This window comes from Salmo trutta, chromosome 16 (genome assembly GCF_901001165.1).
Source record: "Salmo trutta chromosome 16, fSalTru1.1, whole genome shotgun sequence".
Classification (NCBI taxonomy): domain Eukaryota; kingdom Metazoa; phylum Chordata; class Actinopteri; order Salmoniformes; family Salmonidae; genus Salmo; species Salmo trutta.
Genome location: NC_042972.1, coordinates 52,150,750 through 52,220,404, shown reverse-complemented (window position 1 = coordinate 52,220,404; position 69,655 = coordinate 52,150,750). Strand labels below are relative to the sequence as shown.

At 43.1% G+C, this 69,655-nt stretch overlaps 3 protein-coding genes and 1 long non-coding RNA gene across 8 annotated transcripts; 2 read left to right on the top strand and 2 right to left on the bottom strand.

Moving 5' to 3' along the window:
* Positions 1-11,375: 11,375 nt before the first annotated feature.
* On the top strand, positions 11,376-27,964 carry LOC115150998 (sodium-coupled monocarboxylate transporter 1). Of its 2 annotated transcripts, XM_029694885.1 has the most exons (16): positions 11,377-11,541; positions 12,131-12,417; positions 13,729-13,794; positions 14,028-14,079; positions 14,389-14,456; positions 14,716-14,870; positions 14,993-15,133; positions 15,246-15,375; positions 24,796-24,884; positions 25,144-25,256; positions 25,499-25,566; positions 25,660-25,746; positions 25,976-26,169; positions 26,388-26,497; positions 26,673-26,758; positions 26,908-27,964. In XM_029694885.1, the coding sequence occupies exons 2-16, from the start codon at positions 12,220-12,222 to the stop codon at positions 27,031-27,033; spliced, it is 1,683 nt and encodes a 560-aa protein (XP_029550745.1). In that variant the 5' UTR covers positions 11,377-11,541; positions 12,131-12,219; the 3' UTR covers positions 27,034-27,964. The 2 variants fall into 2 exon arrangements, with proteins under 2 accessions (XP_029550744.1, XP_029550745.1); XM_029694884.1 differs by having other exon boundaries at positions 11,376-12,417.
* LOC115151001 (uncharacterized) lies at positions 12,332-14,772 on the bottom strand. The gene is made up of 3 exons (XR_003867188.1): positions 14,642-14,772; positions 14,374-14,505; positions 12,332-12,410 (listed from the first exon to the last, which is right to left on the bottom strand). It is a non-coding gene; the product is annotated as an uncharacterized LOC115151001 (long non-coding RNA).
* Positions 27,965-28,469: 505 nt separating the features above from the next.
* Positions 28,470-32,777, top strand: si:ch211-105j21.9 (chitinase 3). Of its 4 annotated transcripts, none has more exons than XM_029694887.1 (4): positions 28,470-28,608; positions 31,288-31,861; positions 31,969-32,124; positions 32,360-32,777. In XM_029694887.1, exons 2-4 carry the CDS (start codon positions 31,303-31,305, stop codon positions 32,605-32,607), a joined length of 963 nt encoding a protein of 320 aa, XP_029550747.1. In that variant the 5' UTR covers positions 28,470-28,608; positions 31,288-31,302; the 3' UTR covers positions 32,608-32,777. The 4 variants fall into 4 exon arrangements, with proteins under 4 accessions (XP_029550747.1, XP_029550748.1, XP_029550746.1 ...); XM_029694888.1 differs by lacking the exon at positions 28,470-28,608 and adding an exon at positions 30,026-30,104; XM_029694886.1 differs by lacking the exon at positions 28,470-28,608 and adding an exon at positions 30,273-30,379.
* Positions 32,778-53,477: 20,700 nt separating this feature from the next.
* LOC115150997 (monocarboxylate transporter 1-like) lies at positions 53,478-66,367 on the bottom strand. Its single transcript, XM_029694883.1, has 5 exons — positions 66,093-66,367; positions 61,605-61,873; positions 56,467-56,610; positions 54,359-55,144; positions 53,478-54,205 (listed from the first exon to the last, which is right to left on the bottom strand). The coding sequence occupies exons 2-5, from the start codon at positions 61,819-61,821 to the stop codon at positions 53,946-53,948; spliced, it is 1,407 nt and encodes a 468-aa protein (XP_029550743.1). The 5' UTR covers positions 61,822-61,873; positions 66,093-66,367; the 3' UTR covers positions 53,478-53,945.
* Positions 66,368-69,655: the final 3,288 nt, after the last annotated feature.

Below are 69,655 nucleotides of genomic sequence, written 5' to 3'. Positions count from 1 at the left end.
TTAGCATGTTTTGTTCAGAACTAGCATACCCACTGAAAACTTCCGGTGAATTTACTAAATTACTCACGATAAACGTTGACAAAAAACATAACAATTATTTTAAGAATTATAGATACAGAACTCCTTTATGCAATTGCGGTGTCCGATTATAAAATAGCTTTTTGGTGAAAGCACATTTTGCAATATTCTGAGTACATAGCCTGGCCATCACGGCTAGCTATTTTGACACCCACCAAGTTTGGCACTCACCAAACTCAGATTTACTATAAGAAAAATGTTATTACCTTTGCTGTTCTTCGTCAGAATGCACTCCCAGGACTTCTACTTCAACAACCAATGTTGTTTTGGTTCGAAATAATCCATAGTTATATCCAAATAGCTCCGTTTTGTTCGTGCGTTCAAGTCACAAAATAGCGATAATATTCCAACCGGGAGACGTTGTATACATTCAAACACTGAAAGAAAAAAAATGGAGTCGTCACGTGCACGAGCGCCTCAGTGTCATTGTCCTCAGAAGGACCACTCACCAAAACCCCTGCTGTTTTTCACCCAGAGACTACAGAGCTATCATTCCACGTTCTGGCACCTTCCTAGAGCCAATGAAAGCCTTAGAAAATGTCACATTACAGCACAGAGGCTGTATTTTCGATAGAGAGGCTATAGAAGGACAAGAAAGGGTCAGACGGCACTTCCCATATAGAATCTTCTCAGGTTTTGGCCTGCCATATGAGTTCTGTTATACTCACAGACACCATTCTAACAGTTTTAGAAACTTTAGAGTGTTTTCTATCCAAATCTACTAATTATATGCATATTCTAGTTTCTGGGCAGGAGTAATAACCAGATTAAATCGGGTACGTTTTTTATCCGGCCGTGAAAATACTGCCCCCTATCCATAACAGGTTAAGCAGGGGGACACGTCTGTCACTGCAGGATTTGAGTCCCTGGCGGCGTAGTGTGTTACTGATGGTAGGCTTTGTTACTTTGGTACCAGCTCTCTGCAGGTCATTCACTAGGTCCCCCCGTGTGCTTCTGGGATATTTGCTCACCGTTCTTGTGATCATTTTGACCCCACGGGGTGAGATCTTGCATGGAGCCCCAGATCGAGGGAGATTATCAGTGGTCTTGTATGTCTTCCATTTCTTAATAATTGCTCCCATAGTTGATTTCTTCAAACCAAGCTGCTTACCTATTTCAGATTCAGTCTTCCCAGCCTGGTGAGGGTCTACAATTTTGTTTCTGGTGTCCTTTGACAGCTCTTTGGTCTTGGCCATAGTGGAGTTTGGAGTGTGACTGTTTGAGGTTGTGGACAGGTGTCTTTTATACTGATAACAAGTTCAAACAGGTGCCATTAATACAGGTAACGAGTGGAGGACAGAGGAGCCTCTTAAAGAAGAAGTTACAGGTCTGTGAGAGCCAGAAATCTTGCTTGTTTGTAGGTGACCAAATACTTATTTTCCACCATAATTTGCAAATAAATTCATTAAAAATCCTATAATGTGATTTTCTGGATTTTTGACGTGCACCTATGATGAAAATTACAGGCCTCTCTCATATTTTTAAGTGGGAGAACATGCACAATTGGTGGCTGACTAAATACTTTTTTGCCCCACTGTATGTTTGGGCTTCTTGTGGTCAATTTGCAGTCTACAAATTATATGTAATTATGTTCCGGGCCCTCCGACCATCGCTGAAGAAAAAATCTGCCTGCGGCTGAATCTAGTTGATGATCCCTGGCCTACAATAATGGTTAAAATCACAGGGCAAAGTGGAGATGCAACCATAAGCTTACATATCCAATTCTTTCAGATCTACATGTTCCTATACATCATTTGCCTAGGGGTCAGGGGCTAGAGGTTATTTCTGGACATAGGCCTACTTTTGTTGTTTAGTTACACTTTCAATTGGTTGGAAAAAGATGTGAAAGTGTGTTTAAAAATATCAAGCTTTGCAAGCAATCATGTGTTTTGAAATATGGTCAAAGTTCATACAATGCCATAAAGATGTGTATCATCCTGAAATACCTCGTCTATTAAACTCTGATGAGCTCTATAACAAAGTCATATGGGATTCCATGTAAGCCTATAACTGCAACCTACCCCCATTTAACTATTTGCTGTTACATAAGACGGTTTTTGTTTTTACATCACCTATATGTTTGGGTTTTGTAAGGATTTTGATACTTCCACTTTAGGTCGCTGTGGTGAAGTGAGCGTGAGGCTCCTCTCACCACACATATGTTTATCAAGGCCTTCAGCCACCAGAGCCATGGCCTTTTCACCCCACTACCATCTAGAAGGCAGAGACAGTACAGGTGCATCAAAGCTGGGACCGTGAGACTGGTAAACAGTTTCTATCTCCAGGCCATCAGACTGTTAAATGGTCACCAGTAGCCGGCCTTCGCCCAGTACCCACCCCTGAACCTTAGTCACTGGTCTAGCCAGCTACCACCAGGACTCTACCCAGCACCTTAGATACTGCTGCCCTATGTACACTGCCTTCAGAATGCATTCACACCCCTTGATTCTTTTCCACATTTGGTTGTGTTAGAACCTGAATTTAAAATGGATTAAAATTAGATTTTTTTTGTCACTAGCCTACAAATCATTCCACATAATGTCAAAGTGGAATTGTGTTCTTAGAACATTTTACAAGCCAAAATAAGTTCAGGAGTAAAAATGTGCTTAACAAGTCACATAATAACGTATGTGGACTCACTATGTGTAAGATAATTTAACATGATTTTTTGACTCATCGCTGTACCCCACACATACAATTGTCTCTAAGGTCCCTCAGTCGAGCAGTGAATTTCAAACAGATTCAACCACAAAGACCAGGGAGATTTTCCAATGCCTTGCAAAGAAGAGCGCCAATTGGTAGATGGGTAAAAAATATATCTTTGAACATGGTGAAGTTATTAATGACACTTTGGCTGGCGTATCAATACACCTAGTCACTACAAAGATATAGGAGTCCTTCCTAACTCAGTTGCCGGAGAGGAAGGAAACCGCTTAGGGATTTCACCATGAGGCCAATGGTAACTTTAAAACAATTACTGAGCTTAATGGCTGTGATAGGATAAAACTGAGGATGGATCAACAACATTTTAGTTATTGCACAATACTAACACAAATTACAGAGTGAAAAGAAGGAAGCTTGTACAGAAAATTTAAATATTCCAAAACATACATCCTGTTTGCAACAAAGCACTAAAGAAATACTGCAAAAAATGTGGCAAAGCAATTAACTTTTTGTCCTGAATACAAAGTGTTATGTTTGGGGCAAATCCAATACAATGTCACACCCTGATCTGTTTCACCTGTCTTTGTGATTGTCCCCACCCACCTCCAGGTGTCTCCTGTTTTCCCCATTAGTCCCCGGTGTATTTATCCCTCTGTTTCCTGTCTTCCTGTGCCAGTTTGCCTTGTTTTGCCAAGTCAACCAGCGTTTCTCCTAGCTCCTATTTTTAACCAGTCTCTGTTTTTTCTTAGCCTTCCTCGTTTTAACCCTTGCCTGCCCTGATGTCGAATCCGCCTGCCTGACCACTCTGCCTGTTCTGACCTCGAGCCTGCCTATCCCCTTGTACTGTTTCGACTCCGACCTGTTCACTGAACCCCTGCCTGTACTGACCTCGAGCCTGCCTATCCCCTGGTACTGTTTGGACTCTGACCTGGTTTATGAACTCTCGCCTGTCCCTGGCCTGCCTTTTGCCTAGCCCTTTGGGTATAATAAATATCGGAGCTCAACCATCTGCCTCCTGTGTCTGCATTTGGGTCTTGCCTTTTGCCCTTATATTCAACACATCACTGAGTACCACTCTCCATATTTTCAAGCATATTGATGGCAGCGTCATGTAATGGGTATGCTTTTAGTCAGGAATGGGGAGTTTTTCAGGATAAAAAGGAAATGAAATGGAGCTAAGCACAGGCAAAATCCTAGAGGAAAACCTGTTTCAGTCTGCTTTCCACCAGACACTGGGAGATTAATTCACTTTTCTGCAGGACAATAACCTAAAACACAAGGCCAAATCTACACTGGAGTTTCTTACCAAGAAGACAGGGCTCAAGTTACAGTTTAGATTGAAATCTACTTGGAAATCTATGGCAAGGCCTGAAAATGGTTCTCTAGCAATGATCAACTACCCAATCTGACAGAGCTTGAAGAATTTTTAAAACAATAATGGGCAAATGTTGCACAATCTAGGTGTGGACAGCTCTTAGAGACTTACCCAGAAAGACTCACAGCTGTAATCGCTTCCAAAGGTGCTTCTATAAAGTATTGACTCAGGGGTGTGAATACTTATGTAAATAGAATATTTCTGTATTATATTTTCAAACAATTTGCAAAAATTACTAAAAACATGTTTTCACTTTGTCAATGTGGGTTATTTTGTGTAGACTATATTTTTGATTCATTTTGAATTCAGGCTGTAAGACAACAAAATGTGGACTAAGTCAAGGGGTATGAATACTTTATGAAGGCACTGTACATAGAGTCCTTGAACACTGGTCAATTTAATAATGTTTACATACTGTTTTATGCCCACTTTATATGTGTATAGTGTATTGTAGTCATGGCTCATCCAATATAACTACTGCTATAAACATGTTTTCTATTCATATGCTGTCCATACTATCTATACACACCATTATTTGAATATACACTATATATACAAAAGTATGTGGACACCCCTTCAAATGAGTGGATTCTGCTATTTTAGCCACACCCATTGCTGACAGAAGTATAAAATTGAGCACACAGCCATGCAATCTCCATTGACAAACATTGGCAGTAGAATGGTCTTACTGAAGAGCTAAGTAACTTTCAACATGGCACCGTCATAGGATGCCACCTTTCCAACAAGTCAGTTTGTCAAATTTCTGCCCTGCTAGAGCTGCCCTGGATAACTGTAATTTCTGTTATTGTGAAGTGGAAAGTCTAGGAGCAACAACGTCTGAACTGCAAAGTGGTAGGCCATACAAGCACACAGAAAGGGACTGCCAAGTGCTGAAGCACGTAACGCGTAAAAATCGTCTGTCCTCGTTTGCAATATTCACTACCGAGTTCCAAACTGCCTCTGGAAGCAATGTCGGCACAAGAACTGTTAATCGGGAGCGTCATTAAATGGGTTTCAATGCCCGAGCAGCCGCACACAAGCCTAAGATCACCATGCTCAATGCCAAGTGTTGGCTGGAGTGATGAATCACGCTTCACGATCTGACAGTCCGACAGACGAATCTGGGTTTGGCGGATGCCAGGGGAAAGCTACCTGCCCAAACGCATAGTGCCAACTGTAAAGTTTGGTGGAGGAATAATGGTCTGGGGCTGTTTTTCATGGTTTGGGCTAGGCCCCTTACATTCCAGTGAAGGGAAATCTCAACGCTCCAGCATACAATGATATTCTAGACGATTCTGTGCTTCCAAGTTTGTGGCAACAGTTTGGGGAAGGCCCTTTCCTGTTTCAGCATGACAATGCCCCCGTGCACAAAGCAAGGTCCATACAGAAATGTTTTGTCAAGATCGGTGTGGAAGAACTTGACTGTCCTGCACAGAGCCCTGATTGCAACCCCATCAAACACCTTTGGGATGAATTGGAACATCCACTGAGAGGCAGGCCTAATCGCACATCATCAGTGTCCGACCTCACTAATGCTCTTGTGGCTGAATGGAAGCCAGTCCCCACAGCAATGTTGCAACATCTATTGGAAAGCCTTCCTAGGCTGTTACAGCAGCAAAAGGGGGACCAGCTCCATATTAAGGCCCATGATTTTGAAATGAGATGTTTGACGAGCAGGTGTCCACATACTTTTGGTCATGTATATATATTTATATTCCGAACTCTGACGTTGCTCTTTCTGATACATCTTAATTTCTTAGTTATTTGCATGGACTCTACAGACTTTTTTTCTCTGCCCTCGATACATTTAGTAACGCTAATTCTGTCTATAATAGAAGGGGAAAAAGTCCAATAACTTTTGAACGGACTGTGAAAAGACATGAGGTATGGACCATTGGTTTTCTTTGAGGAGTATCTACACAATTAAAATATATATTATTTTACCCATTGGTCCAAATAAGATGTTTTGATTGGACACCGTACATGGAGTAATGGAAACATTTTTCCGCTAATGCCCATTTCCCTCAATTTTACACATTTTCATGTCTTATGAAACCAGGATACGAATCCTGACCGAATAAATTCTTTAATAATAATACTTAAAAAAATATTAAGACAGGACCCGCGGTCCATCTGGGTCCGGATTCGGCCACGGTCTGCCTATTGAGTGTGTATGGTGTAGAGCTAGTTCTGTGACACAGGCTATCACAGCCTGACCGGATAACCAAGGCAACCTGACATTCAACTAATTGAAACACTAGTGGCAAAATAAATAATAACAGAACAAATTGTTCAGTGTTGCTCAGCAGTAGGCTTAAAGTCAATGAATGTTCAGTTCCTGGTTACAGGAAATATTATTGTCAACAGTAAGTACTGAGAACAGGGACTTGAAATCTGAAAGCTATCAAGCTATGGCAGGTTTATTTTCATCTGAAATCTCATATTATACCCCACAATCTTAAACAAACTTAACCCAACTGTAAAATCAACATGCTTGATTGGCATATAGTAAGCCCTCGATACACCTTGTTTATGAGGTACTGCCTTCCAGTAAATGTAATAATCTACTGCATTGATGGGAACAGATAACCAATGGAAGGTGCACAATGCAGAAATTGCTCAGCCATTTCCTGGTTTCTAAAATTCTAATTTGCCCAATTTCAGTGTATGTGACAAAATAAGCAAGAGAATCATTGTACCATCTAAACTGCTGTGAAATATATTTTCCCTATCCCAAAATATTGTATTTTCAGTTGTTTGAAGATGGTTAACCATACTAAAAATTGCAAAAACTAAACTTAACCCTCCTGTAGTGTTCCGGTCGAATTGGACCAATTTACAAGTTGTAACGTTCGTCGTTATAGAGGGACCAAGGCGCAGCGGAGGTTTGGTTCATCATCATTTTTATTAGAACGGTGAACCAGCAAAACAATAAACGATACCACGAACGAACAGCTTCACAGGCTACGAATAGCAATGCAAATACAATTCCCCACGAACAGCGTGGGGGAAAATGAACTTAAATGAGATCCCAATCAGAGACAACTAGCGACAGCTGTCTCTGATTGGGAAGACAGAAACCAACATAGAAATACTCCCCAATAGAGCCAACACAAGGCTCCAACGCAAAACAGAAAACAAACACAGGAAAACCACCCAACATAAACCACCCTGACCCAAAACACCTGAGTTCACCCGGTCAGGGCGTGACAGTACCCCCCCCCTCAACGGTGCGTACTCCCGGCGCACCAAACTTAAGTCTATTAGGGGGGGGAATCCGGGTGGGCGCCTCACCCTCGGTGGAGGCTCTGGCCCCGGGCGTGTTCTCCCCCCCGCCTCCACCTTAGCCCTACCTCTCTGGCCCGGACTGGACCACTGTGGAGCGGCATGCCCAGGCTCTGGAGCGGAGCCGTCGCCCGGAACAGGATTGGGCACCGGTGGACCGGACCCGGGCCGTGCCGGACTGGGAACACGCACCACTGGTTTGGTGCGGGCAGCAGGGACGGGCCGGACAGGACTGGGGACACGCACCACTGACTTGGTGCGGGGAGCAGGGACGGGCCGGACAGGACTGGGGACACGCACCACTAACCTGGTGCGGGGAGCAGGAACGGGCCGGACAGGACTGGGAACACGCACCTCTGACTTGGTGCGGGGAGCAGGAACGGGCCGGACAGGACTGGGGACACGCACCACTAACCTGGTGCGGGGAGCAGGAACGGGCCGGACAGGACTGGGGACACGCACCACTAACCTGGTGCGGGGAGCAGGGACGGGCCGGACAGGACTGGGGACACGCACCACTGACTTGGTGCGGGGAGCAGGGACGGGCCGGACAGGACTGGGGACACGCACCACTAACCTGGTGCGGGGAGCAGGAACGGGCCGGACAGGACTGGGGACACGCACCACTGACTTGGTGCGGGGAGCAGGGACGGGCCGGACAGGACTGGGGACACGCACCACTAACCTGGTGCGGGGAGCAGGAACGGGCCGGACAGGACTGGGGACACGCACCACTAACCTGGTGCGGGGAGCAGGAACGGGCCGGACAGGACTGGGGACACGCACCACTAACCTGGTGCGGGGAGCAGGGACGGGCCAGACAGGACTGTGAACACGTACTGGTGCCCTGAAGCGTGGAGCCGGTTTAGCCACTCGTCCTGGCTGGATGCCCATCCTAGCACGGCATGTGCTGGGCATGTCCACCGGACGTACCGGGCTGTGCGGGCGCACTGGCGACACACCGCGCAACTCCGCTTCCCGTGGCCTGGAGCGGGGAGCAGGGACGGGCCGGACAGGACTGTGGACACGCACCGTGGGCTTGGTGCGGGGAGCAGGGACGGGCCAGACAGGACTGTGAACACGTATAGGTGACCTGTAGCGTGGAGCTGGTTTAGCCACTCGTCCCGGCTGGATTCCCATCTTAGCACGGCATGTGCTGGGTCTGTCCACCGGACGCACTGGGCTGTGCGGGCGCACTGGCGACACAGCGCGCAACTCCGCATACCAGGGCTCCTCCTCCAGATCTTCCCTCTGCAGGTCCTCAATCAACTGCCTCATCCTCGTCTCTTCCTCCGCCGTCATCCCCCACGAGAGCAGTGGTCTGGGCTCTTCCTCTGCCCTACCGGACCACCCCATTAGCCCCCCCAAAAAATTCTCTTGGGGCTGTTTTCCGGGCCACCTCGACCGCCGCCTGCGACTCCGTCTACCGGCTGGCTTTTCCTCCTCGACCTGGGAGTCCGTCCGCCAGGGTCCTTTCCCCGACATGATCTCCTCCCAGGTCCAGAACTCCTTTCCCTCGCGAGCCCATCTCTCGCGCTCCTTTTCCTCCCGCTGCTTGGTCCTGGTTCGGTGGGGAATTCTGTAACGTTCGTCGTTATAGAGGGACCAAGGCGCAGCGGAGGTTTGGTTCATCATCATTTTTATTAGAACGGTGAACCAGCAAAACAATAAACGATACCACGAACGAACAGCTTCACAGGCTACGAATAGCAATGCAAATACAATTCCCCACGAACAGCGTGGGGGAAAATGAACTTAAATGAGATCCCAATCAGAGACAACTAGCGACAGCTGTCTCTGATTGGGAAGACAGAAACCAACATAGAAATACTCCCCAATAGAGCCAACACAAGGCTCCAACGCAAAACAGAAAACAAACACAGGAAAACCACCCAACATAAACCACCCTGACCCAAAACACCTGAGTTCACCCGGTCAGGGCGTGACACAAGTTTTCTCTCTGAAAAATGTATTAATTTAATCTGATTGTCATAAGGTTCCATGACTTAGTCCACACAGGGCATCTGAACACACAAATTACATTTTGATGATTTTCATTCAATTTTGGGTGTTTTATTTAACTTTTGTACACCTGTGGTGTTTCTGTTAAAAAATAATCAGTCTTTAGAAATTAATGGATGAGACTACAATTAGTCTATAAAATTGAGTTCAGGCACATGCCCATTCATCAGCTGGACACACTTCTTTTCCCAGATCCCCGCACGCACGCACGCACGCACGCACGCACGCACGCACGCACGCACACACACACACACACACACACACACACACACACACACACACACACACACACACACTCTTGTGTCCTACTGCCCGAAGAAAAAGAAGAATGTGCTCCTGATGACAACTCTGCACAGGGATGCCGCTGTGAGTATCAGGGAGGACAAGAAGCCCAACGCTGTCCTGGATTACAACAGAGGGGGAGTTAATAACAACCTTGATAAGGTATGTTATTTTTTTATCTTTCAAGTTTCATGCACTTTTTTTTCTATTACCAGATTGTTTTATCTGCAACATAAAAATAAGATGTTGTTGTTTGTGGAACTGCTCATTGAATTTGTGAACAATATGGAGTCAACTCTATTTCAATGTTTTTGTTATTGTTAGTGATACTGTTATTGTTACTGTTGTTCTTTAATGTGTTCAGACATTCATTTTGTAATATGGTAAAGTTTTCATGTGTAGTTTTGGGCCTATGTCCTTTCTTTACTAATAAAATCATACCGGTCTGGTTTGACCAGGAACACAACAGATGTTATTTTGGGCCTACTATTTAAAAATTTGAAATGGTTTCAAAACAAATGTCCTTGTTAAACTTTGACACAAGATAGTCTGTGATAAATAGCACAATATGTTTCATCTGAGTATTTGTTATAGTCAAAATAATCCACACATTATGCTTTTTTTACTCAAAAACAAGTTGCTTGAGCTCAGGTCAATGAGGCCTACAGGCCATAAATAGCAAATAGAAATTCAAAACTTATAATGTTCACAAAAACTTAAGTTGGTAAAAAGATCTAACACAATATTAGGTGATAATATATGTATTATTATGGATTTATAATCAGCTATAATGGGGGGGTAATTTTGGGCCGGGAACACAGAATTAATTAACATGAAACGAACACAACAGGAGGGTTAAGAAGGGGAAGCATAGAAAAAACGCACATAGAACAGATATACTGCTTCTTAGACTTGCTTTCATTGAGAATGACAGATCTATAACTCACATTTCTATGTGAATTTGGTCAGTAGCCCAAAAAGTTTCATATTGCAGTTTAAGTGTTTTAATTTGATGTTCATGATTGAATAGAGGATTATCCCTGTATCTCATGGTCATGTAAGGTTGTAACTGAGTCCTTGAGTGATTCAGTATCCTTATTTTCCCCAAAAACTGAACATTGTCTTCTATTTCAAAAAGTGCTTGCATTTAAAATTATTTTTCCAATATACTGACTCATGCAATGGGATGGAATGACTCATCAATGGCTGATCAATGACTGCATGTGTTGTTCTATCTCACAGCTGACGTTGCTTGTCTGGAAAGTCTAATCAGTCAAGTTTTAATGTCATGTTCACTAGTACAGGGTTGTAACTGCATTGCAACTTCCTGTCGTCCAAGCTCTAAACCCAACAATGCAGTAATCAATATAATTGTAGTACTAAAAATAACATAAGGTAGAACAAAAACACACGAAAATGATACAAAATATAATAAAAAAGTTTGGTCTTAGAGTCCATAAATATTGCAGGAGTTCTTGATGCGGATCCCATGCTTCGACAGTTACAACAGTGTCAGGCTGACAATGCATGGTGATTTACCTCAATAATAAAACCAATAGTATATTTCTATTGAATGCTAGAGCAGCTTGCAGGCCAAACACACTTTATGAAGTCAGATATAAAGATCATTCCGTTTTACAATCTTGGAAGGCGGTGTGGTGAATTCTGTATCTGTTGTCCTTGGGTGATGATTCATTAAAGTTGTATTTATGGTTAACCAGCACCAATAGTGTGTTCTTCCATGCTTTTGTCAGGACAAGGGGAGCACACAAGGAAGTCTTGCTAAACTGGAGGATGCTTTGCTAGTAGTTTTCAGCGTTGTTCAACTTCAACAAGTAAGGAAGACTTATCACATAGGAATATTGGACATTAGTTCTTGGGATTCTAGGATGTTTGTAGAAGAACATTTCTTTCCATTGTGGATGTCTATTGTAACTGTCAAATAACTGCAATAATTTCAACACTTAATCTGTATTGATACTGGCATTCCTGAGGTGCATATCTAGTAGACTGAGAATTGATGTGCTATTGGTTTGTTCTCTTGGAAAACTGAAAAACGGGTTGGCCTCAATTTTAGTAAAAAAAAAATATTTTGACATTCTTAAGAAAAATTAAATAATAATTCTACTTTGTGAAAGTTAAATAATTCTGTAATTCATAATACATTTATTTGATCGAATTTTAAATAGGAAATATTGTGTGCATTGGAAAGAAAGGAAATTAAATATTAGCAACATTGCCTAACAATCAACCTGTAAGATCTAAGTTACGAGCAGTGGGTGAAGGTGTTTAGATAGTAAAGGTGAGATAAGTGTTGGTCCCTGCCTGAGAGATCTCTTCTGGGCTCATTAACCATGACGATCGGCACAGGGGGCCCCGTGGCCTCGTTCTCAGTGTGGGACTATGTGGTATTTGTGGGCACAGTCCTGGGGGCAGCTGGCATTGGCCTGTTCCAAGCCATCCGGGGCCGCAAGAACAACAACAGCGGTGAGTTCCTGCTGGGGGGCCGTCAGATGACAGCGGTGCCCGTTGCCATGTCCCTCACTGCCAGCTTCATGTCTGGCATCACCGTGATCGGCACGCCAGCCGAAGCCTATCGGTTTGGGACGGACTACTGGATCTTTGCCATCTCCTATGCCATCATGTCCATCATCACCGCCGAGATCTTTGTCCCTCTCTTCTACCGCCTGGGCATCACCAGCACCTATGAGGTAAGGAGATATACCAGTGTCAGACCCACCTGGGTCAAATACATTGTACTTTTGTGACTATTCCACTGGGTCTATTGTACCGGTCAAACAGCAAGTGCAATCAACGTGGATGGAGATAAAGTGAAGAGGAATAGGGGAACTTGGGTAAGCGGTTGGGTGTAGATGAGATGATAAGATGAATCAGCAGGGAGAGGTGTAGATGAGAGGGTGATGTCTAACATGTCTATCCGTTGTAATTTAACTAATGATTCATCACTGATCCATGAGAGCAATCTAATCCAGGAGGGTTGTCTTTCTGTTTCATTCAGCATATATGATAACTAAATATGTGACTAATTGCATTAAAAGTCCATACAATTATTTCCTTTGTTTTGACAAAGAAACCATTGATGACTTAATCAAAATAATGTTGAGGCTTTAGACATGCAGATAATGATGATTTAATTTGTGAAGCGCTTTTCTCAGACCCAAGGTGCAAACATTTTATAATAAATAATAATAAAAAAATTCCAGAACATAGAACACAGACAACAATCAAAGCTATATACAGGTGTCGCCAGATCCAGAGGACATAATAACAGAAATTGCTGACGTCCTTGATAGCTTTTCTGAACAGCACAGTCTTGAGCTATGCCTTAAAGTAGGAACGAGAGTCTGCAGCCCTAATAGTGTCTGAAAGCCCTGTTTTTAGTCTACTGCGGGGGTGCTGAAGGTAGATGGACCTGGAGGAGTGAGGGGTGCATGTGGGACAGGAGGGTAGAATGAGGTACAAGAGATACTTGGGTCCAGAGTTGTGGATAGCTTGGTAGGTGTGAACCAAGATATACTTCTGAAAAGTCTATGCATCTTTCATTATCATCACTTCCTGATTATCCAGATAACAATTCTAGGGAGAAAGAAAATTTTTGTAATGTTACACGTAATGTTCCTCTAATGTTTGAGTGTCCAGTTTTCCATTAGTTAGGGGAACAATCTATGTTAACAAAGACCTTCCGAGAACCCTTTTAGCAGATTTTGATGTCAGAGTTAGGAGGAACATTCCCTTAATTTGAAACAGAACATACTCAGAATATGGTTACCATGTTCTCAGAATATACAACATTAATGTTCTAAAAACATTTCATGGGATGTTGCAAGAAAATTCATGTGTTCAGTTTTCTGAGGGTTAGTGACCTAATGAGACACTTACGGGAACGTTCTCAAACAATTTGGGAACATGTTGTTATTAGCTGGGTAGGAACAAATATTTACAAGTGTAAAAAGCCAATGAAATCAGGCCAGGTTTGACTAAAATGTTTATTTTCTCTGCAGTATCTGGAGATGCGCTTTAATAAGTTGATTCGGGTGATCGGGACATCCATGTACATCACACAAACGGTAAATATTCAGTTAACATTATGAAGATGGGATGAAAGGATAGGCAATACTTCCCTAAGGATTTGGTGGAAACAATAATATCTGTAATACTTTAACGACAAAAAATTGCCCTTCTTTTTTCCATTGCCTGTTTTTCTAAAGCCATCTGGCCATCTCAGGTAAACATTCCACCTTTATGAATGTGCATCAAGTATATGTTAACATCAATCAACTAATTGCTGTGTTCCTTTCAGGCCCTGTACACTGGTATGGTCATATATGCGCCAGCTCTCGCACTCAATCAAAGTAAGTCATATGCAAAGTACCTCTGTCATGTCCCTTATCCAAACCACAATAATATTATATGTGCGTTGATCGAGGGTCTGGCTGATTATACATCTTTAGCTAATTAAATTGGTCTATGATCTGATGATTGTGTTGTCTAATTGTTAATGAATTGATGCTATCAGCAGCTCAAAAGAGAACATGCAGATATTGTTAGGTTAAGTGATATCATACATGATTCATATGTATATAGTTTAATCTCAAGGAAACAGTTGAAGAGTATTATTTGGACATGTCATGTAAACGGGTCTGTACCTCTGTGTGTTTCAGTCACAGGGATGGACCTCTGGGGAGTGCTGGTGGCCACTGGGGTGGTGTGCATCCTCTACTGTACCCTGGTCAGTGGCTCATCTCACACACTCCCAATCAGCAATCAACACCTTCCTGCTGTGACAATAGACATGACCAAGGCCAGGAGTTTTTCCTGACCCCATGACATGACCATGCAAGGAAAACTCTGTGCCCTAGTTATGGGCAATTACTAGGGTCCAGGAAACACAACAGAACCTACACATGAACATACCTCTTTTGTGTACATGAGGTTACGGCATACTGTACATTCCTTCCCCTGACTCCATGTTGTATTGTTGTTCTCAGGGAGGTCTGAAAGCGGTGATATGGACAGACGTGTTTCAGATGGTGATCATGTTAGCAGGTTTCGTGGCTGTCATCGCCAGGGGGGCTGTCATCCAGGGGGGCCTGGGGAAGATCTGGGACGACTGCTACCAGGGAGGCAGGCTCAGCGCGTTTGAGTAAGTATAATGTCCACAAATGTCATGCAGGGATTGAATAGCTACAATGATAAAAATGAATTACCAGCACAGTATGACTCATAGTTTACTGAGCATTTTCAATGTAATACCTTCTAATGCAGTTTTGATCCAGACCCTTTGAAGCGTCACACGTTCTGGACGATTGTGGTTGGTGGCAGTATAATGTGGGTGTCCATTTACTCCATCAACCAGTCACAGGTGCAGCGTTACATCTCTTGCAAAACCCTAACCCAAGCCAAACTGTAAGGTGCACTCCTACTTTCCACAATTTAGAACATTCATACAGGAAAAGCTGTGAAAGAAGAATAGCAATATGAGTGTTTGTTCCATGTTTGCTTTCTTTAATACCTTCAGGTCACTCTATGGGAATATAATTGGTCTCTGGTTGACTGTGAGCTTAGCAGTGTTCTCCGGCCTCACCATGTACTCCATTTACAAAGACTGTGATCCATTCACTAACGGTGATGTAGGGGCAGTTGATCAGGTAAGTAAGTGTAAGACAGCTATGGTTAATATAGGCATGGACGGCATATAAATTGCTACACTAATATTAAAGAAGTCTCAAGGTTCTGCTCGCCTGAGTTAGAATATCTCATGATAAATTGTAGACCATACTTTTTACCAAGAGAGTTTACATCTATATTTTTTGTAGCTGTCTATTTACCACCACAAACCGATGCTGGCACTAAGACCATACTCAATAAGCTGTAAGGCCATAAGCCAACAAGAAAATGCTCTTCCAGAGGAAGGCGCTCCTAGTGGCTGGTGATTTCAATGCAGGAAAACTGAAATCATTTCTACCAGCATGTCACCTGTGCGACTATAGGGGGGGGAAAAAACAACTAAAAATTATCTTTACTCACACAGACATGCATACAAAGCTCTCATTCACCCTCCATTTGGCAAATCTGACCATAACTCTGTCCTCCTGATTTCTCCTTACAAGCAAAGACTCAAACAGGAAGTACCAGTGACACGCTTAGTTCAGAAGTGGTCAGATTAAGCAGATGTTAAATTACAGGACTGTTTTGCTAGCACAGACTGGAATATGTTCCGGGATTAATCCGATGGCATTGAGGAGTTTACCACATTAATCACTGGCTTCATTACTAAGTGCACCGACGTCTTCTTCCCAAAGTGACCTTCCATACATATCCCAACCAGAAGCCATGGACTACAGGCAATGTCCGCACTGAGATAAAGGCTAGAGCTGCCGCTTGAAAGGAGCGCGACACTAACGCGGATGCTTACAAGAAATCCTGCTACGTCCTCCAAGGAACCATCAAACAGGGAAAGCATCAAAACAGGACTAAGATCAAATTCTACTACACCGGCTCTGATGCTCATCGGATGTGGCAGGGCTTGCAAACTATCACGGATTATAAAGGGAAACATAGCCACGAGCTGCAAAGTGACAGGGGCCTACCAAATGAGGGAAATGCCTACTATATTCGCTTCGAGGCAAACAACAATGAACCATGCGTGAGAGCACCAGCTGTTCCGGAAGACTGTGTGATCACTCAGATTAACATTCAAAATACGGCAGGGCCAGACGGATTACCAGGACACGTACTTAGAGCATGCGCTGACCAGTTGCGAAGTGTCTTCACTGACATTTTCAATCTCTCCCTGACCCAGTTTGTAATACCTACATGTTTCTAGCAGACCACCATAGTCCCTGTGCTTAAGAACGCCAAGGTAACCCATCTAAATGACTATCGCCCCTAACCACTCACATCTGTAGCCATGAAATGCTTTGAAAGGCTGGTTTTGAAATTACTCACATCAACACCATCACCCAGACACCCTTGACCCTCCAATTCGCATACTTACCCAACAGATCCAAAGATGACGCAATCTCTATTGCACTCCACACTGCCTTTTCCCACTTGGACAAAAGAACACCTATGTGAGAATGCTGTTCATTGACTACAGCTCAGCGAAGGCCGGGTCCAAGATGTCTTTAGCCGGGACCCAGCACCTCTCCTCCAGGCCATAACCCTCCCAGTCAACCAGGTACTGGAAACCTCTGCCCTGTGGTCGAACCTTCAGGAGGCGTCTCACCGTATACGCTGGCTGGCCACCGATAACCCGGGGGGGAGGGATGGGCCTGGCGACAGAAGACAAAGGACAGTGAGACATGGGCTTAATCCTAGACACATGGAAGGTAGGGTGAATAAGGAGGGTATGGGGTAACACAAGATGGACAGCAGTGGAACTCAGGACTCTGGAGATGGGAAAAGGACCAATGAACCGAGGAGACAGCTTGCAAGACTCTACCCAAAGGGGCAGATCCCTAGTGGAAAGCCATACCCTCTGCCCAGTGCGGTTGCGGTGAGCTGGGGTCCGGCGACGGTCCACATGTCGACGATACCTGGAGTTGGTCTTGAGAATAGCCGCCCTAGCTCTTCTCCAGGTACGTCAACAACGGTGGACAAACATCTGGGCCGAGGGTACGCTGACCTCCTGCTCTTGTTCCAGGAAGAGTGGAGGCTGATTCCCCTTTCGAGTGCTCCATGGGGTGAGTCCCGTGGCAGAATTGGGAAGGGTGTTCCGGGCATACTCCATCCAGACCAGTTGACGGCTCCAGGTAGTGGGGTTGGTTGAGGCCAGGCACCTTAAGGTGGTCTCCAGGTCTTGGTTGACTCGCTCTGACTGACCGTTAGTTTGGGGATGGAATCCGGATGACAGACTGTCCCATGACCCAATAAGGGTGCAGCATGGGTACCAGAACTGTGACGAGAACTGAGGACCCTGATCGAAGACCATGTCTACTGGGAGTCCATGGATCCGGAAGACATGCTGCACCATAAGCTGGGCCGTCTCCTTGGCAGTAGGTAGTTTGGGGAGAGAGATGAAATCGGCGGCCTTGGAGAACCGATCAACTACCGTCAGAATGACAGTGTTGCCATCAGATGGAGGGAGCCCAGTGACAAAGTCCAGAGATATGAGACCAGGGACGATGAGGGACCGGTAGTGACTGAATGAGGCCAGAAGGAGCTTGCCATGGAGTCTTGTTCTGAGCACACACTGTGCATGCAGCAAAAAGGCAGAGACGTCAGGGACCATTGTTGGCCACAGTTGTCGGAGGAAGGCTAGTGTACGACAGGACCCTGGATGACAGGTCAGCCTGGAGGAATGAGCCATTTCCAGGACCGGACTGGATTAGGGACAAACAGCCGGTTAGCCGGGCCCCCTTCAGTTCCAGGCTGGGAGCGTTGTGCCTCGCGGACCAGGTTTTCAATACCCCAATCCACGGTGGCAGCAAGGCATGAGGTATGGAGAATGGTTTCAGAGGTCGAGGGTGTGGCAGAGGAACTGTATAGGCCGGAGAGGGCGTCAGGCTTCACATTCTTTGACCCTGGGTGGCAGGAGATGGTGAAGTTAAATCTGGTGAACAGGAGGGCCCACCGAGCCTGCCTGGAGTTGAGGCGCATGGCTGTACGGAGATATTCCAGGTTTGTATGGTCGGTCCAGACCAGGAATGGCTGTTCTGCTCCTTCCAGCCAGTGCTTCCACTCTTCCAATGCCATCTTCACCGCCAGGAGTTCTCGGTTGCCAACATCGTAGTTCCTTTCATCAGGATTGAGACGATGGGACAGGAAGGCACAGGGATGAAGCTTCTGGTCCTGGGCAGATCGCCGGGACAGGATGGCCCCCACTCCAAAATCCGAAGCATCTACTTCCACCACAAATTGACGCAAGGAGTCCGGATGGATGAAGATGGGTGCTGTTGTGAACCGATGCTTCAGGTCCACAAAGGCTTTGTCGACAGCTGGAGACCATTTGAACGGTACCTTGGAAGAGGTGAGTGCTGAGAGGGGGGCCGCCAGGGTGCTGTAGTCCCGAATGAAACGGCGGTTGAAGTTTGCAAACCCAAGAAACCGTTGCAACTGCACCCTGGACGTTGGTTGAGGCCAATCCACCACTGCTTTCACCTTTCCAGGATCTACCAGAACATTGCCCTCAGCAATGACATATCCCAGAAAGGTGATTGTAGAGTGGTGCAACTCACACTTCTCGGCTTTCAAGAACAGTTGGTTCTCCAGGAGGTGCTGAAGGACCTGTCTGACATGAAGAACATGTTCTTGTGCAGATCGGGAAAAAAACAGGATGTTGTCAAGGCACACGAACACAAACCGGTTTAGCATGTCCCGAAGCAAATCATTGACCAAAGCCTGGAAAACAGCAGGGGCGTTGGTGAGTCCAAATGGCATGACCTGGTACTCATAGTGTCCACTGGCTGTGTTGAGGCTGTCTTCCACTCATCCCCCTCGCATATCCCAACAAGGTGGTAGGCATTTCGAAGGTCCAACTTGGAAAATACGGTGGCCCACTGGAGACGTTCAAACGCCGAGGAGAGGAGAGGTAGGGGCTAACGATTCTTGACAGTAAGGTCATTAAGTTCCCGGTAGTCAATGCACGGATGCAGGGTCTTGTCCTTCTTCTCCACAAAGAAAACCCTGCACCGGCAGGAGATGCAGACGGACGCACGGCCCCAGTGACCAGAGACTCCTCAATAGCTTTGGTCTCTGGTCCAGACAGAGAATACAATCAATGCCGAGGTGGTGTAGTGCCTGGGAGAAGATCAATGGCACAATCATAAGGACGGTGCGGGGGAAGGGAAGTAGCACACTTCCAGGAGATCATGGCATTCTGTGGGGATAGCAGAGACATCCACAGTCTTGCTAACATCCAGAGGAAGATGACTTGAGGAAGGCTGTGCTGCTTGAAGGCAGTGGGAATGTCAAGATGGGCTCCAACCCAGGATGGAGCTTGTGGTCCAATCAATCATCGGATTGTGCTTTTGAAGCCAGCAAAATCCCAAAACAACCGGAACATGGGGAGATGCAATGAGGAGGAACTGTATGGTCTCACTGTGGTTACCAGAAATCCGTAATTGAACGGGCACAGTACTATGGGTGACTTTCCTTATAGTGCGGCCATCCAGTGCCCTAGCATCCATGGGCACAGAGAGAGGCTGAGAGGGAATACTAAGCTCCGAAGCTATCGTGGCATCCATAAAACTTGCATCAGCCCTAGAGTCAATGAGCACTCAGAGAGACTTAGACTGGTCTCCCCACAGCACAAGAGCAAAAAGGGGTGTGGGGGTGAACTCCCAGTCTGACTCACCATGGATTTTACTCACCACCATGGTGAGTAAAATCCAGAGCAAGGTAGTTGGGTGGTGAGATGTGGAGCAGGTGACAGGAGGCAGAGACAGAGCGGTAACTGCAATGAGAGGATAAACGGTGTCAGGCATGGAAACAGGCACAGCAGTGTAACAGGATCTTGAATAATCATAAATGGCTAGAATCATGAACTGACTGAGCAGAGATTACAATCTGGCAGAGTGGAAGTGGCAGGACTGACTATTTGTAGAGGTCTTGATTATGGAACGAGTTGCAGCTGGTAGGGATCTGCTCTGACTCCAGCACACCTGTCTCCAACCACGCAATCACACAGAGAGGGAGAGGGAGAGGGAGAGAGAGAGAGAGTTTACAGGGGGAGTAACTGCAGGTCAAGAAGACACAGGATGAACACCAGAGGGCGTAGGAGGAGCAGATGTGACACTGATAACCTAGCTCTTCCCAACTGCATACGCTCAGGAGTATCCAATTCACCCGTCGTAGATTCCCGAGAGTGCTCGGGTGGCTTCGAATCCTCTCGGAAGAGCTGCCTTCTGAAACTTCCAGATTCCCTTGGAGGTGAATGCGCCATAGCGGGTGCACGAGTGTGTCCGAGACCAGACTTTCTCTCACTCTTGTGTTCCCTTAGGCGTCCATCAATTTTAATGGTAAGGGAGATAAGCGAGTCGAGATCGATCGGCAATTCCCGAGCAGCTAGCTCATCCTTTACCTCCTCAGATAATCTGTGCAAAAAAGTATTGGAAAGAGACCTCGGATTCGAGGCATCCTCAGCGGCCAATGTGCGGAAATCAACCGCGTAGTCTGCCACACTACGGGAGTTTTGACGTAAGTCAAGCAGTTTACTGGCCGCCTTCCTCCCGGAAACAGGAGACTCAAATACCTTTCTCACTTCTGCCATGAATTCCTCCAGATGACCACAAATGGCAGATTGTTGCTCCCAAACTGCCGTAGCCCAGGAGATCGCACTTCCCGACATTAGCGTAATAATATACACTATCTTTGATCTGTCTGAAGGAAACGAAGATCGCTGTAGCTCAAAAATAAGCGAGCACTGAGAATGAAAACCCCGGCAGGTACCAGGATTCCCAGAATATGGCTCTGGAGGAGGTAAGCGGGGTTCTCAGGGAGCCGGGATAGGCTGTACAAACTCACCACAGATAGGGGAAAAATTACTGGGTGATTGGGGTTTAGCCTCTAAGCTAACTCCCTGATTTGCTCCATAATAGCCTTTAACCCATGGTCGTGGCATTCCGTCAAGGACCTGAGCCCTTCCAAAAGGCCAACTCCTCATGTCTCCTAATGGTGACTCCCTACGGGGAGACAGTGTGGTAGAGCTGGTCCAAGTCTGCTGGGTCTGTCATGGCCAGTTCGTACTATCAAGGCACAAGGCGAGACCCAGATGCAGACACAGGAGGCAGATGGTTGGAGTCTTACACTGTTTAATAATCCAAAGGGGTAGGCAAGAGAATGGTCGTGGACAGGCAAAAAGGTTAAAACCAGATCAGAGTCCAGGAGGTACAGAGTGGCAGACAGGCTCGTGGTCATGGCAGGCAGAATGGTCAGGCAGGCGGGTACAGAGTCCAGAAACAGGCAAGGCTCAGAACCGAGAGGACTAGAAAAAGGAGAATAGCAAAAAGGAGTATGAAAAGAACACGCTGGTTGACTTGACTAAAAATACAAGACGAACTGGCACAGAGAGACAGAAAACACAGGGATAAATACACTTTGGAAAATAAGCGACACCTGGAGGAGGTGGAGACAATCACAGGAACAGGTAAAACAGATCAGGGCGTGACAGCATTACCACTTCGTATGGCAACTGTTTGGCATCCAACCGCAAGGCGCTACATAGGGAAGTGCGTATGGCCCAGTATATCACTGGGGTCGAGCTCCCTGCCATCCAGGACCTTTATACCTGTCGGTTTCAGAGGATGACCCAAAAAATTGTCCAAGACTCCAGCCACACAAGCCCCAGACTGCTCTCTCTGACACTGAACAGATCTGCCCCAAGCCATAAGACTAAACAAGACTGCTAAATAGCTAATCAAATTGCTACCCTTTTGACCCTCTCTTTCACTGACTCTATGCATGTACACTGGACTCTACCCACACACACACACACACACACACACACACACACACACACACACACACACACACACTTCATACGCAGCTGCTAGTCACTTTACTCCCTATATATAGCCATGTTATTTTCTACTCCCTATATAAAGCACTGTTATTTTCTACTCCCTATATATAGCCATGTTATTTTCTACTCCCTATATAAAGCACTGTTATTTTCTACTCCCTATATATAGCCATGTTAATTTCTACTCCCTACATGAAGCCATGTTATTTTCTACTCCCTAAATAAAGCACTATTATTTTCTACTCCCAGTATATAACCATGTTATGTTCTACTCCCTATATATAACCATGTTATTTTCTACTCCCTATATATAGCCATGTTATTTTCTACTCCCTACATAAAGCCATGTTATTTTCTACTCCCTATATAAAGCACTGTTATTTTCTACTCCCTATATATAGCCATGTTATGTTCTACTCCCTATATAAAGCACTGTTATTTTCTACTCCCTATATATAGCCATGTTATTTTCTACTCCCTACATAAAGCCATGTTATTTTCTACTCCCTATATAAAGCACTGTTATTTTCTACTCCCTATATATAGCCATGTTATGTTCTACTCCCTATATAAAGCACTGTTATTTTCTACTCCCTATATATAGCCATGTTATTTTCTACTCCCTATATAAAGCACTGTTATTTTCTACTCCCTATATATAGCCATGTTATTTTCTACTCCCTATATAAAGCACTGTTATTTTCTACTCCCTACATAAAGCCATGTTATTTTCTACTCCCTATATATAGCCATGTTATTTTCTACTCCCTATATAAAGCACTGTTATTTTCTACTCCCTATATAAAGCACTGTTATTTTCTACTCCCTATATATAACCATGTTATTTTCTACTCCCTATATAAAGCACTGTTATTTTCTACTCCCTATATATAGCCATGTTATTTTCTACTCCCTATATGTAGCCATGTTATTTTCTACTCCCTATATATAGCCATGTTATTTTCTACTCCCTATATAAAGCACTGTTATTTTCTACTCCCTATATATAGCCATGTTAATTTCTACTCCCTATATAAAGCACTGTTATTTTCTACTCCCTATATATAGCCATGTTATTTTCTACTCCCTATATAAAGCACTGTTATTTTCTACTCCCTATATATAGCCATGTTATTTTCTACTCCCTATATATAACCATGTTATGTTCTACTCCCTGTATATAACCATGTTATTTTCTACTCCCTGTATATAGCCATGTTATTTTCTATTCCCTATATATAGCCATGTTATTTTCTACTCCCTGTATATAGCCATGTTATTTTCTACTCCCTATATATAGCCATGTTATTTTCTACTCCCTGTATATAGCCATGTTATTTTCTACTCCCTATATATAACCATGTCATGTTCTACTCCCTATATATAACCATGTTATTTTCTACTCCCTATATATAGCCATGTTATTTTCTACTCCCTATATAAAGCACTGTTATTTTCTACTCCCTATATATAGCCATGTTAATTTCTACTCCCTATATAAAGCAGTTATTTTCTACTCCCTGTATATAGCCATGTTATTTTCTACTCCCTATATATAACCATGTTATGTTCTACTCCCTATATATAACCATGTTATTTTCTACTCCCTATATATAGCCATGTTATTTTCTACTCCCTATATAAAGCACTGTTATTTTCTACTCCCTATATATAGCCATGTTATTTTCTACTCCCTATATAAAGCACTGTTATTTTCTACTCCCTATATATAGCCATGTTAATTTCTACTCCCTATATAAAGCACTGTTATTTTCTACTCAAGATATAAAGCACTGTTATTTTCTACTCCCTATATATAGCCATGTTATTTTCTACTCCCTGTATATAACCATGTTATGTTCTACTCCCTGTATATAACCATGTTATTTTCTACTCCCTGTATATAGCCATGTTATTTTCTATTCCCTATATATAGCCATGTTATTTTCTACTCCCTGTATATAGCCATGTTATTTTCTACTCCCTATATATAGCCATGTTATTTTCTACTCCCTATATATAACCATGTTATGTTCTACTCCCTGTATATAACCATGTTATTTTCTACTCCCTGTATATAGCCATGTTATTTTCTACTCCCTATATATAACCATGTTATGTTCTACTCCCTATAAATAGCCATGTTATTTTCTACTCCCTATATATAACCATGTTATGTTCTACTCCCTATATATAACCATGTTATTTTCTACTCCCTGTATATAGCCATGTTATTTTCTACTCCCTATATATAACCATGTTATGTTCTACTCCCTATATATAACCATGTTATTTTCTACTCCCTATATATAACCATGTTATGTTCTACTCCCTATATATAACCATGTTATTTTCTACTCCCTGTATATAGCCATGTTATTTTCTACTCCCTATATATAGCCATGCTATTCACTGTCACCATTTTTTTCTTATTATTTTTAACTCTGCATTGTTGGAAAAGGACCCATAAGTAAACATTTCATTGTTACTCTACACCTGTTGTCTACAAAGCATGTGACAAATAAAATGTGATTTGATTTTGATTTGACTACGGCAGTGTTATCAAATTTTGAAACTGACCGGTGTGTGTGTTTGTGTAAACAAGCTGCTTCCTTACCTGGTGATGGACACTCTGGCAGCCTATCCTGGAGTCCCTGGATTGTTTGTGTCTGCAGCATACAGTGGTACCCTAAGGTGAGTATACTCCAAGGGGAACCCAAATAGAGAAGGTTTGGTCACACATATTTTCTAGGTGGAAAAGGTCTAGATGGATATTTAAATTGATTGGCATAGTAACAAAACCCCACCTCACGACCCCCTACCCCGTCCTGGGTCCAAACACAAGCGGTATTCCACTACTAACCTATTAATGAATGTGTTTAACGATGAATTCCCTGCAGACAAAGGACATTATTTCTCTTCTCCTCAGCTATTGTCATTGTGTCTGTTTCAGTACTGTGTCCTCCAGCATCAATGCGCTGGTGGCTGTCACTGTGGAGGACTTCGTCAGGCCAGTGTGCAAGAACCTGACAGATAAACAGGTGTCCTGGATCAACATGGGCCTCAGTGAGTTTCACACAAAACAATAACCATCTGACAAAATGTCATGACCGCCACAGCCCTATGTAAGACTAACAAAATGATATGTGGGTTCATTCAAACAATAATGTCATACAAATATAGGTCAGTTAGAATTTTTCTTTAGTATGTACATTATATGTTGTTACTTTACATGTAAATATATTCTTAATCATCACATGTTCATCATATGTTTTTCGGATATTTAATTATCTTTGGACATATTCCAGGTGTTTTCTTCGGGTTTTTGTGCATTGGGATGGCTGCAATAGCTTCACTGATGGGAAGCATTTTGCAGGTAGGAAAACAATCAGATGTGGCTCTGTAGCACCACCTGCTGTCTGGTAGTCATCCCCTCCACTTTATGTTTCTAACAGTTGTCTCTTTTCAGGCAGCACTGTCCATATTTGGAATGATAAGTGGACCTCTTCTTGGACTTTACGTACTAGGCATGTTCTGGCGCACAGCAAACTCAACAGTAGGTATCCCCAATCTTATTCATATCATTGTCATCATTCATACTTAAAGACGGATTAACTCATTATTCAAAGAGAAATGAACATCTGTAAATACTATAAAAGTCCTGACATACAAATCAATATTTTGTTGTTAAATACAACAATGTTAAACGTTAGACAATATAACAATTTATGTAATGTATCTCTATAGTTAAGACAGTACTGAGACTGCTTCCTTATGCCTTGCAGGGGGGACTCACAGGATTGATAGTGGGCCTTGTTATTACCCTGTGGGTAGGCATTGGAGCGCAGATATACCCACCCTTAGCTGATAAGACCAACCCCCTGCCAATCAGTGTGGCAGGCTGTAACCGCACACAGGACCTGAACTACACCACCCTGGCCCCATGGACCAGGGCAGTAACACTGACCCCTCTGCCTGAGTGAGTTACTCACAGTCACTTTATAACCACTGTCTCCAAAGACCTTTGACCAGTCCTATGGTGCTTATAGCTATGGGTTAGCAGCCTTGTTAAACCAGCCTGATCTTGCCAGCTTACATTCTGTTTCATTGAAAGGAATCTGATTTCACGGGGCTAATATGTTAGGGGGGGGCTGAGATAAAGTTGCTCAGGTATGACTCTTTCTCTTGTTGTTACAGTGACCGGCCAGCTCTGGCAGACTCATGGTATTCCCTGTCCTACTTGTACTTCTGTCTCCTGGGCACTCTGGTGACTGTGACCGTGGGCCTGGTGGTAAGCGCTATCACAGGTGAGGACACCTCCTTTAGTGCTAACCCTAACAGCATAGTGCATGTTATGAGTTATGTTTGACATCATGACCTGACGAGGAGTTTGGTTTCGGAAAATAATGACTTAGGCTCGTTCAAATTGATATCGTATGCATTTAGTTAAGCCAGACATCTCCCTGTGTTGTGTCTTTCCAGGTGGCTGCAAGCAGGAGAATCTACGCTTGGATCTCTTTGTAAGGAGAAGTGATCTATTCTGCGCTGGCTGTGGCAAGGACTCAGAGGTAAAGCCTCATCCTCCAACCCTCTCTCTCTCTCTCTCTCTCTCTCTCATACTGTAGGCCTACATCTGTATTGAATGTTCTGTGGCTGTGTCTATCTCTGTGTGTGTTAATAACTGGCTCCTGGTATGGTCTTTGTGTGTCTTCCACAGGCATTAGACCCTGAGATAAATGAAAAAGCTGGGTCAGAGCTGAAGAATGGATCAAACAACGCTGGATTCAAAGACTCTCAGTTTAACATTGTGGATAAGGATGTGGAGAAGGTCACTAAAATGTGACGCTGCCACCAAGCTAAATACACTCTGTCAACTGGAGTGCTCCAAGAGAACGATTTGTCCGCTCACATTTCCATTCTAGTTTTATTGTAATGAAATTCATTGCTAAGAAAAGGAAGCACAAGTGTGTAATTACGCAGATGAAGTCTCTAATCAGCAAATGTGTGTGAAGAACAAGAACAAAAGACTAGCATTACTAACCCCATATTCAACAGGGTCAATATGAACCGTGGGTCTGACAAAACATACATGTTATTTTTATGTATTTATTTTTACTCAGTTGGGCTTTCAATTTATTGCTGTCGAGAGTTGTAATAGTAGAGAATGCACAAGGCACCAATTCAAAATGTGTTAGTGTATGGGCAGTTTTCCTCTTGCTATGTCACTCACTGACAGACTTTAAAGAGCTATTTATAACCTGTCAAAAATGTCCAGTTGATCAACTAGGTAGCCTATGGTAGCTAGGTAGGTATGTTATGCTAACCAGCTATCTAAATCTTGTAGTTATCATGATTAATTGACCAGGGGCCTCAACCCCTCCTTTGTTTTTGTTGAGTCACTAAAGTATCATGTGAACACACATATGACATGGCAAAATGTCTATAATTGGAGGAAATTAGCTTTAAAACTGCAACAACAAAAATAAATCGCCAACAAGAGGGGTGTGAACAGTTTGGGGTCGATGGATTGTGAGGTGGGGGTTTATGACTTTTCAACATTGTGTTAAGATTATAGATACAATACATTTAATTAAAAATACATAAATTAAAATATACATCTAACATACTTGTAACTACAAATAATGGACTTGTAATATGAGCATATGCAGTTGATATGTAATCATGTTAATTTTGTGTTTTACAGCTTTTTAGGCTGATACAATACATTTTACTGTATATTCATTTTATGGCTATAAAGATTGTGCTGACATGTATACCGAGTTAGCTTGCTGTGATTGTTCTTTTTGGGATTTCTTTCATTGTCATGTTGTTTTCATAAACCTGCTTGGTTCAGGGCAATGAGCTAGACACAAATGCACGCTTATTTCTAAACAGGTTTGGAGTGCAACAGTTATACTGTATCTTGTATGCATCACATGCATCTTTACCGAGGTGACCGTATTCATTAACCACAAACAACTGTACGCTACTAACATACTACTTCAATTTGTTTTCCTGGGGCAAATACCCAGGGTCACATACAGTTAACATGCAGCAGACAAAGAGATTTGTGCAGCTTACCATGCACAAACATCCCAAAAAAGGCAGAGAAAACATTTTCTTCCTTTCTTACCTCTCCGGAACACTGGTTTAAATAATAACTGAAAGATAACGTATCTGCAAAAAGTTCTGATTTGTTGACTGTAAGCCTACATGTAAAGAGTTTTTCTGACTAATGACCAGGTCTCCTTGCCAACCAGCAGACAATAAAGGAAGTGAACAGAGAAGAGGACCGCCCACTTCACATTTCACTGGGCCATGAAAGCAAGCCTTCTGCTCTCTGCGGTCTGTAGGGAGTGAAGAACAAAGCAATAAACCAAGTTCCTGGTTTCACTCTCATGGGTGCTGGCTGTGTAAGGTGAGCTAAAACTATTTTCTGAATGTTGACTGAGAAAATAAAATGGTAGGGTATAGGGAAGGCCAAAAACACAATCGAAAGATAGCATGTTAATTAAACACCATATGTGCTTAATATTTCAGTTGCCCTCTACTTAGTTTCAGAAGGCAGGTGCATTGGTATTGTTCCGGTTCCAACCACATTTTTACGGATGTTCTCGCAGGTGCAGCGAAATGCTTATGTTTCTAGCTTCGACAGTGCAGTATACATAACACTAATTTAAATGAAGAAATATCAGAACGAGCAATGTCAGAGACCAGAATATATATATATATATATATATATCACAACTGTTTATAATATATATACACTACTGTTCAAAAGTTTGGGGTCACTTAGAAATGTCCTTGATTTTTAAAGAAAAGCTAATTTTTTGTCCATTAAAATAACATAAAGTTGATCAGAAATACAGTATAGACATTGTTAATGTTGTAAATGACTATTGTAGCTGGAAACGACAGATTTTTTTAATGGAATATCTACATAGGCGTACAGAGGCCCATTATCAGCAACCATTACTCCTGTGTTCCAATGACAGACGCCTCACAAGTCCTCAACTGGCAGCTTCATTAAATAGTACCCGCAAAACACCAGTCTCAACGTCAACAGTGAAGAGACAATTCCAGGATGCTGGACTTCTAGGCAGAGTTGCAAAGAAAACGCCATATCTCTGTCCAGTGTCTGTGTTATTTTGCCCATTTTAATCTTTTCTTTTTATTGGCTAATCTGAGATATGTCTTTTTCTTTGCATCTCTGCCTAGAAGGCCAGCATCCCAGAGTCGCCTCTTCACTGTTGATGTTGAGACTGGTATTTATGTATATAATGGTGTGTATGGGCAGTATATGAATAGGAAAGGTGTGTGCATCAGTAGTTATATAGGATGAGCCTTGACTGGAATACAGTGTATACATATGAAGTAGGTAAAACGCTATGTAGACATTATTGAAGTACCCAGTGTTCAATGCCTATGTAGGTAGGACAACAGTCACTAAGGTGAAGGGTTGGTGGTAGCCGGCTAGTAACAGTGACTAAGTTCAGGGCAGGGTACTGGGCAGAGGCCGGCTGGTGGTGATAGAAGCCGTTTTTTAGTCTCTATGCCCCAGCTTTGATGCACCTGTACTGTCTCCGTCTTCTAGATGGTCGTTTTTTTTTATACTGTAGGCTCTCGTTTCGTTACTATGATGTTAATTCATTAGTGGGCTGAAATAGGTGCGATTCTGCCTACCTCGGTCGAATACACATGTGCTGTAACATTTTGCTAATACAAAGGCTACTATGCGCGGCAGGCCTACCTGAATACAATGACAAAACATGCGTCGTGACCAACGTTTCCTCTCAACTACACGCGCGCCAAAACCCGTGACTGCTGCGCAGATCCCCTGGGACTACTGCGCAGAAGCAGTCCACCGAGAGAAGAACGAAATTGAACTTCGCTCAACTTTCTAGAGTTTTCCATGTTAGTTAACACTATCAGCGTTCGCTTTACTGTGGAAATTGTGATCGAATCAACGCAATATTAGCCACCTTCAATGCAACATACCGAAACAAAACGAACAATGCAAGAGATTGCATTGTAGGCAGAACGCATCAGAGTAGAATTCTATTGCATTGACAGGCATGGTCTCATCCCGTAAACTACACAGACCGGTGCAGTAAGCCTATATGCAAATAGACCATTGCCATATATGGATCCATGCCATTTGCTTTGATCTGGAATTTACAGCTGTGGTCGTGAGTAGATGTGCTTCTTTTGCGATTAAAGCAAGAGCTGCATGTGGCCACCTGTGCACATTTTGTTCATATCCTTTGCTAGTTTGTTATTAACCCAGTTGTACCTTTCTAGACATTTTTGAAAAGTGAGTCAGCTAAAGAGCTTTTTTTATGTGTTAAAGGTCGTGTTGTATTTTGACACTGGCTTGAATAAGCTAAGTAGCCAGTAGGCAGATGGTAGCATAATTTGTCTGATTCTCTGTAATAATGGTATGGGAATAATAATACATTTTATTTTGTAAAGTGGTTTCTTGCATCAAACAACTCCATTTTCAGTCACCTCCTTGTCTGAAGGACAAGTGGATAAACAGGTTAATGTCGAGCCCTGCTTGTTTTTTTTCTTCTTCAAAAGTCTCATGTAGGCCTACATTGAAAACCACACATTGGCTGCTACTGTAGGCTGAATGATAGAACAGCTATTTACATGTTAAAATGTTATGGGATGCATTTTGTCCATTGTTTTTGATGGTAGGCCACTCTAGTAGGCCTACATTGTGATCAAATAGCCACAGCAGCCTACTTGGCCACTGTTAAAACTGTAACTTAAAGCGGGTACAGCCTCAGTGGTCACAGTAAACGCGTGCTGGAAGTTGCACAGAATTTTCACAACGTTCAAGTTTGCGCTCAGCAGACCAGAAATTTGTTCAATGCCAAAAACATTGCAAGAGAACATTGGTTATGACTCATATGTATGGTATCCTTTGGGACTGTGCAAAAATAGGACAAGTACAGGCTTGTGTTGTTTCTATATTAGAACACACAGCCTGAGGGACTTTAAGATATGGTTGGTCAGCACTGTATACACAGCTGTTTTTGTTTTTACATTTGGATCCTTATAATAGATGTTTTTATTATGTTGTTCACTATAGGACCAAAGAGAAAACATGATGGCCATTGATCACAGACTTTCTCTACCCCTGGCAAGTTTTATTTTGGCCATTTCCTTGACTACAACTACAACTCTGACAAGCTCTTCTGAGAGAGGAAATAATGCCACTGCCACAAATATCCGTTTGGTTACGGCAATCACAGAGACAATGGCTCCAAACCAGACCTACACCACTGCCATGTCAACTCCTTCAAATGTCACTGTTGACGGTGCTCTCTCTACTACAAGTTACCATAACTCAAGTCAGAACAGCACTGGAACAACAACTCACAATGCTGTGCAGGACAACTCAACAACCACAACAGCACTGGCTGAGAGCTCAAACACAACCACTGAGTCAACACCAACTTTGGCCCCTACAGCTAATGCTACATCAGCAGCCGTGACAGTCCCAGGTATTGTCCCCTCCACTCCACCAACCACCCAAGCAGCCAAGACCACTGATAACCAAAACAGTACATCAAATATCCCACCACAACAATCCACTAAGAATCTTCCTCAAACCACCAATACCGCCACGTCGATGACAACAGCAACACATAATGTGACACAAGGTAACTGCTGCTGGTTGATATGTCTGTCTTTAAAGATGATTATTTATTATACAACAAAAATGTAAGTGAATTTCAATTATTCACATCTTTCCTGGTTTATTCAACAGGTTTTGGACTAGACAATTCAGAAAAATTCATGACGGTTTTCTTCAGTGTTGTGCTTGGGGTGTTTGTTTTGGGAATATTTATGTACACGTTGAATAGATGGAACCAGATGAGGCAATACTCACATCGACCTCTCTATAACAACTCTGAGGCCGAAGGTAAGATAATTCATATATTATGTTCTCATAAAATCTTTTGTCAATATCTCAAATTTATTTTGTCATTCTCACTAAAATGTAGACACATTGCCAGTGCATGCAGGCTCTAATCGAATGTTATATTCATTTCATTCTTGTGAAATACATTATTATATATTGTATTACAGCTGACACATTTGTGCCACTGTAGTGAATGTTACATTAGTTCTTACAACTCTACTCAATGCATTTTCAGTGGGTGGATCCCTCGCAGCAGACGACACACTTGTAATTTCAGGAGGACTCTACGATGGTTCGCAAATCTATAATCCAACGATGACAACTACTGACATGACGGAGGATGAGTTCAATTTTGATAACCGTCCACACGTGTCCCAGCCATCAGAGTTCCGCCTGGAGTTCTTAACTGAAGAACGAGAGAGCTCCCCGGGCTATGAGGCCTCTACCTTTCATACTTTTCAGCCAATTGATGATGATTTTTAATGTCAAATCTAGCTTCTTCTTTTTTTTACTCCAGTTTGTAAATAATGTCAAAACTAGCCAATAGGCTTTTTTTAACATCACTTTAACAATTGTATTGTTTATACAGTTGAAGTCGGAAGTTTACATACACTTAGGTTGGAGTCATTAAAACTTGTTTTTCAACCACTCCACAAATTCCTTGTTAACAAACTATAGTTTTGGCAAGTTGGTTAGGACATCTACTTTGTGCATGACACAAGTAATTTTTCCAATAATTGTTTACAGACAGATTATTTCACTTATAATTCACTGTATCACAATTCCAGTGAGTCAGAAGTTTACATACACTAAGTTGACTGTGCCTTTAAACAGCGTGGAAAATTCCAGAAAATGATGTCATGGCTTTAGAAGCTTCTGATAGGCTAATTGACATAATTTGAGTCAATTGGAGGTGTACCTGCGGATGTATTTCAAGGCCTACCGTCAAACTCAGTGCCTCTTTGCTTAACATCATGGGAAATTTAAAAGAAATAGGCCAAGATCTCAGAAAAAAATTGTAGATCTCCACAAGTCTTGTTCATCCTTGGGAGCAATTTCCAAATCCCTGAAGGTACCACGTTCATCTGTACCAACAATAGTATGCAAGTATAAACACCATGGGACCACGCCGCCGTCATACCGCTCAAGAAGGAGATGCGTTCTGTCACCTAGAGATGAATGTACTTTGGTGCGAAAAGTGCAAATCAATTCCAGAACAACAGCAGAGGACCTTGTGAAGATGCTGGAGAAAACAGGGTCAAAAGTATCTATATCCACAGTAAAACGAGTCCTATATCAACATAACCTGAAAGGCCACTCAGCAAGGAAGAAGCCACTGCTCCGAAACCACAATAAAAAGCCAGACTACGGTTTGCAACTGCACATGGTGACAAAGATTGTACTTTTTGGAGAAATGTCCTCTGGTCTGATGAAACAAAAATAGAAATGTTTGGCCATAATGACCATCATTATGTTTGGAGGAAAAAGGGGGACGCTTGCAAGCCGAAGAACACCATCCCAACCGTGAAGCACGGGGGTGGCAGCACCATGTTGTGGGGGTGCTTTGCTGCAGGAGGGACTGGTGCACTTCACAAAATAGATGGCATCATGAGGGAGGAAATGTATGTGGATATATTGAAGCAACATCAAGACACCAGTCAGGAAGTTAAAGCTTGGTCGCAAATGGGTCTTCCAAATGGACAATGACCCCAAGCATACTTCCAAAGTTGTGGAAAAATGGCTTAAGGACAACAAAGTCAAGGTATTGTAGTGGCTATCACAAAGCCCTAACCTCAGTCCTATAGAACATTTGTGGGCAGAACTGAAAAAGCGTGTGTGAGCAAGGAGGCCTACAAACCTGACTCGGTTATGGAAGGCTACCCGAAACGTTTGACCCAAGTTAAACAATTGAAAGGCAATGCTACCAAATACTAATTGAGTGTATGTAAACTTCTAAACCACTGGGAATGTGATGAAAGAAATAAAATCTGAAAGAAATAATTCTCTCTACTTTTTTTCTGACATTTCACATTCTTAAAATAAAGTGGTGGTCCTAAGTGACCTAAGACAGGGAATGTTTACTAGGATTAAATGTCAGGAATTGTGAAAAACTGAGTTTAAATGTATTTGGCTAAGGTGTATGTGAACTTCCAACTTCAACTATATGCATTTTTTGTATGTATATTATTTGTATTTTTTCTTCTTAGTACTTTTTTCACCCTACCATTCCATCCCTACCCTAATTTGATTCAGCTAATGGACAACAATACTTATACTGCGACTTACAGTTATTTCGCTCTATGATACCTGTAGTTAAATGATTATACATATATTCCTAACTTCCTCTTTCTTCAAGTGTTGGATTTTCACCCACAGCGCAATCCATTATTCATTCTGATCTTAACTCCAACCCTCCGATGTCCACAGATTAACCCATCTTTCCCAGTATAATGCAATTTTTCTATTTCCTTTTACAATACATCCCTTCATTTTACTATGATGTCTTACGAGGGTCCTGAACTTCCCTAATTGTAAGATTTCTACCAATATTGCCCTAAAATGTATACTTTACCTAGGAGTATAATGATATTTCGCATTGACTGATTGTGGGTTTTCAGATCCCCTAACAATGCAGGTTTCAGGTCCTGCTGAACACAGACATTAAGATTGAACAACCATTCCTGGACCTGACTCCAAAATCGAGCCACCAATGGACTGTACCATAAAATATGTTCTATTGATTCTGTTTCCTCATGACAGTCTGCACAAGGCTGACTGTTCAATGCCCAATATATTGGGCATTCATTTTGTTGCAAGTATTTTATATTATAGCTTAAATTTAAAATAATTGATTGAAGTGTCAATTGTTGTTTTATATATCAATTCATAGACCCGATGCCAAGGTATTGAGACATCAAAAGCATGTTCTCAACTGACTTGAATTTTATACGGTATTGCTGTCAAACACTTTGACTGATACATTTTTCGATTTATACTGCTCATTTTAAGCCTTTTATGATTTTTAATGGGTGGCAGACAGATTAATTCTTTAATATCTTCAAAAAGTAATGGTCTCTTCCAATTGACATAGACTGACCAGGTGAATCCAGGTTAAAGTATGATCCCTTATGTCACCGGTTAAATCCACCTCAATCAGTGTAGATAAACGTTACAGCCTTATACTAAAATTGATTAAATATGTTTTTTTCCTCATCAATGTACACACCAAACCCCATAATGACAAAGTGAAAAAAGGTTTTTAGAAATGTTTGCAAATGTATTCAAAATAATAAACAGAAATACCTTATTTACATAAGTGTTCAGCCTCTTTGCTATGAGACTCAAAATTGAGCTCAGGTGCATCCTGTTTCCAATGATCATCCTTGAGATGTTTCTACAACTTGACTGGAGTCCACCTGTGGTATGTTAAATTGATTGGACATGATTTGGAAAGGCACAAACCTCTCTATTTTATGTCCCATAGTTGACAGTGCATGCCAGAGCAAAAACCAAGCCATGATGTCGAAAGGAATTGTCCGTCGAGCTCTGAGACAGGATTGTGTCCAGGCACAGATCTGCAGCATTGAAGGTGCCCAAGAACACAGTGGCCTCCATCATTTTTAAATGGAAGAAGTTTGGAACCACCAAGGCCTGGCCAAACTAAGCAATCAGGGGAGAAGGGCCTAGAAGGTCAACCATCTATGCAGCACTTCACCAATCAGGCCAATCATTGGCCAGACGGAAGCCACTCCTCACTAAAAGGCACATGACAGCACGCTTTGAGTTTGCCAAAAGGCACCTAAAGGACTCTCAGACCATGAGAAACAAGATTATCTGGTCAGATGAAACCAATATTAAACTCTTAGGCCTGAATGCAAGCGTCATGTCTGGAAGAAACCAGGCACCGCTCATCACCTGGCCAATACTATCCCTACGGTGAAGCATGGTGGTGGCAGCATCATGTTGTGGGGATATTTTTCAGCTGCAGGGAGACTAGTCAGGTTCAAGGGAAAGATGAATAAATGAATGATGGCCTCCACAATCACCCGACCTCAACCCAATTGAGATGGGATGAGTTGGACCACAGAATGAAAGAAATGAAATAAAAGCAGCAAACAAGTGCTCAGCATATGTGGTAACTCCTTCAAGACTGTTAGAAAAGCATTCCTCAATAAGCTGGTTGAGAGAATGCCAATAGTGCGCAAAGCTGGCAAAGGGTGGCTACTTCGAAGAATCTCAAATATAAAAAATATTTTTAACACTTTTGTGGTTACTACATATGTGTTATTTCAGTGTTGATGTCTTAAATGTTATTCTACAACTTAGAAAATAGTAAAAATTAAGAAAAACCCTTGAATGAGTAGGTATGTCCAAACTTTTGACTGGTACAGTATATAATAACAAACAATATATGTGGGAGATTGGAAATTATGTAGACAATTACATTGATGGAAGCCACAATCGATCTGCAATATTAAAGTTGATTTACCCGCTATATTTTTAAAATAAATTGGCACCTCAGGGGTTTGGGGTATATGGCCAAGGGGTGTATCCAGGCACACCTCATTGTGTCGTGCATAAGAACAGCCCTTAGCTGTGGTATATTGGCAGTGGTGTAATGTAAAGATACTTTAAAGTGCTACTTAAGTCGTTTTTTGGGGGTATCTGTACTTTACTATTCACATTATTGACTATTACTTCATTACATTACTGTCACGACTTCCGCCGAAGTCGGTCCCTCTCCTTGTTCGGGCTGCATTCGGCGGTCGACATCACCAGTCTTCTAGCCATCGCCGATCCACTTTTAATTTTTCATTTGTTTTGTCTTTGTTTTCTACACACCTGGTTTCTATTCCCCAATTACATGTTCATTATTTAACCCTCTGTTTCCCACATGTTAATGTGCGTGTTTATTGATTGTTCATGTCGGTACTTGTCGGCTGGTTATGTTTGCCGGGGTATGTATTTACGCCCGTTATTTTCGAGTGACCGGTATTTCTCCGCACCTTTAGTATTGTCTGTATACTGGTGCTGTCGTGGAATGAAATACCTTGTACAGTCATTTCTGCTCTCCTGCACCTGATTCACTGCACCAGTTACCCACCGCCTGACAGAAACACGCACCTCAAAATGGAGTCTGCAGGAGCAGGTGCCCCGGTATTAGGGGTTGAGGAGCGCGTCCAGCAGCACGCTGCCATGTTACAGCATCTCGGCACCGCCATGGATCGCGTCCTGCAGACCATGGATCGTTGGGAGAGAAGAGGAGTTCATCCAGTGCCTCCACCAGCACCACCACAGGCACCACCACTCACCCCTCCTTCACCCGGTCCCAGTGGGATTCGGCTCGCTCTTCCGAGGGAGTTTGATGGGACGGCTGCTGGATGTCAGGGGTTCCTACTCCAGCTGGAGCTCTACCTGGCAACCGTCCACCCAGCTCCTTTGGGCCGTGAGAGCGTGTCCGCCCTCGTCTCCTGTCTCTCAGGGAAAGCCCTGGAGTAGGCCAACGCCGTATGGGGGGGAAGGAGAAGCGGTGCTGGACCAATATGAGGATTTCACCCACCGCTTCCGGGCAGTATTCAACCACCTGCTTGAGGGTAAAGCGGCGGTTGAACGTCTCGTCCACCTGAGGCAGGGGACGAAGAGCGCACAGGAGTTCACATTAGACTTTCGGACCCTGGCCGCCGGCGTGGGATGGAACGACAGGGCCCTGATCGATCACTACCGTTGTAGTTTGCGCGAGGACGTCTGACGGGAGTTGGCCTGCAGGGACACCAATCTCACCTTTGATCAGCTGGTGGACCTGTCTATCTGGTTGGATAACCTGCTGGCTACCCGCGGACGTCCAGATCGGGGTCTGTCGATTCCATCCCCCAGCACCACCGCTCTGACGCCCATGGAGCTGGGAGGTGCTGAACTTAGGGCGACCGGAGGAGGGGCCGTTCCATGCACAATCTGTGGCCGCAGAGGGCACACTGCCGGTCGGTGCTGTGGAGGTTCCTCAAGCAGGCAGGGTACTCTAGTGTCACCCCAGGTGAGTCTGCACGAGGCTCATCCAGAGCCCTCTGTTGCTCACATGTTTTTGTTTATTAATTTTCCTGAGTTTTCCCCGCATTCCCAACATAAGGCACTCGTAGATTCAGGCGCAGCTGGGAATTTTGACATTTCATTTGCCCATAGTTTAGGGATCCCTATTGTTCCAGTGGATATGCCCTTCCCTGTGCACGCCCTAGATAGTCGACCATTAGGGTCAGGGCTAATTAGGGAGGCCACCGCTCCACTGAGCATGGTTACGCAGGAGGGTCACAGGGAGAGAATCAGTCTTTTCCTTATTGATTCTCCTGCGTTTCCCGTGGTGCTGGGCCTACCCTGGTTGGTCTGTCATGACCCCACTATTTCGTGGCAACAGAGGGCTCTCACGGGGTGGTCATGAAAGTGCTCGGGGAGATGTTTAGGGGTTTCCGTCGGTGCTACTACGGTAGAAAGTCCAGACCAGGTCTCCACCGTGCGCATCCCCTCTGAATATGCCGATTTGGCTCTCGCCTTCTGTAAAAAGAAGGCGACTCAATTACCACCCCATCGACGGGGGGATTGTGCGATAAATCTCCTGGTAGACGCAGCACTTCCCAGGAGTCACGTGTATCCCCTGTTGCAAGAGGAGACAACGGCTATGGAAACATATGTCTCCAAATCCCTGGGGCAGGGGTACATTCGGCCCTCCACTTCACCTGCCTCCTCGAGTTTCTTTTTTGTGAAGAAGAAGGATGGAGGTCTGCGCCAGTGAATTGACTATAGAGGCATCAACCAGGTCACGGTGAGGTACAGTTACCCGCTACCTCTCATCGCCAGTGCGATAGAGTCAATGCACGGGCGCGCTTCTTCACAAAATTGGATCTCAGGAGTGCTTACAACCTGGTGCATATCCGGGAGGAAGACGAGTGGAAGACGGCTTTTAGTACCACCTCAGGGCAATATGAGTACCTCGTCATGCCGTTCGGGTTGATGAATACTCCATCAGTCTTCCAGGTCTTTGTAGACGAGATTTTCAGGGACCTGCACAGGCAGGGTGTAGTGGTGTACAGTGGGTGAAAAAAGTATTTGATCCCCTGCTGATTTTGTACGTTTGCCCACTGACAAAGAAAGGATCAGTCTATAATTTTAATGGTAGGTGTATTTGAACAGCGAGAGACAGAATAACAACAAAAATATCCAGAAAAACGCATGTCAAAAATGTTATAAATTGATTTGCATTTTATTGAGGGAAATAAGTATTTGACCCCCTCTCAATCAGAAAGATTTCTGGCTCCCAGGTGTCTTTTATACAGGTAATGAGCTGAGATTAGGAGCACACTGTTAAAGGGAGTGCTCCTAACCGCAGCTTGTTACCTGTAAAAAAGACACCTGTCCACAGAAGCAATCAATCAATCAGATTCCAAACTCTCCACCATGGCCAAGACCAAAGAGCTCTCCAAGGATGTCAGGGACAAGATTCTAGACCTACAGAAGGCTGGAATGGGCTACAAGACCATCGCCAAGCAGTTTGGTGAGAAGGTGACAACATTTGGTGTGATTATTCGCAAATGGAAGAAACACAAAATAACTGTCAATATCTCTCGGCCTGGGGCTCCATGCAAGATCTCACCTCGTGGAGCTGCAATGATCATGAGAACGGTGAGGAATCAGCCCAGAACTACACGGGAGGATCTTGTCAATGATCTCAAGGCAGCTGGGACCATATTCACCAAGAAAACAATTGGTAACACACTATGCCGTGAAGGACTGAAATCCTGCAGTGCCCGCAAGGTCCCCCTGCTCAAGAATACATATACATGCCCGTCTGAAGTTTGCCAATGAACATCTGAATGACTCAGAGGACAACTGGTGAAAGTGTTGTGGTCAGATGAGACCAAAATTGAGCTTTTTGACATCAACTCAACTCGCTGTGTTTGGAGGAGGAGGAATGCTGCCTATGACCCCAAGAACACCATCTCCACCGTCAAACATGGAGGTGGAAACATTATGCTTTGGGGGTGTTTTTCTGCTAAGGGGACAGGACAACTTCGCCGCATCAAAGGGACGATGGACGGGGCCATGTACCGTCAAATCTTGGGTGAGAACCTCCTTCCCTCAGCCAGGGCATTAAAAATGGGTCGTGGATGGGTATTCCAGCATGACAATGACCCAAAACACACGGCCAAGGCAACAAAGGAGTGGCTCAAGAAGAAGCACATTAAGGTCCTGGAGTGGCCTAGCCAGTCTCCAGACCTTAATCCCATAGAAAATCTGTGGAGGGAGCTGAAGGTTCGAGTTGCCAAACGTCAGCCTCGAAACCTTAATGACTTGGAGAAGATCTGCAAAGAGGAGTGGGACAAAATCCCTCCTGAGATGTGTGCAAACCTGGTGGCCAACTTCAAGAAACGTCTGACCTCTGTGATTGCCAACAAGGGTTTTGCCACCAAGTACTAAGTCATGTTTTGCAGAGGGGTCAAATACTTATTTCCCTCATTAAAATGCAAATCATTTTTTAACATTTTTGAAATGCGTTTTTCTGGATTTTTTTGTTGTTATTCTGTTTCTCACTGTTCAAATAAACCTACTATTAAAATTATAGATTGATCATTTCTCTGTAAGTGGGCAAACGTACAAAATCAGCAGGGGATCAAATACTTTTTTCCTCCACTGTATATTGATGACATTCTGATATACTCCGCTACACGCGCCGAGCATGTGTCCCTGGTGCGCAGGGTGCTTGGTCGACTGTTGGAGCATGACCTGTACGTCAAGGCTGAGAAATGTCTGTTCTTTAAACAGTCCGTCTCCTTCCTAGGGTACCGCATTTCCATTTCAGGGGTGGAGATGGAGAGTGACCGCATTTCAGCATTGCGTAATTGGCCGACTCCCACCAAGGTAAAGGAAGTGCAGCAGTTTCTAGGGTTTGCCAACTACTACTGACAGTTTATCTGGGGCTTTGGTCAGGAAGCGGCTCCCATTACTTCACTGCTGAAGGGGGGACCGGTGCATTTGCAGTGGTCGGCTGAGGCGGACAGGGCTTTTTGTCACCTGAGGGCTCTGTTTACCTCGGCTCCCGTGCTGGCTCATCCGGATCCCTCTTTGGCGTTCATAGTGGAGGTGGACGCGTCCGAGGCTGGGATAGGAGCCGTGCTCTCTCAGCGCCCATACTCCCGGCCTCCTGCCTGGTGGCGCCGGTAGTGTGGGAGCTGGACGCGGGCATTGTGTGCAGAGCCCGCTCCCCTCCAGTGTCCCGCTGGGTGTCTGTACGTTCCGTCTGCTGTCCATGACCGGCTGATTTTTGGGCCCACACGTCACCCTCCTCTGGTCATCCAAGCATTGGTCGGACGGTGCGCTGTCTGAGCGGGAAGTAATGGTGGCCCACTTCGTCTATGGACGCGAGGGTTTATGTTTCCTCCTGCTCGGTGTGCACCCAATGTAAGGCTCCTAGGCACCTGCCCAGAGGTAAGTTACACCCCTTACCCATTCCACAGCAGCCATGGTCACACCTGTCGATCGATTTCCTAACCGATCTTCCTCCATCACAGGGAAACACCACGATCCTGGTCGTTGTGGGATCGTTTCTCTAAGTCCTGCCGTCTCCTCCCTCTGGTCTCCCTACGGCCCTACAGACTGCGGAGGCCTTGTTTACGCATGTCTTCCGGCACTACGGGGTACCTGAGGACATAGTGTCTGATCGGGGTCCACAGTTCACTTCGAGGGTCTGGAAGGCGTTCATGGAATGTCTGGGGGTCTCGATCAGCCTTACCTCAGGGTTTCATCCAGAGAATAACAGGCAGGTGGAGAGAGTTAACCAGGATGTGGGTAGGTTTCTGAGGTCCTATTGCCAGGACCGGCCAGGGGAGTGTGTATTGGGGTATCAGCCGGTTCTGGCTCCTTGGCATCAGAGTCAGATCGAGGCTCTTGTGGTGGACGACTGGTTCCGGCACGCGGAGGAGACATGGGACGCCACCCATGTTCATCTTCAGCGCGCCGTGCTGCGCCAGAAAGTTGGCGCAGACCGTCACCGTAGTGAGACCCCGGTGTTTGCACCGGGAGACCGGGTCTGGCTCTCGACCTGAAACCTGCCCTTCCGCCTGCCCTGCCGGAAGCTGGGTCCGCGGTTTGTGGGGCCATTTAAAGTCCTGAGGAGAGTGAACGAGGTTTGTTACAGGTTACAGCTTCCCCCCGATTACCGCATTAACCCCTTAGTGGGTGACTTTCACTTTTACTTGAGTAATTTTCTATTAAGGTTTCTTTGCTTTTGTTTAAGTATGACAATTGGGTACTTTTTCCACCACCATATATTTACCATATACCACACCCCCTCGGGCCGTATTGCTTAATTATTCTATACATACAGCAATACATGTTCGATTCATACAGACCTTAAGTTGTGCTACAAGAATAGTTGCCTCTGAGGATTCATTCTGCATCTACTCCAGAATAGTCTTCTCAAGTTGCAGCTGATTGAAACTTGCTGATAGCTCCTCATACCTCACCCTGGGGAAGAATTCACATTCAGCATGATTTAAATGGTGGCATGGAGGAAAACTGTCCCTCAGGTTATTGTATAAGTGATATTTGTACATCAAAGGACTCACTCATGCTGTGCAATGTCTGTCGTGAGATTCTTTTTCACAATCAGCATTTTTTAAACATAATCTTTACATGTAATCTTTACCAGTTCATCTTCAAGGATTTGTAGCTGGCTGTCTTCATTTTCTTTCTGTTCTTTGATCTCTCTTAGAAAACCAAACTGATATGTAATCTCTGGCTGCATACAAGATAACAACAAATGTCAATGTTTGAAAACTAAAGCAATTGTACATAAGAGGGCGTGATTACTTTTTACCACGGCTGTGCTGCGGTCGTAGGTACGAGGCGAAGGCGAGCAATAGTTTTCCTAATTCAGTGTTTGTTTTGTCAAGTTCCTCTGTGACTGAAGTAAGCATCAGTTCAATGTATTTTGCCATGGTAAGCAAGAAAAATGAAAGGTAATATAAAAATGTGTATTACCAATCGGACTATTTGGGTACACCAAACATGAAAATAGGAACTTTCTAAATGTCCCACCTATCTATCTCAACTGTTAATGTTTGAAATTCCTGGGCTGTGGCCTGAATCTCTTGTTTCCTTGTTGATCTTTTATTTTGTTCGCATTCTTCCAAGACTGAGTCTTTCTTGGCAATGACCTTTGCATTCTCCTATTTGTTGAGCTCTAATGCTATCGCAATAGCTTTTCTACTTTCCTAAAGAGATATTGAAAGTAACAATGCATGTTTTCCATTGTCTCATTACGTAGCCACATAAAGCTAAATAACATTATAGAATGTAAAATGACCAACATATGCCATTGGAATAGGCATGATGAATTACATAACCTGTGTTTTGAATATTCTCTTCATCAGCATATTGGAGTAATAAACAACATACTAACCTTGCAGTCTTGATTGAGCTGTTCTGCACTTTGCAGACGTTCTAACAGGGATTCTTGTTCTTGTTTGAAACATCGCAGGGCTTCCTGATGTTGCTCTGTCAAAAGAAATACGATGCTCTTGTCATAAATCATGATTTTATACAGGAGTAAAGCAGTTACAGTATGATACAGCTTCCATGCTTAAAGTTTGACTTCCAGCAAAATGCATGAAATGGATTTAAAAGTTCACTAAGACCTACGGGATTAGTTTTACTGGGTAATGTAAGTACGTGCACGAGAACGAAACACCACATCCATCATTTTAGTCCCGTGTGAATCTGGCATGTCAGTAATGTTTACATGGCAGGAGAGCAACACTTCCAGGCAGAAAAACCTACTGTTTTCTGCATACTCCAAGAGCTGCTGACACTACTAGTCCCAATTGACATCCCTGTGTTTTCCATGACATTACAGAGTTTGACAGTTTGACAAGAAAACATAGAACTGATTTGATCAATTGATGTTTAAAACACAGTGCTGCACATATACATTATTTTATATGAATGGCCTGCATTTATCAACTTTTATATTGAATACTTTGTTTATACGTTTTGTGCCAGTGAATTAAAGTTGAACATCGCCGAATGTATCAGCTTAATTAGGCCTAAATGTGCAATGAAAAAGTATTGCGGCTATAGACATATTTAATGAAACCCTGTCTGTTGATGTGGTAGGCAAAAGATTTCTAGATCGCAAAGCAGGGCATCCCTGATTCCCCACTGAGCTAAACTTTTTTGGAAATGGCTAATACACTTTCTCTTCCATAAACGCATCTCAAGTGTAAATAAACTTGCTGTTCAGCAGCTCAAATCAGCGGGATGGGGGCATTTTTATTAGAAGGGACGTCTACCGTGGATAGTTAAATTAATTATTATGTTCACACTTTCTCAATTTAAATATTATGGGGACACCTATACATTTGGCTGCCAAGCACAAGTTAACAGTGTAGCCTACACTCTAAAAAAATGCTGGTTGACCCAACTGTTTGGTTGCAGGCGTTGGGTCACTTAGTTGGGTTGTTTTCTTTTCTTTAAAAACTGCTGGGTTATTGATGTTGGGTTATTAAGATATGAATCCAGCGGGTCAGATCAGAAGACTGGTGGCGTAGTTTAGTAAGGTTGTGGCATTCAGCTAGTTCTTTTTAGCCACTCATTAGAGTAAATGTCATTCCTGTTCATCTGTTCTGTTGCATAGATATCACATGTTAAGGTTGAACATTGACATTTTGTAGCTTTAATAAAATTTACAGAAGTGTATAAGGTTCCTCAAAGCCTACAGTGCCTTCGGAAAGTATTCAGACCCCTTGACTTTTCCACATTTTGTTACGTTACAGCCTTATTCTTATTCTTAAATTCCTCAGCAATCAACACATAATACCCCATAATGACAAAGCCAAAACAGGTTTTTGGAAATTGAGATAATACCAGTCAGTTAACATGATGAAGATTATCTCAAAGAACAAAACATATATAGATCTCTTAAACCTGTGTTTAGAACAAACCTTATTTTCGCTGTTTATCCCCAAAAAACATTAATTTCCCTATATGCTTTGTCCAAAAAGACGCCATTACTATTTCTCTCTATAAGAACTAGCTGAAAGCCATGCCCCTAATAAGCAACGTCTCCTGAAAGTAATCTAAGGATTACATTAAAAAAGACCCAAGTGCTAGGTCAACCCAGCATGAGAGTGAAAAATACACAACTGATGGTTAAATTAACCCATGTTTAGGTAATCCCAACAACCCAATTTGTTGGGTTATTCACGCAACCCACCTGGCTGGGTCAAAATAATCATTAATGTGTTTTGTCCATTATATAACCCGCGCTGGGTTACCAAATAACCCAAATTGGGTTGTTTTTAGCCCATCATTGTTTTGAGTGTATTATTGTCTAGACATGACGTTGAAATATCTTCAAGCCTAGAATAAAAATCTCCAGGCTTCCGTCAATAGAGTCAATTGAATGAAAAAATAATAATTATAGAATAAACTAATCCTGTGCAAATCGTCCTCTGAAAGAATAATAATTGCATAACCAACGTCTCTAGTACAGGGTTCATACATTACTTTCCCATGATTTCTCCATGACTTTTAACCAAATTTCCGTTAACAACAATTGCCGGCGTCTCTATGCGTGTATAAAACGTGTCAACACTGGGAGGCTCCTCTCTGATCCCTGTCGTTTTACAAGGAACTCAACCCCCCCACCAAGTACAATACCTGTTAGGAAACTGCATAAAACCTTCAGTCTGGAGAGCTACTGGGCGTGCAGGCTTTTGATCCAGCCCTGCTCAAACAGATCAGAGTCAGTTTATCAAGGTCCGGTTGAGCAGCTCATTTGTAAAATGTGGTTTGTTAGAGGGGGACTGGAATAAAAGCCTCCACAAACAGTAAACTCTTAGAAAGAAAGGTGCAATATAGAACCATATAGGTTTCTTTGGTTTGTCCACATAGGTGTACCCTAAAACCCTCTATGTAGGGTTCTTCATAGAACCCCCTGTATATGGTTCTACCTAGAACCCTCTATGAAGGGTTTTAACAAGAAGCATTTTATCATAGAAAGTTTCTTCCTGGAACACTCTATGAATGGTTCCATCAGCCTTATTTGCCTTTAGAATTAAATTATTTATGACAATACATTATACAGTATACTGTGTAAACTGAACCCCCTCTGGGGGAAAGACGTTTTTTTCTAGAAGGGATATAGCTTTTGTCCCCCAAAAAGAAGTTGGCGCAAGGTTTAGGATAGTTAACGCAGTAGGTTATGAGAATTAGGTTAAGGTAGGGAAAAGGGTTAGGATTAGCTAAAATAAAAAAAAAATGCTACTTTTCACGTCAATTTGAAGAAAGCTGCATCCCATTTAGACATGACTGCTTAAGACCTAGGCCTAATCAATGAAGAAAATCAATTAAATGTAATTTTCTTTCAAGTGCCAATCTTACTTGCTGCCTCTTGTAATGTTAACCGTTTTCAACTCTCTTGGGTTTCATAGAGGTTGAGCAGGATTTCCTGAAGTTATTTTTCTTTGCCCTTCATTTTCATCTGAAGTACCACATCCTGTAAGGTATATTTTCAGTTTGCATATAACATATGCAAAGTGAAATACTGTTCATGTTGTTTGTGACAACAAGAGGTTTCCAAATATGTGTGTTTTGGGATAGAGAGGGTGCCCATTAATCTACTCATGTTGATTGAGTGCAGTTATTGAACTAGCTCTTCTTGTTCCATGCTGGATTCTTTCTCAAACTTCTCCTTTTAGATCCTCAAATTCTTGAAAACCCTCTTTGACTGTTTAAAATGTTCACATCAGATGAGTTATTGATCTCTTTTCATTTACTGTGTACAGTGCCTAGTGTTTTGTTCACAACAGTACAATATAAGTGCATTGATGATTATATATTTCAAGTATTCATACCTGTCAGCATTTCATGGCAGTCAGTTTCTGCTTGAAGACGCAGACTCTCAAAGGCAGCATTCATCTTCTATAACAATTACATAATGTAACTGACTCCAAACATTCTTTATTAATGAAGTTAACAAATAAATAAGTATTTTAATATCAAACAAGTGATGGGCTTCCTCTCTTAGAAAGTCAATTAAGAGAACATATGTTGGTTTGAGGACAAAGTAGACCACAAAATGTCTGAATTTCGAATTTTGTGTCTTCCTTTTGTCCAGGTGGGAAATGGCAGTGTGGAGTGCAATAGAGATTGCGTCATCTGTGGATCTGTTGGGGAGGTATGCGAATTAGAGTCAGTCTAAGGTTTCTGGGATGATGGTGTTGATGTGAGCCATGACCAGCCTTTCAAAGCATTTCATGGCTACAGATGTGAGTGCTATGCGACGGCCATAATTTACGCAGGTTACCTTGGCGATCTTGGGCACAGGGACTATGGTAGTCTGCTTGAAACATGTACGTATTACAGCCTGGGTCAAGGAGAGGTTGAAAATATCAGTAAAGATGCTTGCCAGCTGGTCAGTGTATGCTCTGAGTACACGTCCTGGTAATCCATCTGGCCCTGCGACCTTGTAAATGTTAACCTGTTTAAAGGTCTTACTCACGTCGACTATGGTGAATATGATCACACAGTTGTCCGGAACAGCTGGTGCTCTCATGCATGCTTCAATGTTGCTTGCTTCGAAGAGAGCATAGAAGGCATTTAGCTCATCTGGTAAACTTGCTTCACTGAGCGTCTCACGACTGGGTTTCCCTTTGCAATCCGTGATAGTTTGCAAGCCCTGCCACATCCGACGAGCATCAGAGCCAGTGTAATAGGATTCGATCTTAGTCCTGTATTGACGTTTTGCCCGTTTGATGGTTTGTTGGAGGGCGTAGCGGGATTTCTTATAAGTGTCGAGATTAGTGTCCTGCTACTGAAAGTGGCAGCATTTAGCTCAGTGCGGATGTTGCCTGTAAACCATAATTTCTGGTTGGGATATGTACTGGTCACTGTGGGGACGACGTTTTCGATGCATTTATTAATTAAGCTGGTGACTAATGTGGTATACTCCTCATTGCCATTGGATGAATCCGGGAACATATTCCAGTCTGTACTAGCGAAACAGTCCTGTAGCTTAGCATCTGTTTCAGTGGACCACTTCCGTATTGAGTGCATCACTGATACTTCCTGTTTGAGTTTTTGCTTTTAGGCAGGAATCAGGAGGATAGAGTTGTGGTCCGATTTTCCAAATGGAGGGTGAGGGAGAGCTTTGTACAGTACACGTTTCTGTGTCTGGAGTAAAGGTGATCCAGAATTTATTTCCCTCTTGTTGCATGTGCTGGTAGAAATTAGGTCAAATGGATTACAGTTTTCCTGAAATAAAGTCCCCGGCCACTCAGAGCGCTGCCTCTGGATGAGCATTTTCGCACTAAACTAAGCTCGTTCAGTGCGATCTTAGTTTGTCGTGGTAAATAGACAGCTACAAAGAATATGGATTAAAACTCTCTTGGTAAATAGTGCGATCTACAGTCAATAGGTACTCTAACTCAGGCGAGCAAAACCTAGAGACCTCCTTAATATTAGAGATTGCGCACCAGCTGTTGTTGACAAAGAGACACACACCACCCCCCCTGATCTTACCGGAAGCTGCTTTTCTGTCTTGCCGATATACAGAAAACCCAGCTAACTGTATATTATCCATGTCATAATATATTACAGTTTTGAATGTCCCGTTGATAGGATAGTCTCAAACGGAGCTCATCCAGTTTATTCTCCAGTGATTGCATGTTCGTCAATAAAACGGAAGGTAAAGGCGGATTATCTTTTCGCCAACGCAGTCTCGCCAGGCATCCGAGTAGTGGAGTTCTAGGGCCAAAACCAAAATGTGCACCCAGGGTGACAGCAAATTGGTAATGTTCTTTGACAACAACACATAATTGACAGAGTTAGTAAATTAGCAAGCAAGGGCCTTTGGCTATAGCCATTTTCTTTCTTCAGAAAACATTAGTACACAAACTGAAATTTTGGTACAGTACGTTAGTTAGCTAATAATGTCTGCTAGGCTGGGGTTGGAGACACATTTACAAAAAAACTAATATTTTGCAATAAAATATTTAGATAATTAGCTAAATAATTAATATCGTGAAATATTATGTTAGCTAGTAGCTAGCTCCCTACCTGGAGGTGAAGACAGACAGACAACATTTTTTTAAATTAAAATTTAATGGCTGAGCTAAGAGCTCAACAGGCAGACAGGACATATATTTTTTTCCAATGAGTGAGCAGAATGCAATGATTTCTTCACTTTAATAACCTAAACGACAAACGACTTCTAAACGTTATTCCATCCTAAACTAAATTGTAACATTTCTAAGATATTGATGCGATAGTTCCGTGCAGTTCTTGCTTATCTGCTGTGCTGTTAGCTGAAACCTTTAAATATAACAATTAAGCAATTATTTTTGTATTTAGCGTGTGTGGAATGTAAACTACATGGCTGAAAGTATGTGGACACCTGCTCTTTGAACATCTCATTCCAAAAACATGGGCATTAATATGGAGTTGGTCCCCCCTTTGCTGTTATAACAGCCTCCACTCTTCTGGGGTGGCTTTCCGCTAGATGTTGGAACATTGATTTTATTTTTATTTACATTGATGAAGGGACTTGCTTCCATTTAGCCAGAAGCACTGATGTTGGGTGACTAGGCCTGGCTCGCAGTCAGCGTTCCAATTCCAATTCAAGTTCTTCCACACCGATCTCGACAAACCATTTCTGTATGGACCTCGCTTTGTACACGGGGGCATTGTCATGCTGAAACAGGAAAGGGCCTTCCCCAAACTGTTGCCACAAAGTTAGAAGCACAGAATCGTCTGGAATGTCATTGTATGCTGTAGCATTAAGATTTCCCTTCACAGGAACTAAGGGGTCTAGCCCAAACCATGAAAACAACCCCAGACCATTGTTCCTCCTCCACCAAACTTTACAGTTGGCACTATGCATTGGGGCAGGTAGCATGGCATCTGCATGGCAACCGCCAAACCCATATTTGTCCATCGGACTGCCAGATCGTGAAGCGGGATTCATCACTCCAGAGAACGCGTTTCCACTGCTCCAGAGTCCAATGGCGGCGAGCTTTACACCACTCCAGCCGACGCTTGGCACTGCACATGGTGATCTTAGGCTTGTGTGCGGCTGCTCTGCCATGGGAACCAATTTCCTGAACCTCCCGACTAACAGGTATTGTGTTGACATTGCTTCCAGAGGCAGTTTGGAACTCGGTAGAGTGTTGCAACCAAGGTCCCATTCAGTGAGCTTGTATGGCCTACCACTTTACGGCTGAGCTTGTTACTCATAGACATTTCCACTTCACAATAACAGCACTTACAGTTGACCGGGGCAGCTCTAGCAGGGCAGAAATTTGACGAACTGACTTGTTGGAAAGGTGACATCCTATGATGGTGCCATGTTGAAAGTCACTGAGCACTTCAGTATGGGCCATTCTATTGTCTGTGGAGATTGCATGGCTGTGTGCTCGATTTTATAAAGCTGTTAGCAACGGGTGTGGCTGATATAGCAGAATCCACTAATTTGAAGGGTCCACATATTAACGGAGAAATTGAAAGTTACATCATACCATAGTTTAATATTTCTTTTCTTAATATATGGCTAGGCCATTATACTAATTGATGGAAACATTGTAGCCTAGGTTAGCCAATTCATTCAAACAATCCAATAGCTGTGTATGGGGATACATTATTTTATAATTAGGCTGCAATAAATAAACACAGACCTGATCCAGATAAAATGACAGCTTGTGTTCTGTTGTTTTATTAGTTTGTTATTGCATTTTCTTTCTCTTGAATATATGTCTTTAATTATATCATAATATCGCTCCTTGCTATATGAACACAATATCCCATATCTGTTTTGTTTTTTTGTGTGAAAAAAATAATAATAAAAAAATAGATATATATAGATATATATCTATATATATCTATCTATATATATCTATATCTATATATATATATATATCTATATATATATATATATAAAGTGTTACAAAACCATTCACATCATGGTCATCATCCATGTATGAAACACATGATTGAAAGTGTGTCTTTGTGTAATTATGTCAAAATGCCTCCTTCCAAGTCCCTTGAGCATATGAAATTGATGATGATGACCATAACATATTGTCTGTTCCCTCATGGATCAGGGTACCGTCACAGGACAACAAATAATTCATACCAATTTTCATTGGATCAAAACAATTGATTTCTGCATTAACAATGACATGTCTTTAATCTCATCAAGTACATCAGTGCAACCTAAAGGGGGTTATGTCTGGAAGGTTTTTGAAATTACTTGAAAAATAAGTACAAATCTAGCAATAAGTGATATACTATGTCATTTTGCAATATAACGCGCAATTTCTTCCAGGATAAGGATAAACCTTTAGGACTTAAGAACCAATTGATGCTATATATGCAATATGGTCGGAGACTCCGTATCGGGGTGTGAGGAAATAACGGGTCCTCCGGAGGCATGCAGAGGGCAAATTGAGCCCTGTACCTCCCAAATTTTGTAACATTGCGGAGGGCTCTGCATAGACATGATTGGTTGACGGTAATTGGGGGGTGGGAAGTCCTGTATAAACACAAACTCCCTTCCTTGACAACTTCCTTCACACCAGCTCTGCTCAACAGCTCTGCGCTGCTCCACGAAGCGCAAGAAGTATGAATGCCTGACTTCTGCAGAGTCCGTATCACTGTAAATGCTGCACGGCCAATGCAGACTGCAGATTGACCATGTAGGGCCTTTAACTGTCATTAATGTAAGAGTCAATACTGACACCTAGTGGATAGAAATAGATAATGGGTTAAGACGAATGATGTATTGAATTGAATTGTATATAAACCCTGGGTTGAGGATACTATGTATTGGCTGTTGTGAGGCTTTGAAGCCACAGGTCGGCCATATTGGCACTCCCTGATAGGAGCAGTCCTCCATGGGAATGAATGGAATTCTACAGTGTTTCAAGGACAAAATTACATATATTTAGGTATTTATTTGCATAGCTCACAAATATCATTTCAAAGTATGCATTAAGGAGTCAAAAACGAATGTAGACATTAATAAATGCATTTCTATTGCTTCCAAAATATTTTTACAACGGTGGGGGAGTGCCAAGATGGAGGCACGGTGGCTTCAACACAGCACCCATAGCAGTCATCTCTTGAACATACACTATATATACAAAAGTATGTGAACAAACCTTCAAATTAGTGAATTCGGCTATTTCAGCCACACCGGTTGCTGACAGGTGTATAAAATCGAGCACACAGCCATGCAATCTCCATAGAGAAACATTGGCAGTAGAATGGCCTTAAAAATTGTCTGTCCTCGGTTGCAACACTCACTACTGAGTTCCAAACTGCCTCTGGAAGTAACGTCAGCACAAGAACTGTTCGTCAAGGGAGTTTCATGAAATAGGTTTCCATGGCTGAGCACCCACACACAAGATCACCATGCGCAATGCCAAGCGTCGGCTGGAGTGGTGTAAAGCTTGCTGCCATTTGACTCTAGAGCAGTGGAAACGCATTCTCTGGAGTGATGAATCACACTTCACTATCTGGCAGTCTGACGGACGAATCTGGGTTTGAAGGATGCCAGGAGAACGATACCTGCCCCAATGCATAGTGCCAACTGTAAAGTTCAGTGGTGGAGGAATAATGGTCTGGGGCTATTTTTCATGGTTCAGTCTAGGTCCCTTAGTTCCTGTGAAGGGAAATCTTAACGCTACAGCATACAATGACATTCTAGACGATTCTGTGCTTCTAACTTTGTGGCAACAGTTTGGGGAAGGCCCTTTCCTGTTTCAGCATGACAATGCCCCAGTGCACAAAGAGAGGTCTATACAGAAATATTTTGTCGAGATCGGTGTGGAAGAACTTGACTGGCCTGCACAGAGCCCTGACCTCAACCCCATCGAACACCTTTGGGATGAATTGGAATGCCTAACTGCGAGTCAGGCCTAATCACCCAACAGTAGTGTCCAACCTCACTAATGCTCTTGTGGCTGAATGGAAGCAAGTCCCCACAGCAATGTTCCAACATCTAGTGCAAAGCCTTCCCATAATAGTGCAGGCTGTTATGGCAGCAAAGGTGGGAACCAACTTCATATTAATGCCCATGATTTTGGAATGAGATGTTCGACGATCAGGTGTCCAAATACTTTTGGTCATGAAGTGTAGAAATCATTTGTTAAAGCAGGAGTAATTGTTGTTAAGTTGTATTGAATAACATTGTGAATACATGTCATATCAAGAGACTACACCTGATTATTCATGTAACTCACTAACAGTGTTACTTTAAGGCCAGGTTTTTAGAAATGCTTTCAGAGAGAAAGAAACCTGACATGACAGTGTGAACAAAATGTTATAGTGATTTATTAAAGCTTCTAAAAGTTCTATAGCCATTCCATTTTTTTCACAGAATAATAAATAGCAGTTATATAAAAGTGCATTTATGAAATTCCAAACACAGTATAAACAAATGACCTGTATGTAATAATATTCAAAAATATATCACAACACTTATGCAGAAAATGGACCATCTGGAGTCCAGATTGATAAAATAGAGTATATTCTTGCAGGGCGGCAGTACATTTCAGTAGAAATTGCATGCCTATATCATACATAAGTGTATCTTGCTCCAGTCATATTATACTAATAATACATTATTCAATGACAGAAGTGGAAATGGGGCTGAGAATTATCTTTACATGAAATCTGCTACATGGCAAGGACTTGAACTGAATGAATTTGATGTCTACGTTATCTAATTGACTGTATTGCGATGACATCAAATTCACACATTCACATGGTAATGAGAGTTAGACTGTGTCTTCTGCAGTTTTTGCCTCATCAAATGCTCTCAACCTGTCGTTGCTGGCTTCTTTGGCAGCATTGTCCTTGTTGGACTCTTCTTCTTTTTCCTCCAGATTAGCCATCATTTCCTCCTCCCTTTTCTCTTTCTGCAACAACCGGTAGTTTATACCCATCCCCACAAACAGGAACACACTGGCAATAATAAGAACCACCCCACAGCTCTGGTAGGTGTATTGGTAGTCATTGTAAATGTCTTTGAATTTACCTGTCGAAAAACAAAAGATTAACTGTAAATTGTATCATAAGTTAATAGTCTTTACTTTTCATAAAAATTAACCAGTTAGATGATTGTGTGTCTTTATATAGAAACAAGGTGCGTAACTAAACTACAAATACATGTACGTGTGCACATACTCACCTAGCAAAGGGGGTCCTAACAAGACAGGCCCACACTCCACGATGGTGACCAGTCCCACTGCACTGGAGAAACGCTGGCTTCCCACCAGGTCTATGAGTGTCTCAAACAGCACAGCACTCAGCCAGCCGAAGGCAAAGCCAAAGAAGATGGCATAGATAACAAAGCCTGTGTAGTCCACGGAGATGGGGGCCAGGATGTGGCACACGCCATTCAACAGCACAGAGCAGGCAAAGAAGTACTGCACCCTGGGTCGTATCCACTTGGTATTGGCCACAATGCCCATGGAGGGCCGGGCCACCATGTCCACAAAGGCCAGGATAGACAGCAGGAAGGCTGCTTTCTCTTTGGGGATGTCCCTGCTCTTGGCGAAGTTACTAAGGAACACCAGTGGGGAGAAGAGGCCAAAGAACATGATGACGTTACCCATGAGGTAGAGCACAAAGCCCCGGTGTTTGAACAGCGAGAGGTCAATAAAACTGTTGCACTTCTGCCCACATGTCATACTCTCTTTGGCAACATCTTCACTTTTCAAGGAAGACTGTGGTTTTGGTTCGATGGGTCTCATGAGAGAGCCAGCCACGCAGCAGTTGAACAGCAGGCCTCCCAGGATCAGGAAGCTGCCCCTCCAGCCAAACTGGTCAAATAACCAACTGTTGAGTGGGGCCAGGGTGGACAGGAACACCGGGCTGCCTGCCATGGCGATTCCATTGGCGATAGGCCGCTTATGGTAGAAGTACTTCCCAATCATAGTAAGGGCTGGGTTCAGATTGAATGCCAGTCCCAAGCCTGTTGAAATAAATGTATAACAGTTCAAAAAATATTTATGTTTAGTGAATTCCCATTGGTTTTAGTCTAGACACAGGATACGAGAGTGGTGATAGAGATCCTAAAGAGTTCCCTAGAGGGCGATAAAGGTCCTTAACAGAAAAAAACAAATTATGATCATAAATGAAAGAGGCCTACCTCTGACAAAGGTTGAAACAGTACTCATATTTAAGTAAAAGTAAAGATAACTTAACCTCGGATCCAACCCTTTTTTCAATTTTCACCTAAAATGACATACCCAAATCTAACTGCCTGTAGCTCAGAACATGCATATTCTTGATACCATTTGAAAGGAAACACATTGAAGTTTGTGGAAATGTGAAATTAATGTAGGAGAATATAACACATTAGATCTGGTAAAAGATAATGCAAAGAAAAAAAGCATGAGTTTTTTGTGTATTTTTTGTACCATCATCTTTGAAATGAAAGACAAAGGCCATAATGTATTATTCCAGGCCAGGTGCAATTTAGACTTTGGGCACTAGATGGCATCAGTGTATGTGCAAAGTTTTAGACTGATCCAATGAACCTTTGCATATCTGTTCAAAATGTTGTATCAAGACCACCCAAATGTGCCTAATTGGTTAATTCATACATTTTCAAGTACATAATTGTGCACCCTTCACAAACAATAGCATGGTATTCTTTCACTGTAGTAGCTACTGTAAATTGGACAGTGCAGTTAGATTAACAAGAATTTAAGCTTTCTGCCAATATCATATGTCTATGTCCTGGGATTTTTTGGTTTGTTTCAATCTCATGATAATCATATCAGCTCAACCGTCCCATTAGAAAATAATAAGTAAAAGTGAAAGTCACCCAGCAAAAAGTGTCAAAGTATCTGGTTTTAAATGTACTTAAGTACGGTGGTGGAAAAAGTACTCAATTCTCATAAAAGGAAAACGTAAAAGGAAATGCTTATACATCAATTTCCTTATATTACGCAAACTAGACGGGACAAGTTTTTCTTTCTTTCTTTTTTCTTTATTTTATTGACGGACAGCCAGTGCCACATTCCAACACTCAGACATAACAAAGTATTTATGTTTAGTGAGTCTGCCAGATCAGAAGCAGTAGGGATGACAATGCGTTATATTGATAATTGTGTGAATAGGACCATATTGCTGTCCTGCCTGAGCAGTATTTTTGGGTGTGAGGGAAAATGTATGGGAGTAAAAAGTACATATTGTCTTTAGGAATGTAGTTGTCAAAAATATATATAATAAAGTACAGATACACCACAAAACTACCTAAGTAGCACTTCAAAGTATTTTATCACTGACCTCCGACCACTCCCACACAGAAGTACAGTCCTTCCACTGAGTTGCAGAAGGAGGCAGAAATCAGTCCACACCCAGACAGGAATCCTCCACACATCATGACTGGACGACTCCCATACTTATTAACCAGGATACTGCTGATAGGACCTGAGACAAAACACACACATCACAAATGACAAATGCAATCCAAACAGTCAAGATGGTTCACGCGTTGGGAAAAGTTACATTAGGCAAATATGCCCAAGCAAAACTGACTATACCATTATGACTATTGAAATCAAATTTTGACGACCTTTATAGGATGGCAGAATCACATTTTGAATTCCTTTCTCTTTGTTAACATGGTTTTAAATATGTTCATAGAGAAGATTCCTTTCTTTATTCAAAACGTGAAAAAAGGAAATCCTGTATAATAAGAAAAGCCAGATAACTTGAGAGATGTTATATTTGACCACTAGAGTTCCCCAAAGCCACAGTTCTGAGAAACACCGGTGCAGCCAGAGAATCAACACAACTTGTGCAATGATTTCTCTCACTGCAGCACTGCAGCAATTTCTCTGGTCTAGCAACTGTTCGCAATGCAATCTCACACAAAACAAGACAATCACAATGAAATTGTGAGGTGACGCTACGGTTTGTGTATTCCTAACGTATGTGCCGAGAATGACAAAAGAAGAAGTCTCTAAAGAGCACTTCAGAACTAGGCTACTGTAAAATCCTGCTTCATTCTGCTCTGTGGGTGATAGTGTGTGTGCAGGATGATGATGATGTGTGTGTGTGTGTGTGTGTGTGTGTGTGTGTGTGTGTGTGTGTGTGTGTGTGTGTGTAAGAGAGAGGTTTTGTAAAGAAAACAAAGTTGAAAGTACTTGGACAAAATTAGGACTGAAACCATAAAGTACATTGCATTTGATGTCCACTGTCTCCAAGCAGCATACTTAGCACAACATAAATACAGTAGAGTAGGCTACACTTAATGCGTCCGCATGCTTCCCAGCCAAAACAGTTTGTGCATATATTATGATGACATTTGGTGACGTTTTTGTTTGTTTTGGACTTTGGTAAGGGTTTTGTTGGCTGTTCGGGCACACAACATTTTTTCTCAAGGCCAGTCGAAGTTCGGGAGCCAAAGTCTGCACCCCTTCATCGGTGACTGGTCAACATTAGGGATTCTTCAATAAAGTCTTTGTTGTCATTCAACGAGAGACAACTAGTTTTCATGAAAAATACTGCATCAAACATCATGTTAGTCATTTAGCAGACGCTCTTATCCAGAGCGACTTACAGTAGTACTAATGAGTGCATACATTTATCGTACTTTTTCGTACTGTTCCCAAGTGGGAATCGAACCAACAACCCTGGTGTTGCAAGAGGTATGCTCTACCTACATCTTAATTAGATGTAAAACTGCGCAACTAAGATCTCCTTGGCAAAAAATGTATGACAGATTTCTTGAGTTGTCTTCGATTAAATGTGACTATTTTGAGAACTGGCTATCGCGTCTCAAAATGGACAAACAGTACTATTGCCGATTCATTTTTTTCAAGCAAAGGTCTTCTAAGGGAGTATGCAAGCACACTTTTCGGTTCGCCTAGCCGACATCAGCTAGCCACCAGCTGCACTGAGGCATGGTGACTCCTTTAGGCAGACTCATTCCCTATGGGTATCCTACCATAAGTCCCATGTAATAGTACATACTATCCCTTCATTTTGAAACAATACATTAAAAGGGAAATTACCTTTGTTCCACCCATTGTACCACCGATGTCTGAATATACAGTTTATTGTCTATTGATGTGACTTGATAAACATACTCCACATTTTTCTAATCAATGATGGCCTCAGGTTCACCCCACAGTCTACTACTACAGTATATGCCCTATTATCTTCCCTACTGGAAACATTGGAGGCTGTTCACAATATCATCATTTTGTTATTGTCTTAGACTGCAACATATTCATTCCAATAAGGTGTGGCTGAATCTGAGGTTTTGGCAACACCAATTCAAGGTAACTACAGATCATAAACTGAGCCTAACCACAGCTAGCTCACTACACTATGAGAACATATGCCTACTCTCTGTCTGCATGCCCACCCTCTGTCTGGCTTACAACAACAGGGCCAAAATGGGAGCGAAGATCGACGTGGAAGATGCTTCAGCCTCCCTGCCAAATCTCGGCACCACTGAAGGAACCTAAATAGAATGTGACAGTTTTTATTTAGAGGTTGTCCAGACTCATTTGCCAGCTCGGAACACGACAAAGGCTTCTTAGATTCTAATGCAGGCGAGGCTAAACTCCAACAAAGAGCCTGTCCCCTCCCTTTACAAAGATGAGCTGGTGAGGGGGGAAAAAGTCTGAGGAGGTAGCCTATGACCAAACCTGACAATGTAAGACATTATGAGAAGGATAGGTAAGAAATTCAAGAGGGGACAAGAGGACTACGTCCCATTATTCAGTGAATGTATTCATTTTCCATAACATGATTTTTTCCCATAGCATTCATGGATGACTCACAAATACTATTCAGTAAATTGTTATGGCAACTTACAGTTAAATAAGGCAAGCAACACAAGCCATTTTCTGTTGCGCAAGAACGCCTACCTATCAAAAAAGTTACATGTATGGATTGCCACTGTGCTGCTGCTTGGTCTTTGGGAGTCTAGGCAGGTTACTGTTAAGTACTTCAAGACAACTGTAAAAAAAAAAAAAAAAAGGTATTTCTAAAGACAATTGATTCAATGACTCATTGAACTACAATCTAGAAGAACACATTGTGTGCTGTGTACCGTTGGCCATCACTCCCATTATAAGGCTTGCCAGGACTGGGTTGTAGAAGTCATTAGAGTCTGAGTCTGACAGGACCTGTGTATTCTGGTCCTGTAGAGGGGTTAGAGGTTGTGGGCTTACACAGTAATGTGTTCCTCATCATGCACAGGCAGTAATGTGTCCAGAACCTAGCTAACATGCAACCTACTCAGAGCTCAGAGAGGGAAAACTGGGATCTCCTGGGAACCATCTGAGACATTCTTACTGCATGACCCGGTGACCTGGCTTTCACCCATGCAGCTCCTGAACGTGTGCCTGAGCTAGGTGTTATCTTTTGAAGGAATGTACTGCTGAACAATAAATAGCAGTGATTCACTGATCTGGTGGGGGGCAGCCACGGCAGCTTTGTACTTCAGTAGGTTAATGACTGCTTATCCGTCTGAGTGGACTATACTTACACACATGATGCCGGTCGCTTATATACTAAGTTAGGAATATGGTTCCAAAATCATTCAAGAATTCTTAAAGTGCTGCTATTACTGAAGCTTGACCTACTATACTGTGTATATAGTTTGTGCTACTACACGTGAAACATACCGGCACTAATCCTCTCATGAGTTCAGTGTTTTGGTAATTACTCGTACAGTTGTTTTTCTTACACGTTATTGTAAACAGGCACTACTACTAAGCCGGCTGAAAACGCTGGCAATTTGTGCAGTTAATAACAATATTTAGTAACTTTTACGAGACAACACCGCACCAGTTTATTACATTCATCTCCCCTCCTGGAGAGAACACAGACAATGCCGACAACGCTTTGTTACCTGACGCCAGACCTCGTCTTGAGGGACAAGGGGCATGAGAAGGAGAGTCCCTCTGATTACTGTTCTGTGTGTGTGTGTGTGTGTGTTGAATGTCATGCGGATGAAAAGAGGCGTATCACCGGTTTACTGGGCAGACCTGTAGAACATCACCCAGCATTTGATTCACCCCAGTCCCCGCTGGTACAGGAAGCCAGACCAACCGACACACTCACAGTGGTCTGCCTGACTTTCATGTTGGCCATTTCATCTCCTCAGCCTCAGATGTCACCTGGGACAACATTGATGTGATCAGAGCATTGACAAGCGCACTGGAAAGAGAGGAACCGCATCCACAGAGAATCAGGAGACAGACACCGTTGCACTGTTAAAGACGATGCTTCTGAAGAGTAAAAGCATTCCCATTTCATTTCATTTCAAAGACAGTGGTTTGATTCAGGCCTCGCCGTCTCGTTTTGGACAATACACTTCATCTTGATGTGGTGCCCAGTGACCTCACTCCACATAGTCAATGGGTGGGAAACTATGGGAGCTCTGTATGACTGAAGAAAAGAAGGTGCATGAACGGTCCACTGAGCAAAAGGTAGAGTGTATTCTTCAATTGCATTCGCACTGAAAGGTATACCGAGAATACGGAGGCCTAACATAGGCTTCCAGATCCATTCACGTTAAAAGGAGCGGTCAGAGCATGAAGGACGATGGTAGACATTTTCTAAGATGTTGTCGTATCTATCATTCACACTTTTTTTGCATCAAATAAAATATCTAAAAGAAAGCCAAGTTGAAGTTTCCAAGGTCTCAAACGTCATCTGGAGAGCTGTAGGAGGATATGGTGCGACACAATTTGGGACACATGCTTAATGATCAAAAGTAGCTAAAAGGTGTCAGTAGCACTTAAAAAGGATCATCACCATTCCCTTCATGGGATTACCAAGCTTTAGTAGGACACTACTGAGGTGTTTAGCAGCTGTTATTACTGATGACAATATCAATGTAGCTAATGGGCTCTTAGGCAGCGGTTACACGCTGCCAACAACAGGTCTGGGTTGAAGTAGCGTTTGTTTTCTATAAAATATTTTAGCTGTGCTTGATTGAGTTTGCCTGGCGCAATGGAACCAATTAAATGGTCGCCTGGGCCGTTCCCTGCCAAGGTTCAATCAAAAGCTCAATGTATTGGAAAGAAGGCAAATACACTTTGAACCCAGGTCTGTTACACAATGCTCCACTACTCACTCTGGCTGTGCATCTTACAGCTCACTTCTGCTACACACCATCTCATCACACTAGCTCTCCCTACTGGGAAATTAACACATTCCGTTTGCAATTCTAATGTGTTCCATGGCATGTAAAATTTGCAATGTATTTAGGAACAAAAAATGCACTCCATTCTTGCTTTTCAGGCGTTTGTGAAAGCAAAGATGGTTGGAGTACACTTTTAACATGTTAGAATTTAATTTGTGTGAAAAAACATGTTATTGTGTTATTATTGTATATCCAAAACGTTTTTAACATGTACATTTCTGGGAGTGGTGTACTATTCCATCTTCCAGCTCACCTCCAGCGTACATGACTGCCAGCATGATGGAGGAGATCCAGGACACCTGGCTGCTGGAGCAGTCGAAGATGACCTCGATCTCCTTGAAGAAGACAGTGATGGACTTGGGAAAGGCAAAGGAGAAGCCGATGGAGATGAAGGCTCCCACCACCACCGCCCAGCCCCAGCCCCCCTCTGGAGGGGTGTACCCCTTGGGTCCTCCAATGGCAGGCGGCATGGCTGCTGCTCACCAAGCTCCTCAGCACAGGACCCTACACAGCAATGGGCACCTGTTGGAGAAAGATTAATAAAGTTTTCAGAAACATGTCATCATTTAAACAAAGCTAGAACTGTACGTTTTTTTTTTATGAATCAAACTATGTTAACAACATTTCACGATGTGAACACAAACATTAATCACAAAAGTAAATATGTATGTTCAAGGAAGAGTTTTTCTTTACTGTTAAGGTCAGATCAATTAAAATATAATTTCATTTGTCACATGCTTCGGAAAGAACAGGTGTAGACTAACAGTGAAATGCTTACTTATGGGCCCTTCTCAACAATGCAGAGAGAAAGAAAATAGAGAAATAATAGAAAAGTAAAACACGTGGCAAATATTTTTTGCCCGTGCTGATGACATCTATATAGGTCCACCAGTACAGGACAAGTAAAGGCCCAGTCCAATACTCTTGTGAATTTTCTTGAGTGTTTACCAGCATTTGTAACGTGAGTCTGATCATTTTCTGTACAAAACAGCTAATCTGATAATAGTTGTGGAATATAAAAAAAATTAAAAATATTGCTTAGTCTAACTGAAATTGTCTACTCATTTATTTTCCATAGATGCTTTTATGCAGAGCAACTCACCATAGTGAGTGCTTACATTTTCATACTTTTTTTGTACTGGTCCCCCATGGGAATTGAACCTACAACCATAGCATTGCAAGCAGAATGCTCTACCAACTGAGCCACATCCTCACATCACAGCATTACAAACCACTTGATGTCTCAATTACTGTATTGTGTTTTTCTTCATGGTGATGGAAAGTCTACAGGTACAAACCTAGATGACCAGCCTATATACAATACAGTAATGCACATTTACATTAAGTGGTTTGTAAGGATGGTAAATTAATACTGCACAAAAAGTGGGTGTTGCCCATAACTTTGCACCTTTTGATGTATATGTTTGAGGACAAGGTTTTGTTCTTTCTGGATTCCATTAGAATGACAATCGCAGAGAAAGGGACAGGGCAACAACTCTTACAATTCCAACTATTGAATACTGCAGAATACTGTTCTTAATTATACAACTACCTTTTTTGCCAAAGTGGAGATGATGAAAAAATGTTTTTAATACGAGTAAAAGGACGTTTTGAACTTTTGAGAACAATTTTTTTTCTTCAAAAAAGTATATTTTTTTATATATATTTTTTTTAATTCTGATTTTTCAGGGGGTCCTGCAGCACCCTCAGCACCCCTACTTCCTGTGGCTATGTTTGGTAGATATCATAGGTGTGTCATGGTCATTTGCTTCAGTGAATTAATGTTATTGCAACAAGAACTAAATATCAAACAGCGAGAGGGGTAAGGCATGCATGAAAATGTCCTGTTAACATTAATGGTTTGATCATTTAAATGTTGACTTAAAACGGGCAATCAGCAGTTGCTTATTAACGTATAAATGCTTCTTGAGGTTAGTTCATCTGTCGTACCCCATCAGAGCCCAAAATATAAGCTTGTTTTACTCCAACGTTTGTAAACAAAGTCAATCTAAATGAACAGGCTCCACTGCCTGTTTGTTTACATTTTGGAAAGAAGCCTCAAAACATGGTTAAAACGATCATTTTGAAATCATGGATAGTCAGTCCTTGCATCCATAGATTCGTCTATGAATTTGATAGAGGTTACATTTCTCCAGCCCCACCCCTTAGCTTCTTACCAAAACAGGGTTTGGGGAGTACGCTTTGTTATTGGTTTGACTGCTGATTGCCGCTTTAAATCGTTTCATCTTTAGGCCATTTGCATGATTATTTCTTACCAGTGTATGAAACGCAGGATCCATAACTTCATCCTCCGTATTTCTCAAGTAAATGGATGAATTTGATTGGCCAGAAAGATGCATCCTGAAAAGCCCAATATTGACTGTGTGGGTGCCATTTCTGGAGCTGTTTTTTACACCTACTGTAATTCCAGCCGTCCATTATACTCCCACGGCTCCTCACTTCTGAGCTGATGAATACAGGCCCATCTCCAGAGTCACATGGCTTATTGTATTGTTTACACTGGGGAGCCCATCCACAGTGCAAATTGATCAAACCATGAATATATGTTATATTTAGCTTCCTCCAAAGCTAAGGGCTATGCTTTCATAAAGAGAGTAATGATTTAGAGCTTCTGCATGTTCTGTGGAGAGGACTCTTGATCTAAACAAAGTGATGGCCCGCTGTGGTGGTGAAAACAACATAGGATTAGCAGTTTGTGTACTGTACAGTGGTGCCTCTATCTTTCCAGAGTTTTGAGAAATTGGGACGCTAAGCTGAGAGTTGAGCTGGGGTGATATGATTGCATTGATTAAATACTGAAGTTTTGGAGGAAAGTGGGGTGTTTTCTTTTCAAAAGCCCATTATTTCCTCGTAACACTGTCCAGACAGCGCTTTGATGCAAAGGTAATATAATGACTCAATGACCTATGGGAGGGGGAAGAGAGATATATCTTTAGACTATTGTCTGTACATATTGGTCCTAGCATTGTTGCTTCTGTCTGTAATAAGTATGGGTTTATTCTTCTACACAGTGGGCTTATGTATGACAGCCTCTGAGTTTCTCGTTTGAACACAAACATTTTTCAGGATTGACTATGTGGTATACAGAAAACCCATTCATGTTGGGTACAACATATTGCATGTCGCACAGTGTAACAGGAATTTCCAGGTAAACAAAAAGGAGAGCAGTCGTTGATAAAATCAATCAAAGAGCTGTCTGTTTTATTACAATTTGCAACATGGAATTTAACCTAGATATAGGAAAGGTTAAGGGGGATACCTAGTCAGTTGTACAACTGAATGCACTCAACTGAAAAGGATGCCATTGGAGTCTCTTAAAGTCATTCACCGTGCCATGCTGGTTTACAATGTTCCTTTGTTAGCGGCTGCAGAGAGAGAAAGGAAAAAGAAGACGGTGTTCCCTATTAACTTCAACTAAACCAGGCCATGCAGTTATATTGCACAGGAGTTTGCACATATCCAAAGTGCACTTATCAGGAGTGGACTGCACTGTTAAATAGGTGTGAGAATGCAATGTACGGGGTGTCCTCTTACAGCCGTCACTTCCTGCCCTGGGAACAAAGGTCAGCAAAAAAGATATGTCTCTGTCTGAAAATAGTCTTTACACTTTCAACAGGCAGTCTCTCAATCCTTACATGTTTGTGCTAGAGCACAGGGCACACCCGCCGTGTACACTTTGTACATTCTGTGCATGGGGTCAGGGAATTCGTCGAGTCCCACAGGAACAACACTGTGTAATGATATTCTGTTTTAATTCATGAATGGAGGAGAAAAATCAGGACAAAGACAATAATGTATATTAACGATTTATAAACACATCAAGGTTATAAATAATGAAATGAACAAGGGTGGCAATTTCCTCCACTCAAGAAGAATGAAAACTTTGCAGACTCTTGAGTTGAAAACTCCTTTTGACCCTGCTTTCTAGGTTTACCATGTGCAGCCAGCATGCATGGAGGATGAAATATGAGTCATGGGAACATGGGTAATGGAGAATGGCCCCCTCATTGGCTAAAGTTCTGTAATAAGCAGCCAAAGTGGGAGGCCTGACAGTGCCACGTGAGATGGAATATGCTGCTTCAAACGTGCCAGCGGCACATGTGCTCGGCGCTAGACGATATTAGCTGTGCTACAACAAGGTCTATGTCTTATTATATACAAGGTTAAATCCCTAGCAGACATCTTGTTGCTTCAGAGAGGCGCACAAGCCCGGTGATCAGAAGCCCCAGGACTTTAAGCGAACATGGCCTCCCCCAAATGGATGTGTGACTAACTGAAACTAATGTGGATCAGGTCAGGACAAAAGTTGGGTTGTTGGACCAATATTAGGTTATTTCAGTATGCTCTTCTAAAGCCTACGATATAAGCAGTGAAATTTAGGTTGAAGGCTTGGTAGGAATGAGTTGGAGAGTTCAGGCCTATAGTTTTGTAGTAGGCGATCCCCATTGATTTCCATTGCAGCCATGCCTCAAACATCCTCCTCAATGCTATAATGACTCCAAAGTGAGCCATCATGATCATGACCATCTGTCAATGCTTTTCAGGGCATGAACAATGAAAGAAATTGCCATGTTTTTTTTCTCCCCCCTTCACTCACATAACAACCTGACATACTGTAGGTGTCACATCAAACGTATAAGTGAGATGCCCCTTTCTTTTCCCACGTCTACACATTGACATCTCAGAGCTAATGCAGATGGATGTATGGGTTGCATCTTACCTTGCCAGCAGCTATTTCTAAATCCAGATGAGCTCTGCAGGCTGAGATGGGGAGCTCTCACTGAGGCACTTCAGCGCAGGACAGACTGCATACTATATCCTAAGTGGATCTGTGGAAGAAGCAGATACCTCTGCAGAAGTCTGGTCCAGAAAGTCTGAGAGACAGTCCCAAACTATAATTAATACTTCAGAGTCAGCATAAGGGCTAGTCTGTGAAGTGGAAGTGGACAAAAGTTTGGTTAATTCAGTGGCCAGATCAAACAGCTGGGTCGGCCAAGGCACTAGAGTGCTAACTGGTGAGGTCAGTCCAGCCAGCCTCTTATTGGTTGTTTGAAGATTAGAGCCGTGCCCCTGAAATGTTTTCCCCTCCTCCTTGTCATGTGTCTCCACTCCAGCCCACACCAACTGCAGTACTGACCCTACAGGAGACATCAAAGAATGGGATACACACTAAAGTCTGGGCTTAAAAAACGAATCAAAATGTTTTGGTCACATACACATATTTAAGCAGATGTTATTAAAGTTGTAGCAAAATGCTTGTGTTCCTAGCTGTTGCGCCTTCTTCACCACACAGTCTGCGTGGGTGGAACAATTCAGATTGATGTGAACGCTGAAGAACTTGCTCAAAAAAATAAAGGGAACACTAAAACACATCCTAGATCTGAATGAATGAAATAATCTTATTAAATACCTTTTTCTTTACATAGTTGAATGTGCTGACAACAAAATCACACAAAAATAATCAATGGAAATCCAATTTATCAACCCATGGAGGTCTGGATTTGGAGTCACACTCAAAATTAAAGTGGAAAACCACACTACAGGCTGATCCAACTTTGATGTAATGTCCTTAAAACAAGTCAAAATGAGGCTCAGTAGTGTGTGTGGCCTCCACGTGCCTGTATGACCTCCCTACAACGCCTGGGCATGCTCCTGATGAGGTGGCAGATGGTCTCCTGAGGGATCTCCTCCCAGACCTGGACTAAAGCATCCGCCAACTCCTGGACAGTCTGTGGTGCAACGTGGCGTTGGTGGATGGAGCGAGACATGATGTCCCAGATGTGCTCAATTGGATTCAGGTCTGGGGAACGGGTGGGCCAGTCCATAGCATTAATGCCTTCCTCTTGCAGGAACTGCTGACACACTCCAGCCACATGAGGTCTAGCATTGTCTTGCATTAGGAGGAACCCAGGGCCAACTGCAACAGCATATGGTCTCACAAAGGGTTTGAGGTTCTCATCTCGGTACCTAATGGCAGTCAGGCTACCTCTGGCGAGCACATGGAGGGCTGTGCGGCGCCCCCAAAGAAATGCCACCCCACACCATGACTGACCCATCGCCAAACCGGTCATGCTGGAGGATGTTGCACGCAGCAGAATGTTCTCCACGGCGTCTCCAGACTCTGTCACGTCTGTCACATGTGCTCAGTGTGAACCTGCTTTCATCTGTGAAGAGCACAGGGCACCAGTGGCGAATTTGCCAATCTTGGTGTTCTCTGGCAAATGCCAAACGCCCTGCACAGTGTTAGGCTGTAAGCACAACCCCCACCTGTGGATGTCGGGCCCTCATACCACCCTCATGGAGTCTGTTTCTGACCGTCTGAGCAGACACATGCACATTTGTGGCCTGCTGGAGGTCATTTTGCAGGGCTCTGGCAGTGCTCCTCCTGCTCCTCCTTGCACAAAGGCGGAGGTAGCAGTCCTGCTGCTGGGTTGTTGCCCTCCTACGGCCTCCTCCACGTCTCCTGATGTACTGGCCTGTCTCCTGGTAGCGCCTCCATGCTCTGGACACTACGCTGACAGACACAGCAAACCTTCTTGCCACAGCTCGCATTGATGTGCCATCCTGGATGAGCTGCACTACCTAAGCCACTTGTGTGGGTTGTAGACTCCGTCTCATGCTATCACTAGAGTGAAAGCACCGCCAGCATTCAAAAGTGACCAAAACATCAGCCAGGAAGCATAGGAAGTGAGAAGAAGTGGTCTGTGGTCACCACCTGCAGAACAACTCCTTTATTGGGGGTGCCTTGCTAATTGCCTATAATTTCCACCTGTTGTCTATTCCATTTGCACAACAGCATGTGAAATGTATTGTCAGTGTTGCTTCCTAAGTGGACAGTTTGATTTCACAGAAGTGTGATTGACTTGGAGTTACATTGTGTTGTATAAGTGTTCCCTTTATTTTTTTTAGCAGTGTATATATACACACACACATTCATACATATATACATACATACACAGTCGTGGCCAAAAGTTTTGAGAATGACACAAATATTAATTTTCACAAAGTTTGCTGCTTCAGTGTCTTGAGATATTTTTGTCAGATGTTACTATGGAATACTGAAGTATAATTACAAGCATTTCATAAGTGTCAAAGGCTTTTATTGACAGTTACATGAAGTTGATGTGTCACGTCCTGGCCAGTATATAAGGTTAATTGTTTTGTAGTTTGGTCAGGGCGTGACAGAGGGTATTTGTTTTATGTGGTTCGGGGTGGTGTGTTTGTGTAAAGGGTGTTTGATTTAGTATGTCCGGGGTTTGGTTTATGTCTAGGTAGTTCTATGTGGAGTCTAGTATGTCTGTTTCTATGTCTGGTGAATTGGTGTTGGGACTCTCAGTTGAAGGCAGGTGTTTTCTATCTGCCTTTGATTGAGAGTCTCATAAATGAGGGTGTGTTTGTGTTTGTGTTTTGTGGGTGATTGTTCTGTGTTCAGCCCTATGCTTTGCCAGACTGTTAGTTGTTCGTCTTCGTATTTTGTTATTTTGTATGTTCATTCTTAAAGTTAATAAATCTAAATATGAGCATACACGTACCTGCTGCATTTTGGTCCTCATTCACCAACGACAACCGTGACAGAATCACCCACCACCAAAGGACCAAGCAGCAGAGGAAGGAGCGGAGGATTTTCGAAGAGGACAAACGAGAGAGATGGACTTGGGAGGAGATCTTGGAGGGAGAAGGCTCCTACACTTGGGAGGAGATCCAAGCAGGGAAAGATCGCCTTCCTTGGAAACAGGTGGTACGCGAGAGAGAGGATAGGAGTAAGGCTGGTATGGACCGGGAACGTTTCCGAGGGACAAGACTGGCGTTGAAGCACGAGAGGCACCCCCAAGAAAATTTTGGGGGGGGGCACACGGGTAGTTTGGCTAGGCGAAGGAAGAGCCGGAAGCCAGCTACCCGTGGTTATATGGAGGAGCGTATGAGGTGGGGAGCGCCATGTTTCGCTGAGAAGCGCAATATCTCACCCATACGCACGCACAGTCCGGTGCGAGTTATTCCAGCCCCTCGCAGGTGCCGTGCTAGAGCGGGCATCCAGCCTGGTAGGAGGATGCCTGCGCAGCGCATCTGGTCGCCGGTACGCCTCCGAGGACCAGGCTACCCAACTCCCGCTCTACGCACGGCTACCATCAAGCCCCTGCACGGCCCAGTCTGCCCTGTACGAGCACTCCGCTCGTGCAGGGCTACTAGTTCCATCGAGCCAAGGCGGGTTGTGCAGGAGGTAAGATCTAGACCGGCTGTGCGCCTCCATAGCCCTGGGTTTCCAGCTCCTGTCTCTCGTGCGGA

Excerpts from the sequence above, each read along its gene's own strand:
- si:ch211-105j21.9 (XM_029694886.1), top strand. The coding sequence starts at position 30,311 with ATGCAAATAGACCATTGCCATATATGGATCCATGCCATTTGCTTTGAT. Across the intron at positions 30,380-31,287 it reads TGGAATTTACAGCTGTGGTC|GACCAAAGAGAAAACATGAT; the intron begins GTGAGTAGATGT and ends TGTTCACTATAG. Across the intron at positions 31,862-31,968 it reads AACACATAATGTGACACAAG|GTTTTGGACTAGACAATTCA; the intron begins GTAACTGCTGCT and ends TTTATTCAACAG.
- LOC115150997 (XM_029694883.1), bottom strand. The coding sequence starts at position 61,821 with ATGCCGCCTGCCATTGGAGGACCCAAGGGGTACACCCCTCCAGAGGGG. Across the intron at positions 56,611-61,604 it reads GGCAGTCATGTACGCTGGAG|GTCCTATCAGCAGTATCCTG; the intron begins GTGAGCTGGAAG and ends GTTTTGTCTCAG. Across the intron at positions 55,145-56,466 it reads CTGTGTGGGAGTGGTCGGAG|GCTTGGGACTGGCATTCAAT; the intron begins GTCAGTGATAAA and ends TTATTTCAACAG.
- LOC115150998 (XM_029694884.1), top strand. The coding sequence starts at position 12,061 with ATGACGATCGGCACAGGGGGCCCCGTGGCCTCGTTCTCAGTGTGGGAC. Across the intron at positions 14,457-14,715 it reads GCATCCTCTACTGTACCCTG|GGAGGTCTGAAAGCGGTGAT; the intron begins GTCAGTGGCTCA and ends TGTTGTTCTCAG. Across the intron at positions 15,134-15,245 it reads ACCCTAACCCAAGCCAAACT|GTCACTCTATGGGAATATAA; the intron begins GTAAGGTGCACT and ends TAATACCTTCAG.